General features: G+C 46.1%; 1 protein-coding gene across 2 annotated transcripts; it reads right to left on the reverse strand.

The window, feature by feature from the left end:
* Nucleotides 1-17,164: 17,164 nt before the first annotated feature.
* pip (heparan sulfate 2-O-sulfotransferase pipe) lies at nt 17,165-60,666 on the reverse strand. Of its 2 annotated transcripts, none has more exons than XM_077642122.1 (8): nt 60,607-60,666; nt 54,080-54,214; nt 52,507-52,831; nt 51,891-51,970; nt 48,285-48,423; nt 38,023-38,132; nt 34,286-34,446; nt 17,165-19,270 (listed from the first exon to the last, which is right to left on the reverse strand). In XM_077642122.1, the coding sequence occupies exons 2-8, from the start codon at nt 54,151-54,153 to the stop codon at nt 19,095-19,097; spliced, it is 1,065 nt and encodes a 354-aa protein (XP_077498248.1). In that variant the 5' UTR covers nt 54,154-54,214; nt 60,607-60,666; the 3' UTR covers nt 17,165-19,094. The 2 variants fall into 2 exon arrangements, with proteins under 2 accessions (XP_077498248.1, XP_077498249.1); XM_077642123.1 differs by lacking the exon at nt 60,607-60,666 and adding an exon at nt 57,052-57,301.
* Nucleotides 60,667-60,948: the final 282 nt, after the last annotated feature.

Here is a 60,948-nt window from a genome sequence, read left to right on the forward strand (position 1 = left end):
TACGTGCGAGATAGGAGGGAGGCTGCGAATGCGTGCTACATCGCAATTGAAAATGTACCGCAGTTTTCTTCCTGGAAAAACCCGATTTCATCCTACAGTGCCGCCTGCCACAAACACATTCCTGAAAAAAAAAAAACTTTTTAAGGTCAGTGCCCCACCACTCCACCCTCCTCACTTCTCCGGATTATTTTTTGCAGAGCTGAGAAATATGTTTATTCTTGTTTCTTCACGTCATCCACTGTACCCCTCTTTGCCAAGCCATGTGTGGCACCCCATGCCAGCCTCCAGATCTTCCATTTCACATGGATCCGATCACCGCGCCCTTCCCATTACCAGGGATTTTCTTCTCTTGAGCTGGCCAATTTTTTATTGCATTCCCTGAAATCGCAGTCTAATGTTTCTTATCTCGAGCAAGCCGCTGGTGAATCATGCTTTTTGTCTTGCTCCTGGGCAAGAAATTGAGGTCAGGAAAAACTGCATTGATAGTAGGACCATGCCATCACGTGCGTGCTGTTTTTAGCTTAAAGATAACCTTTTCAAGCTTGCCCTTCCCCACAGTGTCCTTCCTGGAAAATGCTTGAAGGTTCCGTCACTTCTCTTTCGGGAAAGGCGCGGCTATAAAAAGGGGTCCGACCAAGAGAATCTACTCCAGTGCTTTTTACCGACCGCAGTCGCAAGCAAGGAATTATGGCTTCCCGTCTTTCGAAGCTGTTGTTTCTGACGAAGAAGCGCCGCAAGGTGAAGAACAGGGCACGCGTCGACGTGCATCGCCTCGTGCTGCTTAACACGGTGTTCAGGAACATACGCGCCCTGAAGGCAGAATCGATGTCACAAGAGCCTGCGTTTCAGGGACTCGAAGCCAATCAGGTCAGTCCTGAGAAGAAAGCCAGACGAAGTTCCTCTTGACAACAGCTTCTTAACCCGATATCTAGCCCACCATAGGTTCGAAGCAAGACAACGGCCCTTGTCAGGGCCACCTACGCGATGCATTGGCACAGCTTCGTGGTCGGCATCCCGAGCCCAGTTTTCTCTCCTTCGTCGACCTGCGCTTTTAGTGGGCGTTGCTCCTTGAAATACTATCGCATTGTCTTTGCTGTGGTTGCGGCAAACACTTCGGTAGTCATTATTTTTAAATAACGTAGGAGGTTTCTTCTGCGGAGCGGAGCGGCTCTCCGGGGCATGAAGCCCGATCCCGTTTTCGTGCCTGAAGGGATCAAATTGCACTTCTCGCATGTACCTTCGAAGCTTTGGACAAACCATAGTGTCGTCTTCCCACTCCTTTACAACCGTATCATCCGAAACACTGCCTTCCCGAAGCAAACCACCAGACGCAGCAGCCGTCGCGACGAGATGCGCGCCGAGCAGTCAAGAGGCGTGTAATGGCGGCGTGATCACATGATCAATGATGGCAGCCCCATAATACGGCACTGTAAAGCGTCTATACCATCATGTGGTGGCGCTCTGTGAGGTCAACGTACCTTCACGCTCTTACGATATGTGTCTGGAAATCAATGCCATGTGCGCCGCCGTCTAGAGTCGCTCCCATCTGTTCCTGTAGCGATAAGCTGGCGGCCTCCACGGAATATCATGCACCTGCGTGAGTTGCAGGAAGCCACCGTACGATCAAAATTTACCTTCTCCTCATGCTTGAGTTTGTCTAATCGCGAAATCTCCAATCCACGCGGCGCCTAGCGGCGCTGGCAAGAAACAGAGATTGGAGGTCCAATTGTAGACGTATCTCGCCAGCCTAATGGAAACGCGTCAGCATAACACTCATAGAGCCGCTAAAACAGAAAAAAGCTGACGGGAAAGCTATATCTACACTGTTTCGCAGTCCATGTGAATGCATTGACACATCGTTTCAAAAATCAAATTCGTGCTGAAACGATCGGCTCCGCAGGATACTCCGTATTGAGATTCTACTGTGATATGGAAGGAGTCACACCGGCAGTAGTATTTTCGCATGCTCTGATGGCACGATTTCGTGTCTTATAGTATCTAATATCTTCTCCTACAATTACTAAGGTGCGAAACTCCTGCGCAGCTGTTGTGCTCATACTCGCCTTTGCTATCGCGACATCGGCACGCATAAACTGCAACAGTTAGGATCAGAGCTCACTTCAAGCTCGTGCTTTTAAGTTAACGCTATCGCTAAATGCATGTAAGGAAATAGCACTTCCTGGTTGTCGCCTTTTTGCACCGCATCTTTTCTCAATGGGTCAGTGGCACCGGGCCCAGTATTGGACCGCGAGCGTTAGTGCGAGTTGCACGATTGTTCGCGTATTAGGCGCCGTTCGCCGGACAGTAAATTTGTGCCCTCGATTTTGTAATGCGAGGACTGCGAGGAAGCAATGACCAACCGACACAGCAACCGTTACTGAAGTTCCTTTATTCTGAATAAGGTCCGCCAAGAGCGCACGCCCAGGTGCGAAGTCCCACATACAGCTGGGAGACGCTCGCTGGAAGTTATGCGCAGCTCGCTCGCAAGGAGGTGCCTTTGGCATGGAGGAGCGCCTTTTAGATTTGATGTGCGTCCACATGAATCATCCACATGCAGAGGAGTTTTAACATTTATACCCAGTCGAACATTCTGCACTGAGTAATAAGCCACACACACTCAGCAGCAAGTTAGCCGAGAAGGCTTTCAGAAACTGCTTTCAGTCTTTTGGCACATCTTTGTAACAAGGAATATATGTTTCAATGTATCTATGTTAGGAACATTCTGCACATAATAATGTGCCTGCATCCAATACTTCTCTTGATATTACTTCGTTCACTAGTCTCACTTTTTTAGCATACTAATCCTAAGCCTTAGTAGGCAACAGCCGCAAATGCGGCAACTTTCCAGTTGTGCAGAATAATAAAATGGTAGGATCAGGGGAACAAAATATATTGGAGGCCGTGCGGCATAACTCGCAAGCATGTGTTATGGCTTGGCCTACAATTGAGCTTACATCAAATGCAAAACTTGACCATACACATAGAGAAGGTTATTAACGTAGCAGAATTGACATCTCAGCTAGTTGGTTTTTCATTTTCAAAAATTATGTAAAGCGCACTAAGGACAACAGACAAGGGAGACCAAACAACACAAGCGCTTACTCGCAACTGGGCGTTTATTTGAGAAACACACAAAAGGAAGAACAACCACAAACAAAACAAAAGCCATCACGCAAGCGTAACAGGAAAAGTGCTCATGCAGGTGCGTCAAGATAAGAAAACTCTCTAATCAGCTAACCAGAGAGAATCAGCACACGTGTGTTGCCGACCCTATGGTGGTTTTGCATGAAAGAGAGTTTTCTTATCTTGACGCACCTGCATGACCACTTTTCCTGTTATGCCTGCGCGATGGCTATTGTTTTGTTTGTGATTGTGCTTCCTTTTGTGTGTTTCTCGAATAAACGCCCAGTTGCGAGTAAGCGCTTGTGTTGTTTGGTATCCCTTGTCTGTTGTCCTAAGTGCGCTTTATATAATTTTTGAAAAATTTATTAACGTACGTGTTGGCTGTTGTGTACCCACATAGTTTTTCCACTGCCACTGAAGCTGGGCTTCATATATTATGCTTACACTTCTAGCTGACGTACAGATGAATATTCTTTTTAAATTTTCAATTTTTGCACCAGTGTTCTCCTGCCTCAGCTACAGCATCATTAATGTGCTTGCACTGGAAAGGAATTTTGTTATTTTTCTATGAGATAAGCATGCTCATATAGACATTATGCATGGAATATTTTTATTATAAACCACAGAGGAATGACACACAAGTTTTCTCTTCAAACAGTTGTGCCAAACACATCATCACCCTCTCCTGGTTTTCAGCAGGGAGGGAACAGTGCCATTCAGTATCAATGATGCCATTCCCACCAAACACCAGAGTAGTCAAAGAAGGGACACTGGTGTTTACTGCAAGTGCGAAGTGGCTTTTATTGTTGAGAAATGAGACTGCCGTCTTATGGCACTCACCTGTCTCAGCCGTTCCAACCACTACTTCACAGCAATCACACAGATTCTCTTGCAAAACATTACCACCCTTATTAACGCCCATTGTAGAAAATGCATACCAGTCTTCACCAGCAGTATCCACACAACACAGGTGAACATCCGCGCACAGTCAAACCTCGAGTGAATGAATTACATAGCAGAAGCACAAAAAAAATTTCATGTGAATCGTTGCAGACCACGAGCTACAGAGTACACATAGCAACTGGCTTGAAAGCAATAAGCTGAATATGTAAATGAGATAAATGTGGGCGGCAATAAAGTGGTATGGGCTTTCATAAAGCTGCATGAAGCCTTCTTGACAGCACAAGCCACTCTCAAGTTATGAAACCAAAAGAAAGCCCACCAGATACAAAACGTGGTGGACATGTCGTTCCAGGAAATGTTTCATGATGAACAGGCATTCATTCTAGTGGCATTTCACTGCACACTGCACAAATTTAACTCTAAGGGGAAGCGTAACCATAATTTACAATTTTTGTAGATCAGGGCAAATTTGTGCAGCATTTACCATTGTGGACGCACACTATAAAAAGCTGCAGGATGCTTAGTGACGATTTAATACTTTTTGAACTACCTGTGTGAAAGGCAGTGTGAACTATGGATGCCCAACACGTTACTTTCTGCAGGAACTGTGCCATGACTTGTGGCATGTACATGTAATCAATCGTCTTTCAATGTCTGAAAAGCAATAGCCTCATAATGCGCTTGAATACAACTAAAGTAATCGTAACTTCAAAGGGTGAATTGGCCTCTTTTATATGGTTTTAAGGGGAGCTGCATCACCTGCCTGCCGTTCAAGCCATGCTTCATAATTTTTAAAGATATTTTGCGGCTTCATTGAGCACATGGTCTATAAACCATCTCTCTCCCCCTATAGCGCTTACATGAGAAACGGGCAATGCCATCAGGAGAGCACCCTATTGAAGGCAACTGGTGTGAAGCGATACCCATCTTGCACGTCTGCAGTCCTTGGCTCTATTTCTTGCCATTTGTGCATGGAACAGATACGCTGTCATTTTTCGTGAGTCAAGCAACAATGGCTAGTGTGCAGATAGGTGTGCTTCTCAGGATTTGAGTAAGGAATGAATGCGGTCATGCCTCGTTAATGTGGACACTGGCTTCAGAGCAAAAGCGTCTATAAAGCGAGTCGTCCGTAATAACGAATTATAAATAAAAAGAATTATTTTGAAAAAAATCGTTTTATGATTACAGACTCCTAAGCACAGTGGCGGGCAGTGAAGTGGAAATTAGGGAACCTTAGCAGCTCAGGTGCATTATTCTAGTCGCCATTATTTTTAAAGTCGAACGGTTTAGGGTGGAGCACGTTTGAAGCGCCTAGTGGTCAATGAGACGGATCATAGTTCCTGATGATATGATGAAGTATCTCCCACTGCGACTGTTCACATCGCAATAACTCTGTACTCACTCGGCTAACAACTGCTGAATGTGGTTTTCAACGAAGCATAAAGATAATTGTTTTTCCCAAACAGTTATACAATGTGTAAAACTATAAGGTGCGTCGACTTGGCACCTTACCAATGTAAAGCATGAAGCCATGAACACACAGACAGGCGACTACTCAGGCATTTGCACATTCGCCTGCCTTTCGCTGGTGTTCTGCACTCAAATTTTAAGGGGCAGGACATCTGGCAGAGGAACTTGGGATATTGTTCTCATTGCTGTCTATATTAACCGGACAAAAATACGCGAGTCCCAATGAGCTCCGTGCATTTTCACACTGTACTTTTCCCAGACAGCGAGTTTCCATTTAACGAGGCGTAAATGCACTGAAAAATTTGGTCCCCACAAAACTTGTCCAGAATTCGAGTTGCCCATATTCACGGGGGTCCCATTATCGGGGCACGGCTGTAAATGTGTCATATGAATTTTGAATCAGGAGTACTTGCACAGACTACAGATGTATACGCATACTTGCAGTGAAGGGGTCATTGCGATATCCCAGCCATTCTACAGAATGTTCCGTGACACGGACTCTATTCGTCTTTTACTGCTGTTTGTGTGCAATATATTTCACATCATGCTTCAGTATGTCTTCCAGCCTTCAGCATGAGCTCTTTAGCTTGGTGCCTAGGCATCTCCATCGAAGTAGTTGAGCATGGCTGACGGGTCTTTTCAGCTGCACTGTTTGAAAAAAAAACAATCGGAACAGTGAAAATTAATATCTGTAAACGAAGGAGCACTCGAGCTCGCAGAAATTGCATAAAAATGAAATTATGGGTGGGGCAGCCTCCGCAAAGTATCATGACGTCTAACCTGTGGGGGGTTTCATGGTAAATAAAAATTCTAAATGCAAACAATCTGACAGCTGCAGACCGGGTTGGCATAAGAAATCAGTGAGAAAATTCTTTAAATTCATCATCACAATATGTGAAGTTTCAGAAAAGCAAAAACAAGCGCCCATTCCCTCACTGGCCCATAATGAAGACAATCGACTTCTGCTTTTGTAAGTTTCTCTTGGCATGTATTTCGACGCATGTCGTTCGAGTAGCATGTAAACATTTGTTTACTGGTGGACATCTGAGCACAATGCCTGCGTAAGCGACTGCTGCTGAGGCCATCGCTCGGGAACGAGGTAATGGTATCTGATAGCTCTGTTGGGCACACAAACGATAAAGGAAGGTTATGCAGAACGCGGACTTTTTGTATCACCTATCCCGTATCAAGTATCAACCCCGCGTACACGGTCTTGGCTTTACCACTGCTTTCTCAACTTTCTCTGAAGGATTACCATTTCGGATTTAGCACAAGCATACTCACGCCACCGAGACAGGCAACCGACACGATCGATCACGCAAAAATTTTGTCGGACTACTTCGGAGAAAATGCATTGTTAACGTTTTGTCCATTCACAAGACCGAATATTTTCGAAAGCTTATTTATCTTCCTGCGATCGCGTTGCACAATCACATCCCGCATTATTTTGCTGCCTCTTCTCGACTCAGATAGCTGCACATTCTCAACTGAGAATACAACATACCGTCGATTCGGCGTGCCCATTGAATACTGCTACCATGAAGACAGCGGCAACAAACGTGGCAGATAAAATTCGTGACGAGCGGAGTCACCTCCGGCGAGCGCGGTGTTGCCGTCTCGCTAAATAATGGCAAAGACGCCAAGGTCCTTATCTATAATAGTGAATAAACACGGTGCCAACACGTTTCTGTTTTCACAGACACCGGCGACACAGGAACACTACGCTTTCTCCACGGCAGATTCCACAAAGACGTTCGTCCGTTAGACGTTTTTGCGAGTATCGACAGCCAAGGGGTCGCCCTTTATTCGGTCTGATAGTCTCGGGCGCCCCCAGAGAATGTCAAAATTAGGTGTTTAGCCTCACAGACGCGATCAGCCTCGCACAAAACAGCGAGAATTTCGGCACAAGCAAGCAACGCTCATACATTCATAAGCGACGAGCTTTGCGTGGACCTCCACTCATGCCATGTGGATGGACGGACGGACGAACGGACGGATTGGCGGATGGATAGTAGGAGCGTCCTTTTTGAAACGGAGTGATGGCCGTTGCCACTATGCTCAGCTCTTTTTCCCCCTTTATTTTCGTTTAACTGTGTTGGAAGTTATTAAAATTCGCCATTTTCATGAAATACGTCTTCCTACACTTTTAACCTTATGTTTGAGCCACCAATCTTCCAATCGCTTTTTGCTAATTTCCCCCGCAGATTTATTTGCATTACAATTATTCTCTCTCAACCCTAGGGCCTCAGGAAGAGTGGCTATGCCATCATCATCGGGATGGATACCATCACATTTTAATATGAGGTGTCCTATTGTTTCTACTGATTTACCACACACAGCACACGTGTCATCTTCTTTAAATTTCTTTTTTTAGCTGTGCGTTCTAAGACATCCTGATCTAGCTTCAAAGGGTAGGGCAGTGCCTCTTGAATTATCTTGAAACACTTCCTTCCTTTACTGCTGTTTCCAGCATCGCTAGAGTTCCACACTATGCTCTTTTCCATTGAATTTATCCAGTTTTTACCTTCCGCGTTTTTAACCTGTCGTTTAAAGGGGCTCCGAAACACATTTCCAGCGCATTTTTTTACCTGTTGGTTACATAGAATGAGTTATAGTGATGCTATTAGCATCGGTCGTACCGCGTATACTGCGTTTTTTATTATTTTAATTAGCTCGCAAAAACGAATTCTTGGCGATGACGATGTCACCATACAGTGGTGGTTTTTATCAGCGGATATGACATCACGGAGGGCGAGCTTTATGATTGGACAAAGAGAACATATATTGCAAATAGGGTTAATAACTAGAGATACGTTTTATCACGTTTTTGTGTTTTATATTACTTTAACAAAACCAGCTTGTTTGCCCTAGATAAAAGCACTCTAAATCAAGTAAGACGCCACCAGAGGCACTGGCTACTTTTTGCATCGAAGGACTTTGCGCCTCTCTGTAAACATCCTACGACCTAGCACTAAACACTTATGGCTACTCTCTATGTATCTGAGAGCGGCTTTGCGGAATTGATCCGATCGAGCCATTGCACTGTATAAGCGTTCGTTTCGGTCCCAAGGAAGGATGTGTTCGTTTCACATTTAGCAGGCAGTGAGCATAGTCAGCTTGTGGAGGATCACCGGGCGGCGGCGCCAGGTGGCGCCACGTTCCCGTCAACAGCGCGTGGTCCTTCCTCGCCGTGGCCAACCAGCGCGCTAGGATGGACGAGTGATGGTTGGCGATAAGCAGTAGCGGTACGCGCTATGCTAAATGTGTCTGATATTTTGCGCAGGCTGTCACAGCGTCGCAATATCTTGCGCTCGAGTTCGGATCCATAAGTAAGAGAACGTCACTGATCAGTGTTCCCTAGAGACACTAAATAAAGAGTTAGAGTACCGGCACTCTTTTCTCCTATTGTTCTGTGCCGCCGCCACGATCATTGGTCAGTTTGCATCACGTGATATTTGTTTACACTGCGACGGTTCATGGGGGCTGCCATTTTGTGGCTTATGCGTTTTCAGTCGGGCAACTGTGGTAGTCCTAGTGCTGCGAGTGCTGCCGGTGACCGACTCAGTGACCAGGGATTCCGCGCCTCGCAGCATTTCAGCAGCACAAGAGCATACGAGGATGCCATTTTGCTGCGTTGTTGGCTGTTTCGACTCGCAGAATGATGGAAAACGCTTCATGCGCTTTCCGTTTTCCATGCCGTACGGCTACGATCCCCGCCGCAGCGCAGAGTGGCTAACAGCGTTGTTTACAAAATGGCCGGGCCAAAGTTAGCGGCGAGGTCGCCGAAGCGGCAATCTGGCAACAATGATAAACAACAAAATGGCCGCCCCTGCTTACCGCCGTGCTGCAGTGACGGTACTCTAAGTCTTTATTTAGTGACTCTAGTGTTCCCTTCTGCGCCGTCGACGTGACGGTGAAGCATCGCTGGGTCAGCTGAGCGTTCACATGGTTGCTGTAACCATGCAAACGGGGCTGCCAGCCTTGGCATGAACGAGTTACAGAGAACAGGCAACCATGGAGTGCAAACTTCCGCCACGTGCTAAGATGGGCTGTTTTGATTGGTCGCCCTGCGTGTCGTCATTGGGAGAGTGAAATAGGAATGGGAAGCTGTGCGAAAATCGAATTTAGGCCAGCATTTTGTTTGCTTGTTCCTATGCATTGATTCTCGTAATTCTTTTTCAGTCAGCAGCTGTGTGACATAAAGAATCTAATTGAAGCGTAACCGGCATCCGTTCAAGCGGTGTTTCGCAGCCCCTTTAATGCTCTATCTTTTTCCGGCCTCGTATCTGGTATACTTACTGGTTAGCTTCCTAGTTCTTTTCCGCTAGTGTGAGTCAACGCTCTTTCTGTATAGGTATTTAAATACCCTAGCTGCCCACCTGTTATCGTCGAATTTCCTCAAGCGTTCTTCGTATAGTATTTTACTCTGAACTTCCCGCGCTTCGAACGATGTTGCCTGTCTTCGCAGGGCCCCCGAAGTTGAGGTTAGTCGCGAATAATGGTTTCTGTATTCCATTATACACCGCAGTTTAAAAAGTTTTTCAGCTTTGTGAATGACGGAAGCCAACAGTCACCGAAACCAAGCAGCATAAGTGGATGTCTTTTTTTTAATTTTGTAGGCTTTATCAATTTGAGATTATTAAAAGCAGAAGAAAAAACAACCACATTCCTCCGGTGGGATCTGAACACACGAACTCCGTATTGTGCGTCCGGGGCTGTACTGACTGAGCATGCGACGATTACGGTCCAATCTTCTACTTTCGGGGCAATTTATGTGTGGTGTAAGCGAACATTGAGAGTGTCCACCACTGTCACCCTCGTACATAGCGGCGGACGTGATACGTTCGGCATTACCCCGGGTGCCACGTAGGAACAAGGTCTTAGGGTGAGTGCATCTCCCGACAGAGAAAAGAAAAAAAAATGGGGGGGGGAGCTTCTTTTGTTGCGCCTGCGCACCCACGCACCGGCGCATCGCCCCCGCCGAAGCAGTGATGGGGAAGCCGCGATAGTGTTCCTATATATGCTATATATATGATAGTGTTCCTATATATGCAGGGAGCAGAGTTGCGCGACTGTTTTCCCCGCGCCGCTCGTAACACTATTCGCGGAGAGGCGATCACGTGATCATGCTGACGTATTTTGTTCCAAACCGTGTCTGCTCATGCCCAACACATGAGCGGGAGAGGGACAGCCGCTCCCATCTTGAGCAGGGTCTCCTTTGTTATCCGTCTGAGGGTGTATTGTGAAGCCCCCACTGGGGGGAGAATGGGGCCGGAGGTTCCCCTCTTGAGCAGTGTGCTTTGTTATCCGACTGAGGGGGTATTGTGAAGCCCCCGCAGAGATGAGGAGGGGTGCTTCTAAACGGCCGTCTCGTGAGGCTCCTGCCACACGAGAAGCAGCTTTCCCGCAGAGCTTGGAACAAAATGGCGGATCTTCGCGCAACACTGCTCCCTGCGGGAGCATATACAGGAACACTAAGCCGCGACGCTCGCCAGCGCCATCTCTCGCTCGCAGCAAGCAAGCCGTGGGTCACGTGAGGCGAGCTCGCGCTGTGACTGGCACGTTTTTTTTTTTTTTTTTGTGGAGCGGGGCTACGTCGCCGTCCCTCGACGGAAACGTAGAGCAGGGCCCAGCGGCACCGGCCGCCTGATTTGCGGTGGAAGCCGGTCCAAATTCATGCCCCTCCGTCGGCTCCGGCGGCGACGGAGGAAGCGAATAACCGGCTGTTCGCACAGCCGGTCTCCTCTACGGCGCGGCGGCGACGGAGCCGAAAACTGCGGCAGCAAGGGAGCGGCGCGGTGTTCTAATCGAAATAGGCGCCGGAGACCGGCAAACCAGTTGGGGCGGGCGCTCACTCCTCCCGCGTGGAAAAAAAAACGCCGGTGGCGGAGTCCGAAGGAGATGCCGAAGGTCGTCTGCTTGCGCGTTGCTTTGCTTGACTATTATCGCAGAAAAAACAATGCGATCTCGCAAGCGGTTGCAAAAGTTTGAAATCAGTTGAATAACTTCGCGCAATTCCACAGTTTTTACAGCGAAACACCGCGCGCACAGCCCCAAAACATATTTATACCAATATAGCTAGCTACTATGAAAGCGCTGCGCGCACTGCAGTCACATTATTCTGGCCGATGTAAAAGAAATCGAACATATGTTGCGGGTAATGAACTCTGTTATCAATACAGGAATGGTTTGTCAGGGCTTGCTAGATTGTTCTTTATACTAACGTTCGAGAATTAGGCGAGCAAAACTGTTTGGAGAATATTTTACCAGTATCGGCTAATTGAAGCAATGAGGCCCTAATAGCAAGCAACAAGTAAACGGGGTTTCAACGCAGCTTTTATCGCAGGAAGCGGCTAAAAGCCGTCAGCTCGGCGAGTTGGTGGCGGCGTTCGACACAGCGCTCGTGTCGTCGTGTATTTGCGCGCTGTTTTACCATGGATAGTAGTAACTAACTTGCTCAGCTTTCCGTACTTCTTCTTCCAATGTAATTCCTATGTTACGCTTTTTTATTACTCCGTTGTTTTCATCTCGCGTTTCTTGATCCTCTTTAGTGTCCTTGCATTGTTATTATTTGAGTTTGTTTTTCTGCTCTTTATTGTATCTGCCTCGTCACCTCTATCCTCCTTTTTGTCTTCTTCACCTGATTGGTAGTTCTTTTCATCAGCCATCTCCTTCTCTTCGGTTTAAACCTGGTAACAGGCTTTCCATTCCCCACTTCGTTACCGTTCCGAGCTCCCTCTGTTCGGCATAGTCCACGGGCCGTGTTTTTTTTTAGTTTTTGTCTAAGTTAAGGTTCGTTCTTCGGGCTCCACAACAGGTGCCCCATCGTCCGAGGCGGTATAACAGACGAGATCAGGCAACACTTGACTGAAGGAAGGCAAACTGAATCTTTATACAGGAATTCACATATTTACAACAGAATAAACGGCGAGTGATTACTTGGAACTGGCTGAGGGAAAATTTTCCCTCCTTAGTATCGCCGAAGATGCAAGTAATCTAAATCTAGCTCAGAACAATTTTCCAGGCTCCGGAGCCCGGTTCTGAAACCTAGGAGCCTGTCCCACATTTGGCACCGCACAAGCACAACAAACTAGCACATGATTTGTATACAAACTGAATGGCATGTCTTCTAGGTTCCGCAAGGTTCAAACCGCCCTCCCTAAAATACTCAGCTCGATAAGAACATCAAAATTGTTTTTAAAAATAGCATTCCGGGAACGTGCCCTCGAAATGATTGGCCCACTAGGTTTACGTGCCACGACCCATACTTCCACAGGATTACTTACACTCTCTCGCTTACCAAGTAAAAAGAGAAACACACGAAAATACATCTATAAGACACTCTCACGTGTCGCCGGCTTTCTGAGAACCCGTGACCTGGCGGCTCCCAGCATTACGGCAATAATCGATCTCAACCGAGCCGCTACAGCCGCAAGTAACAAACTACTCGTCTTCGTGCCGACTGTTGACAGGCGTCCCCTTAACATCTGGAAAGCGGCGCCAGCCTGTCGTTGCTGCCTCTGAACGTGCGTCAGTATCACCGTCGTACAGCTGCGTTTCGTTAACCTTGCCCACTTCTCGAGAGCCGTTGATATGCCCCGTCCTCGGGCTTCGGCGCCGCCGCGGCTCAGCCCCGGCGTCTGCTCGCCGTGCCCGCACCTGACCGCACGCTACGCTTATTTGTTCTCAGCATCGCGCGAGCGTCCAGACCCGTCTCGCCCGGCGGTGAGGACCCCTCAGACCTAACTGGGGACCTCTGTGGCGTTCCGGGAAAAACGTCCCCCCTCCTTCCCTCCAGCTCTGTCTTGGCCGGTCAACGCGCAGGCGAGCGTTGACCGGTAGCGCGAGAAATCCAAATACACAACAGTGGTGCTACTTGAGCGCAATAGATGCAAATTCGCTTATCGTATATCCCGCGCCCAATGCAAACACTAAACTCATCGGTGACTCGTTTACCTGGAACGCCTCGTATATTGCCAAATGAAATAAAACCGTCATCCGCTCTTTGTTCCTTGGCAGCGGGCGTTTTGGGGGGCAAGACACGTGCATCTAACGACGGAGAAAAGAAAAAAAAGTGGGGCGGGGGGCTCCTCGTGCCCGGTGGTGGTGGTGGAAACTTTATTAGACACAGGGGAGTTTAGGACGCGCAGGTCCTTGGAAACCCGCACGGCCCCACTGCACTCAAACGTTCATGTCCCGCAGGCTCATGACGCTGGCAGCCCGGCCTGTGGCGATGGCTTGCTTGGCCGGGTACTGGGAGCCCGCGCACCCACGCATCACCGCCGCCGAAGCCACGACACTCGCCAGCGCCATCTCTCGCTCGCAGCAAGCAAGCCGTGCGTCACGTGAGGCGAGCTCGCGCAGTGACTGGCACTTGACATGGTTTCCGCAAAAAGCGTACAGGCGCTAAAAGACGAAGACAAGCACACTCAAGACAGGACAGGCGCCAACTTCCAACTAAGTTTATTCATGGAAAAAAAACCCGCTTAATAACCACACCAGCAGGCAAAGATAGAAGCAAAACAAAAAACACGCAGTGACAAAGCATAGGAACACGTGTTCCTATGCTTTGTCACTGCGTGTTTTTTGTTCGTGTTCCTATGCTTTGTCACTGGGTGTTTTTTGTTTTGCTTCTATCTTCGCCTGCTGGTGTGGTTATTAAGCGTTTTTTTTTTCCATGAATAAACTTAGTTGGAAGTTGGCGCCTGCCCTGTCTTGAGTGTGCTTGTCTTCGTCTTTTAGCGCCTGTACGCTTTTTGCGTAAACCATGTCAAGCTACAACCAACTAGCTCAAATGAAAGTCTTGCTGTTAATGGCACGTTTTTTGTGGGGCGGGGCTCCGTCGATTTGGGGAGGGGGGGGGGGGGGGGGGGCGTAGAAACCGGTCCTAAAACATCCCCCTCCGTCGGCTCCGGCGGCGACGGAGGTAGCGAAAAACCGGATGTGAGAATGTGGCCTTAGGCCCATAGGCGCCGATGCCATCGAGTTAGCGAATACGACGGTGCGTTTTACATGCGTTAAGAAAAAAGAAAGAAATTACAGCCTGGTAGCAATCCGTTGATCATTTGCCTTGCCGTCCTTTTTGCTGTTGTCCCGATTGACGTCAAAACAAACTGAAATGAAAAACAAAATGAATGGCTACAATTCTGGCCCCTGCACCAGGCACTGTCGCTCTTTTTCCACACAAAGCTGTTGGCTGCCGGGTAACGCAAGGCCTGAACTCCCATTCTTTTCCACATCTCAAAAGGCGTCGAAGGTATGGAACCGCGTCAACAGTCGAACCAAGAAAGTAACCATTTATAAAAAGAATCATTAAAACAATTCATTCCACGTGAGAAAGAAGTCATCTATTCGGTTCCCTTGAAATGTGAAATGCACAGGCCAAATAGAAAGGCGTCCAAATGACCGTTTCCGTGTACACAAAAATGACGCCAAGCATCGTGTCAAAGGTCATCTTACATCCCACTGCAGAAAATGCCGCACGTGCCATTCAGATTTCCTGCACCGCAACGTTACATGCAGCCACGCAGATCGGCTTGCAAGACAAGTGATTTAGGCTTAGCACAGAATATCACCATAGTTCGCGGTTAGACGGAAGCGCCCTGTCAAGGGAAAATTTGCGTCTGAAGAAACAAGCACTCGCCAAGGTTAATCACGAAGAAAATGGTTTTATGGTTTATGTTTTTGTGTGGTTTTACGTCCAAAAACGGCTATGAGGGACGCCGTATAGTGAAGGGCTCAGGAAATTTCGACCACTTGAGATTCTTTAATGTACACTAATATAGCACAGCGCATGGGCCTCTAAAATTTTGCCCCCATCGACATTCGACAGCCACGGCTGGGATCGAACCCGCGTCTTTCGCATCAGCATAAAGAAATCATAAAACATTGACCATATGTAACGGCCCATCTGTTTCTCATTGTGAACAAGGCACCCGTGGCGGTGCCGAAACGTCAATGTTGCGTTTTCCTTCGTAATTAACCTTCTCGAGTGCTTGTTTCTACAGATGTACGGTCTTTGCCAAAAGAAACGGAGCAGCCGCGCCTGCGGCGCTGCATATCCGGCGCTCCATGGCCGCTGTTCTCCGGTAGCGAGTGTGAACTGGCTGAAGTATGCCTGCGCCCCCTCTCTCTCTCTTTACTTGAATGGATAACAACTAAGCGGGAAGCATCTGAGTCAAGCTATTCCCCTTCCTTCGAAGCGCAGTCATACTGAGTGAGGGCGCAAGCTCAGTTCGGCCAGTCTTCACTCGCAACCGGAGAAGCCGGAGACTCCAGCGCCGCCGCTCGGCTGCGAGTCTGCTCCGGCCATCGACGCAGCTTCTCGGTTACTTTTCAAGCGAGAGCTTTACTGGCCTAATCAAGCCAAGGTCATCGGCGCCGCAATTTGACCTTCGAGTGGAGGTGCGGCGGAGGTGTGGCAGCCACGTGACACACGACGTCACTCCTTGCCCAGACGGGAGCTTTGACTCTGGGCGAACGGCCGTTGCATCAAACGCAACCATCGTTCCGTCGAATGCATCAAAGTGCACCTGCGCTCCTTGCATAATCCACTTTCGTGCACTGCGCATGTGAGGCCGCGTCTGTAAGACTAAACAATCAGGAACAAAAAAAAACGATGCTAAACAATGCAAAACATGTGTTCGTCTTTATGAGCCTAACCTGACTCATAATCAAGCATAAGACATTTCGACTGCTCCATAACCACGCTTAGCTGAGTTAAACTGAAACCATTTTGGCAATGACGGTATACATAGTATCAAGTTAAGACACGTTCGTGAGTGCACTCGGTGCTGGTATCCGACAAAGAAATGATGTTTCTTTTATCTAAGAGGTGGAACTTTCGTGATAAGTTTTTTTGACTACCTCATATCCTTCATCTTATGCTTAATTTTCATATTATTTTCTTTTTTTGCGCCGCTCGCCTATACAGTTATCCGGGCAATAAAATTACAGTTGCAAGTCAGCGCCTGTGTTTACGCCCTTTCTTCCGCCCTTGTCTTGTTCGCGCTGTTTTAAGGCGAAAGTTTTTTTTGGCTGCGAGTGTGTGCAAGACCTGTCCGGTCCGCCTGTCAATCAAACGAAATCAAAAAATAAAAGAAAAATAATAAGTGAAAATAAATAGTGATAAAAATGGAAAAACTAAAAATAAAATAGCAAAATAAAGACAAACAGAAATAAAATGACAATAAAGTTAGAAACATTTAAAATTTTGAAAAAGAAACAAAATAAACATAAAAGATACGATAAACCTGAAAATAAGAGAAACTAAGGAACAAATAAAAACAAGGAAAGCTATAAAAATAAAAGACTTAAAATCGGACAAAATTAAAAACACAGGAAAACTTATAAATAAAAGAATAAAAAACAAAGAACACTATAAAAATAAAGATAACAAAAAACGAAGAATGGAGAACGGAGGGAGAAAAAGAGGACAGGGAAAGGCTTTCGCATTTCCGCTCACAAGCAGACTTAGTGCAAATGAATTTTTTTAAGAATGAAAATTTCAAAATCGTCTTACCCTCGCCACTAAGCAGGTCGTTATGTATTTCAATATCACATTCGTTGTTCAACACGAGTGACGCTGATTATGATTTTTTTCAGTCGGTAAAAATTTACACCGCAGCTATGTATATTTTTCATAACACTGCACAAAGGTGATGTTTCCTGGGATTTTGGCGGTGCTCTCTACAAATATCTCGCAGTTTCAATAAGGTGAAAGAAGAGGACACGCAGTGTGTCCTGAGAATACAGATCCATCCAAATGTTTGGCGTCCCCAGTGAGCGAATAAAGCGTTCTTCTCTTCCTCTGCTTCATTCTTCGACACTTGCTCAGTTAGCAGAGGCCGGCCAGTGGCGCTGAGATCACGCTTCCCGGTGCTGTGTTTGAGACAATGAAGGCCGTATGATTATTCAGTGTACACTTGGGGGGCCCACGATGAGCGCACGTTTCTTCAGCAGCGTCACTTGTGAGGCATTAACAGTGCGGGTGGGGCCGCGGGGAACGAAGAGCCTTCAACTCTACGAGGGGCATCCTGACAAGTGGGAGTCGAGTACTGTCTCTGACGAAGCAGAGATATGAGCCTCTGAGTTCATTCCCGCGCACGCAACGATGTCCATCAGGCCGAGATTCTCGATAGTTGCGGTCAAGGCATACTCGAGGTGACGCCCGCATTCAACATCTTCCCAGCATCCCGCTCAGCTCGGCGACCATAAAAAATGGCAGTGGCTTAGCTCGGCTATGCCAGGATATACGTAGCGAGAGGTACGTTTCCCTGGCTAAGCTTGTTGCGGTCACTGTATGTTTACCAATGAGAGACATTGGGTATGCACATTTTTTATTCATTTTGCAAGACAGAGACGAAGACTGCCCCGATGATCTGTGAAGTAGCATGCAGCGGTCTCAATTTTGGAAGAGTTAATCTTCTCTTGTCTATACCGCCGTTTGGCAGCGGCTGGACTCTCCTTCTCTGCATCCATGTCAAGCGTTATACAGCCGCCCACTGCATCTCAGCCATTTATTTATTTATTTATTTATTTATTTATTTATTTATTTATTTATTTATTTACTTATTTATTTATTTATTTATTTATTTAATGATTATTCCTCAAATGCCCCTTGGTAGGGCAATGCTGCGCATGCGACGCGCGGTTCGGCTAATAGTGCGGCTTGCAGCGACGAAGCGCGCGGCGCACCTGTGGGTGTCTCTCTGGTTACCATGCTATTGGCGCATGCGCACAACTGCTCATCCAAACGACGTAACGCGCTGCTCCGACGATGGAGCGGGCGCGCGGCCGCGGCGACGGCGAAGCGCACGCCGCACTGCTGCTCTTCTCTGGTTGGCATGGTAGCAGCGCATGCGCACAACTGGCATCTTCCGGCCACCCCGAAATGCTGGACGGGTATAGGCCAGTGTAGCTGTCCTACAAAACTGGCTAACCCGGACTCCAAGCATCAACGAGCCAAGTTCTGTAAACTTCACGACTCCGGAAAAATTGGTTTTTGGGGAAAGGAAAAGGCGCAGTACCTGTCTCACATCTCGGCGGAAACCTGAACCACGCCGTAATGGAAGGGACCAAGGAGGGACTAAGAGAATAAAGGAATAAAGAGGTGCCGTAGTGGAGGGCTCCGGAATAATTTCGACCACCTGGGGATCTTTAACGTGCACTGACATCGCACAGCACATGGGCGCCTTTGCGTTTCTCCTCCATCGAACCCGGGCACTCCGGCTCAGTAGACAACTGCCCTGACCAGTGAGCCACCGCGGCGGGCCGAACCTTCTTTCAATGAAGTCACTCAGCGAACTGAGACGGATGAGGCAGCCGCCACATTCCTCCCACTGGCGACAGCAAAACGCTGCCATTGTGACCTCACTCGCACAGTTGCATGTCAGGGCTTCTGTCCTAGACGCAGAGAGATGGCCGCTGCACGAGTTTTTGACTCCTCTAGCGTCATCTCAAATGCAGCTTGATGAGAAAGCGCAGTGCTAGTTCTTCACGTCTAAAAACACGATTATTTCCGTGTCTGCACCACCTGCGATTACTGGCCCGTCATTCACAACAGGCCCGGACGTCCATACGATACAGACACTGAGCCGTCAACCTCCGGGACCGACTAACTGCCCCTCATGGCCGAGAAGGCTCCGCTGGGCGTGCAGACGCTGGCGGACGATGTCGTACAGCTCGAACTCGAGGCTCAGGTTGCGATGAAGAAGATCGCGCACCCACTGGGCCACCCGGCTGGGTCCACTACGGTTGCGGTTCTTGTGTAGCCCTGCGAATAGGAAAGACTCAGTGACAGTGGAAAACAGGCTGTTCTCGCCAATAATATATAAAATCATTTTGCGCGGCTGCGAACCTTATCCATTTAAATGACTCTGCGCGAAAGTAAAAGTACCCCTACATGCCCCTTCTCTGGCCTCAGTGGTTCGGCATTTGTCCCTAAGCGGTGACCGTTCATGAAAATATATATATATATATATATATATATATATATATATATATACATATATATATATATATATATATATATATATATATATATATATATGTATATATATATATATATATATATATATATATATATATATATATATATATATATATATATATATATATATATATATATATATATATATATATATATATATATATATGGTTAATGTGGAAAAGTTTATCGCGTCCTACGGGTTGCTAAAAAAACTACCCAGTGGCACTGCGTTCACGTGTGAGAACGATTTTTTTAACAATATTCTGGAAGCATGTTGCATCGTTTTCAGGAAGTCATTTATGCCGGCTACATTTGAAATCCCAGCTTGACAGAATGGCAGAACGACTGTGCGTCTAGGAATAATAATCGCTTTTTCAGACCAATAAGAGATTGGAGTCGCCAAGTTGCACGGCCCGCATAGGAACTGTTGTGTAGTGCTGTCACTTCTTTTTTTTCCCACGAGGTCTAACATTTTATTCAAGGACGCTGCAGCAGAATGTTCGCTGTGGAAACAGGTTTGAATTTTAAAGAAATAATTATTTGGGCACAAATGCGCGTTTCCTTCTTTAAAAAAAAAAGGCTCCAATTCTGTAAGCGTTAAAGTGTGCGTCTTGCATGAAATTCTATAGGTTTCGAGCTATAATACGCGGTTCTTAGTTGCATGTACAAATGTTCTACTTTTTCTCGATAGTTGAACATAATCCGTTTCGGAAGAGGTTGAACCATACTATTAGAAATTATATATATATATATATATATATATATATATATATATATATATATATATATATATATATATATATATATATATATATATATATATATATATATATATATATATAAGAGAAGTGGGCACTTCTACAGAGACACTTTTATTTATCAACGTTTCGACCGCGGTGCGGTCTTCTTATATATATATATATATATATATATATATATATATATATATATATATATATATATATATATATATATATATTAGCAGATAAGGGAAATGAAATGAGGGGCTCGTTTAACAAACATATTAAGGAAGCTAACAGTCACCGAAACCAAGGTGCATAGGGGAATGTTTTCTATTTTTTTTTTGAATTTCTAATGCCAATCAATTGGTTTTAAAGAAAATTACTTATAAACCAGCAGAAAAAACAACCATGCCGCCGGTGGGATCCGAACCCACGACCTCCGAATATCGCGTCCGGTGCTCTTACCAACTGAGCTACGGCGAGGGCTGTCCAATCTGCTGCTTTCGTGGGTATTTATGTTTTGCGTGTAAGCGAACCTTGAGAGTGTTCACCAGCGCCACCCTCGTCCAAAGCGGTGGACGTAGCACGTCCTGTAATACCGCAAGTGTAACGTAGAACGTCATCTAACGGCGAGGGCGGAAACTGTGCGAGTGCCCTCTTATACTACCTATGGCATCAAGACTGCCAGAACCGAGACCCCCGTTAAGCTATTAGCAGATAAGGGAAATGAAATGAGGGGCTCGTTTAACAAACATATCAAGGAAGCTAACAGTTACCGAAACCAAGGTGCATAGGGGAATGTTTTCTATTTTTTTTTTAATTTCTAATGCCAATCAGTTGGTTTTAAAGAAAATTACTTATAAACCAGCAGAAAAAACAACCATGCCGCCGGTGGGATCCGAACCCACGACCTCCGAATATCGCGTCCGGTGCTCTTACCAACTGAGCTACGGCGAGGGCTGTCCAATCTGCTGCTTTCGTGGGTATTTATGTTTTGCGTGTAAGCGAACCTTGAGAGTGTTCACCAGCGCCACCCTCGTCCAAAGCGGGGGACTTAGCACGTCCTGTAATACCGCAAGTGTAACGTAGAACGTCATCTAACGGCGAGGGCGGAAACTGTGCGAGTGATATATCAGCTCGTATATATATATATACGAGCTGATATATTACAGATTCTAATCAACGTACATTTAAGAACGTGTATCGTTAAACTGATCTTATTTCCGCATATCAGGCCGCCGCGGTGGCTGAGTGGTTATGGCTCTCGGCTGCTGGCCCGAAAGACGCGGGTTCGATCCCGGCCGCGGCGGTCGAATTTCGATGGAGGTGAAATTCTAGAGCCCCGTGTACTGTGCGATGTCAGTGCACGTTAAAGAACCCCAGGTGGTCGAAATTTTCGGAGCCCTTCACTACGGCGTCTCTCATAGCCTGAGTCGCTTCGGGACGTTAAACCCCCATAAACTAAACTAAACGATTTCTGCATATCAGGTAGAACCATCTATTTTTACTTGCTTTACTGTAACTTCGAAAATTTTCAGGATATATGCAGAGGCAATTGCTGATGCTTAGGCTGGGCACTAGTGAATTTAAAACCTCCTCCAGCGGGCATAAAATTGTGCGTTTTGTACACAAGTGCGTTTTGCCCCATTCATCTTATGATTTCCTCCAGAAAATATGCGACAGGAGTAAGTCTCTGTGCGAAAGCAGAATACTTCATTGGTATACCTAAGTTTTTGAGCATCAGTGCTGTCTGTTTCATAGTGCGGTTGGTGCACAATCCATACAGCCTGCCACGAAAATTTCCTTTTTTGCTCTGCATACAGGAAAACAAAACTGCGCAAGTCCCTGGTGCGAACGAGAGGCTGTGGTAGAGTTTTGGGCCCTGCTACGCTCCAGGAAGGGTTTTCTTTCTCGATAATAAAAGTGCTACATATGAACGCGAACGCAATCAGTAGAATCGCAAAATATTCTTTGTGAGGATTGCGAATACCACATCAAGGCGCTATGTGTGACCCAAGCTTTGTGTGCAAAAACTGCAAAACTAAAGGAAGAAATACCGAACAATGACGGGCACACAGTCAGTATAAATATCACCGTCACATATCGTATATCAATCTCTTAAAAATACATTGAAGAAGCTGGTCTGCACAGGCCGCCACATTATATTTGCCTACTTTCAAATCAATCATTTCTATTTTATTTCTCCTCTGCGGTTGTTTCGGTTTTCGCTCCAACAGTAAGCGTTGGCTGTGAAATCAAAGTTCAGTATTGGTCAAGTGAAGCACGGAAAAACTGCGATAGTACCGCTGCTTCTACATTTATTGTAATTCAGGCGCTCCAGGCAGGCTGGCCTTTGCCTTGTAGCGAACAAACCAAATGAGCAGCAAGTATATTGACGATCTCTGAGCTTCACGTGGCCTGTACTGAACTTAATTAGTGCTACTAGAAAAATGATCAGGATATGTACAGGCTCAAAACACCATGCTCAAGCACAGGTTCGTATCATTTCAGCCTACTGCAGACGCCTAGTTCCGCTGCACATAGAGGACGCTACGTATCCGTAAAACAATGCTCGGCGCAGCGCAGCTGACATTTGCTCCTATTATTCCCGTTCACAATACTTCGTGTTTCTCTGAAAACGCCGCCAACTTGCAAAAACAGTGCACATGTGTTTCACGACGAAAAAAAAATTACCTAATTACGTCTCTAACATAAACAGCCACTTATTGGAAATTGTTCTCGAATATAAGTATATAGGCGTGTACATCAACTCAAAACTATGTTGGCATCGACATGTTGATTATCCTGCTGAGAAAGATTGGAAAATGTTGGGTTTTTTGCTCTGTTACACGAGAATGTTTCCGCAAGACTCTAGGGGTTTACTAGTTAAAACGCATATTAGGTCTGCGCTGGAATATGCTCGTACTGTATGGGACCCACCGACAAAGACCGACAGAAAAAAATTAGAGTCCAGAACATAGCGGCCCGCTATGTTTCTGGAATTATAGTAAATACATTAGTGTGTCTGGCATGAAACGGGAGTTAGAATGGGAGCCCCTTGAACTAAGAAGGAGAAAGCTAAGGCTTAAATTTTTTCATTATATATACTACAACAGGATTGCTATTCCTATGGAGAAGTACATTTTTCATCCAGACTACAGATCAGAGCGGGTTGATCATAACCATAAAGTGCGCGAATTCAGATCAAGAATGGAGCTGTTCAAGAGGTCGTTTTTTTCTCACTTTTCGAGAATGGAATACTTTATCTTTATTTCTTGTTAATATTACTGACAATGAAGTGTTTGCATTGTCATTCTGAATTCTCTTGTAATAATTTTTTTCCTTTGTACAACCTCCCCCCCCCCCCCCCCTCTGTAATACAACTGTGGCGTTGTGGGTAAATAAATGAATAAACGACGCCACCGCCGCAGAATCGAGAACGAGCTCTTCAAAATTTGGTGTCTATAAGACGAACTATTTATAAACGTATTTTTCTCTTTGTCTAATAAGGTACAAATGGAAAAAGCAGCTGTTGCGTGAAACGGGCGTCCTTTATGACTACGGTGACCAATGGCAACAGTAAAGGAAAGCAGCCTTTTAATGTTTGAATGCATCAAAAATGCAAAAGGCATTAAAATTCATGAAGTTATAATTTTGTCTAACGATTATCTTTTTGTTAGGGTGCCACGAAAAAAATTAACAATGGACGGCTTTTTTCCACACACGAATTGTTTGTAGCGCTCTCTGAAGACTTAAGTTGTGTTCAAATATGTGTATAAAAAATGACCCGATACCTGTAGTGAATGCGGGGTACTGCGAGAAGAGACGTCTCCGTCAGCTCAGTAGAAAACGACTACGCCTGCAGGGGGCGCTATATCGCTACTTCTTGGATCTGCAGGCCGAGTGCACGGACCCTATTCTGCCTCGCTATCTCCCGTCCGTCTATGGGCACGGGCTGTTAAGACCCATGGTGCAGGGTTGCTTGGGCAATTAGTTCTGTGCAGATCTCTTTCAGTCCCAAGCTTCTGATGCGGAGTGGTCGAATGATTGTCTTACTAAGAGCGTACTTCTTCGCAGTTCTTAGCGTTTTTATACATTTGTCATGACTTTGATCCTATGCAGTCTGAAGACGATCCAACGCGTACTGCTCCAATTTCTCCTGACATTTTAAAATTGTCTTAAAACAGCGCTTAATCTAGTTTTGTGACAAAGGTTTTGCAAAGGATAAGTAGTCATTTATTGATCCGCATATCCCTTAACGAGCCTATGTTCTAAAAAAAGCTGCATAATGATTCGAAGTTACATTTGACGGTGTTTTTTTCTTTAGTAAGCCGAATTAGATCAAACTGAAAAGAAACCTCAAAAATTTTGTCACTGTGAGGCCTAGATGTGAATTTTTCAAACTTTAAATTGGAAGAATTCATCCTTATGTTATAAAATTTTCTTGCCGATTTTAACAAATGTTTACAGCCTTCTGTGATGCCTAAAGATCGGAAGGAGGGAACGGTGGTTCCAGCTCTCAAATCAGATGACATCGATTCCTCTAATAATAAGCGCCCCTGATGCATCTACAGAGTTAGGTTTCATAGCATAAAATTTATTTTCGTGTCAGCGAGTTTCTCGAGGTCCACTGTTTCCCGAACACTACTCAGCATGGCTCTAGAAATATTTTTTTTTCCTGCGCAACTCAACTTCTTTTACTGATGTCTTGCTTTCTGACGGACATCATGGCTGAGGCTTTTGATTGCTTCTCTCACGGTCAACTCTTAAGAAAACTAACATTAGCTATTAGCACAAACTTATTTGCACGCAATAAACACTAACTGAACCCAACACGTAACTACTAATGATTACACGTCTACGCTGTATGTACCGCGATACCATTGGATAATGATCGGTTCTCGGACCCAAGCTTGCTTTTTCTTACGTGGTAATAACAATTCTGACTGTGTCACATATTCTATCATTAGGCTGTTCGTTGACGACAGTCTCATCCACTGCAAAATAAGCCACACCACTGATCCCGGTAAGCCACAAGACCATCTGAACGTTTCCACAAAGCTGTGTCATGCTTGTTTGTGCTCAAAGCCGGCAGCACGGGGCTTTATCACCTCGTTTTTGACGACGCAAAGTGCTATCAAACTTGTCATAAATAATTATAGCCGTGTTCAGCTGCTTCTGCGCTGTTTGAAACAGTCGTAGGAGCGTTCTGCGCCTTATCTCGCAAATTCTACGTCAGCTCTAAATTGAACGCGGCCGAGAGCAGTGGTGATTCTTATCGTCGATGACTGCCGAGCGCTCCTGCTGTTTTTTCCTCCAGCAAGTTCAGTTGATTCGCAGGCGCACAGGTTTGCCGAATAAAGTCCTATTTTTACGCCGGTCTATTGTCTGCAGTCAACGCCTTTGTCTCTGCCTCGACACAGCCGCCGACAGAATTGTGTCAGAATATCATGCCCTTGTACAAAATGCATCATGCTTACAATAAGTTAGCCATTTTTTCTCTTACCAATATACAGAACTGCACCTCAAACTGTTTCTTTATTCGATAGTAAGTCTATCAAAAAACCTCCCATGTACATGACCGTCAATATCGAAGCCATTACTCTCATCCCCGTTTTCTGAAATAAGCCCAAAAACATCTTTTCACCCCATTCACTTATCGCGCATTAATCATAACCACTACGTTCATGTGCCATAAAACCACGTGCAATTCAATCGTTTATACCAGGAACCAGCATTAAATGGAACCGCCTTCCTTCCTCCACAGTCTCAATCTCTGACACTCCTGTTTCATTACTGCCCTCCAAAGTGATTCTAAGCTTAATTTTACCTACTTCACAGTCCAGTACGATGTAGCAGAAACTGCACCTTTCTCTAATTCTGTGCGGCCTTCTGGCCTTCTGAGTATTTCCAACAAAGAGGATAACAGTTAATAACAAAATATTGTCACCTAGTGGTAAAGACAGTCGAAGGAGCGATGAAGACGGACAAAATGGTATTGTAAAAGAAAACTGTTTATTGGGCTGACTAGCGCCCACAATGGACTGAATTACTCGCCGGCGGCAAAGCGCCAAGCGTGATCGGCGGTCATCTAACAGAATGTCAGCCGCTGTCGGTCGTGCTCAATTTAACGCTGATAGCGAACTTTCGATATAAAGCGTGTAAAGTTACTAGCACATTACGGAACAACATAGAATCATCTCTGCCTGGCTGCGATCAATCGAGATAAATCTAGTCGCTCCTTGCTTCGCAAACGAAGCGATAAGGTGGCGTGGCGGCAGATTAGAAGAAGGAACAAACACTGCAAAGATCCGCGGCAATATAAAGAAGTAAACCTCCCTTCTTTTTACATTGTAAACTATTACGCATCGTCTTCTGAACATTTGTCTTTATTTCACACCCAGCATATCGAAGTCTATTTGTGTTATCACCACTTCCATCAAGGCATCAAGGTCACCTTTGCTTTTGGGGGGAAACGCGCTATCCGCCTCTTAACAATAATAACCTTGAAGGTATTTGGCACGTCAACTGGAATTCGCCTGTTCTGAGTGCCCTCGAACTTCCGCTTCAGAATTCAACGCTTAAGAGCCTATTCAAACCAGGACCGTAAAGTTCATTTCAGACAAGTATATCTATTATTCTAGCTCAACTCACCTCCAACCAACTCTTTGTCACCCACAATTTCCTGCAACCTCGCTTATCTATGTAAATTTCTTAAATATTCCTTAAATCTACGGATCTTGAACGCTCTTATCGTTTCACCTACATGATCACCATAATTTACGTACGCACAGTCAGGTTAAAAAAAATAATAACGAGAGCGCTTAGCTACCATTATGCGACACCAGTGCGTTAGAATGTTATTTACTTAAATTATACATTTTGCTAGAGTTGCCCGCAATGGCAATAAAGTACTGTGGTGGGATACGAAATTGTCATTGCTTTTGCACTGACGAACACAATATTCAAAATAAATCTTCTTGCTTGAAGAGCTAAGGTTGCCGCCTGAACTCATTAATCAGCGAAAGCTGATTGACAGTTTGGCCCTCCACTTTACGCGGTAGCCACCCACCGCGTTGCTCACGCTGCGCCCACCTTGAAGTTGCCTCTCTGCCATACGCTGGACGCAGCCTTTTCTTCACGGTGACCCCTCCCCTCTTCTCCCCACAAGCGGAAATGGAGATTATGCTCTCTCCAGTTTACCACCTGCAAACAGTAGCGAGTGGCAAATGGCGTAGGCAAAAACTACATCACTTATCTGCGGTGCGATCTTTGCAGTGAAAGACTCTAAACAGCTACGTGGCAAACTGATTCACCCTGAAATCGATTCTCGTATTGGCGCTGTTTTGAGGGCATTTAGAATTTTAAGAGTTTGCTTGAATTCTTTTCATAGTAGTTGTTTTCCCACTGCAAACCGTTTTATGCGAATCTGCAAATTTCTCCTAGTTACCCTCTTTGAAGCTCTGCGGGATTCATGTGCGCATTTTTCGAGCCACTGCGTTTTTGCCATTTCTGCGTCTGCTTTTGCACCATCTTTGCGTAATGCGTCTGCCAATAATTTTTCCTGAAATTGCATATTTACGCTTCGTAATCCTACTGCGTGAACTTGTCTCTTAATTTCGTGTGGTCGTGTTTTTGATTTTTATTGCTTTTCTGCCAGGTTTTCACAGCTCAGCTGTTAAGGGCCCGTTCGTGAGTTGAACCAAGTCGCCGCCGTCGGTCTAACTGAGCCAAAGAATAAATAAATAAATAAATAAATAAATAAATAAATAAATACATAAATAAATAAATAAATAAATAAATAAATAAATTAAAAATAAACATTGCGGCGACTTGGTTTCGAATTCGCGGCGAGAGCACTAGGCTATCGCAGCAGCCATTCATGCCTCGTTGTTGTTGTTGTTGTTCTCTGTTGGAGCGGTATACACCAAGAGTGCTGGACTGGCCAGGGTGCCTTGCACAGTGAAACAGTTGTGAAACGTGTCGAACATAGTCGTATTCTTCAACCTCCTGTTGGACTAATTTACAGATTCTCGCACGCTGTGCACAGCACGTCGTCTTCTTCATCAACTAATACTGCTATCGAACTACTATCAAACACGATTTCGTGGAAGCAGTTAATGACCAAACACGAGTAGGTCTAATTTACATAGACTTTTTAAAGGCCTTTAATAGAAGACATATTAATGGATAGGCCAATTTTTCGTTGGATCAGCTTTTTTGTAAACTCACCGCCGCCAGTTTGTTCAGTTAGGGCCTACACTTCCGAAACTGTGCCTGTACCTTCAGCATGGTGTAGCCCAGGGTTCCGCTTTAGCCCCTGTCCTCTCTCTTTTGTTCATAAACGACATAACTACTCATAACTATGATTAGTTATTTGCAGACGACTGCGTCCTCTGTGATGAAGCACAAAGCCGACAAGATAAAATTAGTCTCAACAAAGATGTGGCTTTCATAGCCCAATGATGTCAAAAGTGGCTAATTACCATCAACCTTGATAACATCGTTTTAATATTAATAACAAAAAAATCCAAACTTAGCTTTTCGTACGGCTATGACAGTGACATCTATAAAAATATTGCTGAGTATGTGTACTTGGGCATCGTCATATCATTGATCAGATCTAGGATAATTCGGCTGATGCAGACCACATGGCAAGCAAGGCGATGCGAAGGCTAATGTTTCTCAAGCTGGCCCTGCGATACTCTAGAACATTGAGAGAGAGAGAGAGAGAGAGAGAGAAAGGCGGAAAGGCAGGGAGGTTAACTAGACAGCGCCCGGTATGCTACCCTACACGTGGGAAGGGGAACGGAGGGAGAGATAGAAAGGGCGGAAGACAAAGGGAGATGATCACTTTTGCACATGTCCGTAGCCAAGCTTTTCGCTAAGGTAAAGACGATGCGTCTTCCCTTTTAATGTGCGAACGTGGCGTGGTTTCCGTTCACCCAAAATCAAATAGCTACCTCGAGGCTGTGCAGTGGAAAGCCGCGCGTTTTATGTATAAGAGATGTAGGCGCTCCGACTTGCCGACGCATACGCTGTCCGAGATCGGCCTTCATACACTAACCTGTCGTGCGATACTGCACCGACTGGCATTTTTGTGCCTCATCCTGCATGACAAGAGTGAAGTGGATTGTGGCGCCTACATTTCCTATAACACTTATGAGAAACCTGTCATAAGCATTACCTCACACTCCAAGAATATCTTTGCGCTAATAATACATGCAGCTTTCCGTTTCCCCGCGAGCTGTGCGTGACTAGAATGGTTTAGCCCAGACGGTTGTCCCACAGCCAAATGTTGACAAATTTGTTCACTTGCTCGCCAAACTGTGCTCTGAAGCGAGTAAGTGAAGCTATCATTATTGTGTCTATCACTCTTAATTACCATGTATTATGGGAATCTGTTATCATGTGAAATGGTGGATGATGTTATCATCTTCATATTTCGCGTGCTTGTCTTTCTCTTTGTCTTTGCTGTACACCATATGAAAGTGTGACAAGTTGATTATGCGTTATCATTCTTCCCTATCCAATGGTATTAACATAGGTCCATTATTTTTAAACACATTTTAGTTACCCTTTTGTATACTTATGTGAATACCTGTAATGCAAAGTATACATACGCTTCTAAAAATACCAGGTAGGATTTACAGCATCACGAAATAAATAAATATTGCTGCCAGGCGTGACGACCCAGCAAAGCAAAACAATGAGCTTACAGAGTGTGAGACACCGACAGAGCTGCGCCCAAATTTCGCCTCAGGCACAATCATAATGACCATTATAAATCAGTATAATTTTATACAATTATAATACCCTAACCGCATACCGTGGCATCCAACTTCTGTGGCGTCTTCAAAATCATAATTGTCATCCCGTTTGTGTCGGCTGTCGCAAAAAGCCTCTCCTAGGTTCGTCCAATTTACCGTGTGTCTTGCCGGCTGAGGCCCCCTTATCCCCACAAACTTCCTAACGTAAGCCGGCCACCTGACTGCCACCCCTGGCTGAATAGGCCTTCCTTGTCTTGTTTGCGGTACTTAAACAACAAACACAATTCGACGACGCTTAATCCACCCTTAAGAGTACAATGCTATAGATTCCTTCCCCGCAAGTACTCCTTCCTCGTAGACCCACAGATCGGGGAAAATCCTGGTACAACCCGTGGCGTAATGGTGCAGCGGTTAATCGACGCCCAACTGCCCCAGCAGGCGGCTGTTTCAAAACACAGCCACAGTTATCCGAGAGGGTGTCTACCTCTCGGCCAATGAGCTAACGCGCAGTGCCATGGTGGGCAGGCTGCCACTTGCCCCCGTGGCAACTGGGCGGACGCTGGCTTTTCTCGCGAACGGGACATCTAATGCTATCGCCTTAAGATGTTGCTGCACAGCTTCAGCTTGAGGAGTTGCCACAAGATAAGCTTGTTTAAAGAAAACATTGTTGTAACGTAAAAATTTACGCATTCAAAAATAAGCTGCAGGAATAGTATTACCAAAAATAAGATAAATAGAGACTTAGCGCACCTCAATTCAGTTTTTACTCTCGCCCATATGAAATGCTTGTGTATGCTGACTATTTTAATGCTTGTTTTCCGGTGAACCGCGCTTTTATTAATCAGAAATTGTATTTAAGAATGTCTCATTTTCTTCACCACCACCCAATTAAAGCAGCTCCGGCTTTTTCGTACCTGCGCGGATTTTACTGAAACTTTTACGGTGCGTTTTCTGCAGTTTTTTGTCATTTGTGCCTAGTTTTGCAGCCGGGCGACGTACTGATGCAGTGCAGATTAATATTCATATGTTTCATTTCGTGGCCTGAACCAGAGCGATTTCAACGGTCAACTCTGGAAGTGCGACAACCTTTAGGCACGCACGTTGGCATTCGCTCTGCGTTTGCTGAAGGCAAAAGTTCGCGCCAGTTCTTAGTCACTTCAGGCAAATAATGGCACAAGGTGTCGCTTCTCATTCGCCAGTTTAGCCAATCAAAGCGCACACGACAAGTTTTGAGACAGTATCTGTTACGTCGTAAGATTGTACGCAGTGATGACATTTTTTGGGCAAAGCCAGTTTTGGTTTCGGTTTCCTTGCGTCTGCGCTTATGATGTATTCCACTCAGCATTCTGGAAACATTTTTGTACCGGAGAGCGAGGGCTCCAAAGAATGTGATGTGAATATCAACTCAAAATGTTAAAAAACCACCAGAGTTCAACTTTAAGCCCATCGCAGCAATAACAAACCAGACTCCGCGATTACCATTTTAAAGTGAATGATAAATTACCTCGCCACAGAGACCCGCGCGAAAAAACACCTTGCGTCATCGCAGTTTTCTTTGTGTTTGTGTGAAAATGGGGAGCGACGGCGATATTTATATTTCATTTAGTATATTTTCTAGTCTAAAATTTCCTTTCCAGCCACGGTAGACTCCGTAATTCGAACTCCGTAATGTACCAATACCGGCCGATTTGTATTTTCTTCTCATTGTCTATTAAATAGGCAATACATTGATTTAAATGCTGCACCATCAGGTACGGTAGGCCGTTTGTCGACTGCAAAGACACTGAGCATGTAAACGTTTTTCATAATATGAAGGTACTTATTTAAAAATGCAGTGATCCTCCGCTGACATTGGCAGACCCTGGAACAGTTCGGTGCCTTATAGTGACATATCTTTCCGGATGTTACAGCACCGGTGGTATAACGGATTTTGTCCGATGCCTATGGCTCGTGGAGAATTTCTGTTAAAGGTATACTGCACCGCGTTCTCATCACAAAGAGGACGCTCTTACTAAAAGTGCAGCTCTTATAATCTATGAAAGGGTTTGGGTTTAGGGGGGTTTAACGTCCCAAAGCGACTCAGGCAATCAAGGACGCCGTAGTGACGGGCTGCGGAAATTTCGACCACCTTGGGTTCTTTAACGTGCACTGACATCGCACAGAACACTGGCCTCTAGAATTTCACCCCCATCGAAATTTGACCGCCGCGGTCGGGATCGAACCCGCGTCTAGCGCCATAACAGCCGAACCACCGCGGCGGACTATAATCTAGAAAAGGAATTAAAAAAAAAACAGGCGTCGCTATCACCAGCCGCTTTCCAAATTTAATTGCATGCCTCAACAGCGAATTTTGGGCGCGAATTCCAGAAGGTGCGCACACCGTCAATTCGCATCACAGCCGTGCAACCCGTCCTTTTCGAAGCGAGCCACCAGTTTGAACCGACTTGCCGGAAGATTATCAACCCAATATTGTCTCAGATAAATGCCTCTTTTGCTTACAGGAAATGGTAACCTAGGGAGGAAGAACCGGTTAACTGTAGTTTTTACTGAGAAAACTATTGAATGCAGTGCCGTCGGTGTCTATTTGAGGCAAGCTATTTAGGCGACCACGCAAACGAAAGGAAAAGACATGACGAGGCCTGAGACAAGGGAGAAAGAGCAGATGCCGGAACAAGCCTGTTGATGGAAGCACCCGTGTCGAGCTCTCGTTTTCTATCCGTTGTGCGTCCAAAGAATCGGACCTGATATTCCTCGTGGAAAAGTCAGTTTACTACCCCTGCGATACACGTTGCAATATTACGACATAACACCTCTGTAGCTCAGTGGTTAAGGCTCTCGTCTACTGAGCCGGAGCACCCGAGTTCGAACCCAACCGTGTGCTGTGCGATGTCAGTGCACGTTAAAAATCCCCAAATGGTCGAAATTATTCCGGAGCCCTCCACTACGGCACCTCTTTCTTCCTTTCTTCTCTCAGTCCCTCCTTTATCCCTTCCCTTACAGCGCGCTTCAGGTGTCCGCCGAGGTACGAGACATACTGCGCCATTTCCTTTCCCCCAAAACCAATTTTCCGTAAACCAATTTACGCGCATTGTCGTCGACTACTCATCCGGAGTTCCCGGGTTCGAACCCGACCGCGGCGGCTGCGTTTTTATGGAGGAAAAACGCTAAGGCGCCCGTGTGCTGTGCGATGTCAGAGCACGTTAACGATCCCCAGGTGGTCGAAATTATTCCGGAGCCCTCCACTACGGCACCTCTTCTTCCTTTCTTCTTTCACTCCCTCCTTTATCCCTTCCCTTACGGCGCGGTTCAGGTGTCCAACGATATATGAGACAGATACTGCGCCATTTCCTTTCCCCAAAAACCAGTTATTATTATTATTATTATTATTATTATTATTATTATTATTATTATTATTATTATTATTGTTGTTGTTGTTGTTGTTGTTGTTGTTGTTGTTGTTGTTGTTGTTGTTGTTGTTGTTGTTGTTGTTGTTGTTGTTGTTGTTGTTGTTGTTGTTGTTGTTGTTGTTGTTGTTGTTGTTGTTGTTGTTGTTGTTGTTGTTGTTGTTGTTGTTGTTGTTGTTGTCGTCGTCGTCAATGTTTGCGCCATTTTCTACGCTGGAGTCAGAGCGACTTCACTTTTTCCTGTATACTTCCAAAATCAAAGCGAACTCGTCGAGCGTCCTTATCACGTAATCGCCACTGGTACTACATTCTCAAAAGCATCCATTCCGATTGATACTTTGCCGTCAATGACTAGCACCCTAAAAAAACGCCTTCTTGGGCGAGTTGGTCACAATTCATCTTAGGTACTAGGCGCGAACACACACTGACACAAGGAAGGATACGGGACAAAGCGCCCGTTCTTCTGCCTGGTGCTCGGCTTTCTATAGGGTGCATGGCCTGGGCATGGAGCCCGTGCCTTCAAATCCGAACACTGTGTGAGCCTTGACAGGGACAACGAAGCTGAGAAAGGACCCAACTGGAATACATTTTCGCCGACTAGCTAATGCGACTAGCTAATGAACACGCTTGTCTTCTACGATGTATTTCGCCGATCACAGCGGCGTGCATGAACTCCGGAGAAGTTCCTGGCATACAATTCTTTTAAACCCATTAGCTCCATGTACATGTCCCATAGATCGGCTTCTTTATATCGTTTTATGCAACTTAAAGGGCGCATGTAGCTTGGCAAACGTACCTACCGACATAAAAAAACACTTGTTTAATACCTGGCCAAAGATAATTAACTCAGCTAGAACAATTACTTTCACAGAAATTCCGCACCGGACTTCCGGTAGAGCTCCGTCGCCCCTCGGAAGAAGCGCGGAATGTGCCACTCCAGTAGTGCCAGCGTCAGGTTGAGGTCCTCCAGGACACCGACGACAGAGAAGTGGCGCTCGATGTTCTGGCGAGCCCTATCCAGAGCCCAAGAGTTCTGGACCAGCCTTTGAAAGAATGTAAGGGGAAGAAAACAGTGTGAGCTTCAGGGGCGCATTAACGTTGCCTCGCACGCATGCTAGATTAAATGGCAAGCTGGAATTATTTACGTTCATTACAACCTTTTGCATGTCGGCTGCAGAAAATTAGAAGCAAGCTTTTTCATATTCAGCGGCACGAATGGTAAGAAATTGAGACGCCAGCTCCAGTCTCAGGATTATTTTGTCTTAACAATACATGAATACAGTTGGTCTCTCTTAACTATTCCTTTCACACACGCATTATGCTCAAGTATCGATAAAAAATTTGAAAGTTTCTGTGTCTATGTTTCCAACCCCATATTTCACAACAATAACAAGAATGGCTAAAAAATTGAGACTTAACACACGGCGCACACTTTGACGCTCAAAGAATTTCGGCATAATCTCAAAAAACACGCACATTTGTGAACAATTAATTATTTTTTTATTATTCGAAGCAGCTCCAACAACAGTGTTCTTTAGTGAAACATTCCACCATGTGGGAGAAGCAATAGTTACAGCACCAGACAGCACATCCTAGGTACACCGTAGAACACGACATCGATTTTTATTTCTTGTTTTTGAAGAGGGATCCCTTTTTCTGTTCACGGCAGACTTCAATCGTTTCTGGCCTCACTGAACTTGTGAAAACAGCTCTAAATGCTGAGAAAAAACTTCCAAAGTCTCGTGCACAATTGTAGACGCCGTTCATCAGAGGGAAAAAAAATGGCAGTGTCTTAGCTCGGCTGTGCCAGGATATACATGGCTAGAGGTACGTTTTCCTGGCTGAGCTTAATGTGGTCACTCTATGTTTAGCAATGAGAAACATTGGGCTCCCTCTCGGCGTGTATACACCGTCTATTGCTTTCAGCAGTCTGGAATCTCAGTTCGGCAAGCTGTTCTTCTCTCTGTTCGGTGGTCTCCGCTCCTTTCTTCGCCTTCTTGCGCTCATCTTCTCTTTGTTGAGTAGCCAACTGCCAGGAGACAAGCTCAGGATCGGAAGAGTTGATCTTCTCTTGTCTATACCGCAGTTTAGCAGCGGCTGGACTCGTTCTCTGCATCCATGTAAAACATTGTGATACAGCCGCCCATTACATCTCCGCCTTTTATACGCAATGATGCGCATGCGACACGCGGTTCGGATGATAGAGTGGCGAGGCGGCAAGGCGGCGACGAAGCGCGCAGCGCACCTGTGAGGGGTCTCTCTGGTTACCATGGCATCGGCGCATGCGCACAACTGCTCATCCGCGTGACGCCACGCACAGCTCCAACGGTGGACTGCGCGCGCGGCCGCGGCGAAGCGCACGCCATACCTACTGCTCCTTTCCGGTTGCCAAAATAACGGCGCATGCGCACAACAGGCCACTCCGGACTACAGCGAAATGCTTGACTGGTAGCCAAGTGTAGCTCTCGCCATAATAAATAAAATCTTTTCAAGCTGAACACTCCGACTAATTTTGGCAAGTCGGTTATGAGCAGATCTATTCGTCGTCGGAGGGGCAAAAAACAACTGCGAGCGATTGGCATGTGCCATCCACCTCACTTGCAGGGCTTCAGCGCACGTTGCGATATCCGAGCACTGTCGCAGATGAGTCCACGACCTACTTTCGTGCGCCACACCTTTTGCAGAAGTCGGCCTATGGTGCAGAGACTCATGTGACTGTAATTAGTGGACGTTAGGCAACCACCGGCATGTTTCACTTTTCAGATGTCTTCGTTAAGCTCGTCTACATACTTTTGTGTAACTACAGATCCCACAGTCCCACTTTGTTTGAAAACGTAAGCTTAATGGCAGGAGAGTCGAGCAAAAAAAAGAAAGGAACCGCTCCGACTTTCTCCCCGCGACCACCCTTACGGGGTGATAATACGCTTCCTGAACACATTTTTTTATTGATGCTGTAAGTCCCATCAGGGACTGTAACAAAAAGGGCAGTGGATAATACAACCAGGTGTAGTGCACATATTGCTAAGTAAAACAACTTGAACAATAACATATGGTACAAAAGTTTTTCAAAATCGGTTAGAATTCAAGTTGAGGTAAAAATAATGGGCTGCAAACATTGTGACAAGCAAAAAAAGAAAATCGACTGTAGTTAGCGCTGTAATTTCAGTCTAGGCACAAAAAAAAAGATAGAAATAAACAGGGCAGAATAGGAAAGTGTGGAGAATGAGAATAACTACTGGGAAACAGACAGGTGATCTCTAACCAGGGCACTAAACGCATCTAATGATGAGCTGTTATTAATATCTATGTTTAGATTGTTCCATTCTCGTGTTGCTCGAGGAAAAAATGAGTATTTGAATATGTCAGTACTGAATGGAAACTCGTTTAATTTGTGAGTGAGGTTGTGGCGGGTCGATCTAGTTTTTGTGGTCGTTATTTATTTTGTAGCGGACACATTTAGTTGGTTGTGTATTAGCTGATACATGATTTTAAGTCTTGCAAATTTTGCTCTGCTCTCCAGGGTTAGGAGTTCTGCACGTTTTAGTAATTCCGTTGGTGAGTCTGTAAGGGAGTGTTTATTGTACACACATCTTAGTGCCTTTTATTATCTGCACCCCTTGAAATTTTTTCTTGAGCTTGTTAGCAAAGGGAAACCAAACGTTGCTGGCATACTCTAGGAATGGCCTGAAATTTGTTTATATGCTAGTATTTTGTTTCAGAGGGTGATAGTTTAAAGCGTCTATTAATAAAGACTTGGTTTAGTGCATTAGATGTGATGATGTTAACGTACGAATCCCATTTGAAATCAAGGTTAGTGTCACACCAAGGTACTTATGCTCCAGGACAGATGCAAAATGAATATTATTAAGCGTGTGCTGAAAAGCTGATGTGAGTTTTTTCCTAGTTATAGATAAAAGAACAGATTTATTTAAATTGATGCCCATTTAAATTTCGATTTCTTTCGTAGCGGCTAAAGATTTCTTTTCCGATCGATGACGCCCATCGCTGAGCGTTGTAATGACCGTACAATTCATCTCAAGGTTCGTTGAAACTATAGGGCACACAAGATTAAGCTTGCCGTGTCGATCGCAGCGCCATAATGCACAGCCTAGCGAGAGCAGCGAGCGTTTTGTGGGCGCTCCTGTAGTGCTTTTTCACACCACATGTGTGCGCTGACAGGCACCAGCTCGCGCGCTCTGTCGAAGCTGCATGTGGTGTGCGTTAGATAACTGGGCTACATCTATACACGTCATAGGCAAGAAATGTTATCAGCCAAACGCGCACCTCTAATCCTTCAGAGAGTATTGGCAGGTTTATTGCGACCCCGGCGGCTTACGGGAGAAGTTTTTAAGCGCGCAGTGGAGCTGCAGTGTCGCCCGGGCAGGCAGGTTCCCAATACGCATAACCTTTGCGCCCTTACGGGCATCAGTACGTACGCTTTAGAACTTCAACCGGACGTGCACTCCGTGTTCATTATTGCATCACAACCATCCTTTAGCATATTTTCTTAGTGACCTGTAGTGAGTAAAACGTGCGAACGAAGTTCAAAAAGCTGTTCCCTCCAACCTCCGTTTGTTGTCATTCTTTCAAACGAAGATGTTCTGGCCTGAACCACTTACAGGCAGCGCGGATCATGGCCGCAGAAGTAGGGCACCATCAGCGATCGATGCGACTTGCCTTCCTGGAAGGAGCACCCGTCAGCGCCTCGTTCCACGCAGTCCTCGAACTTCTGCAGATCGAGGGACAAAAGCAAGGGGCAAGTGAAATGCGTGCGGGCCGCTGGACAAAATGCAGTCAAGCCTGCACTTGCCCCAGGGCACGCTGTTTTATGCATAGCCAGAAGTCCCAAGGAGGCGAGGCTTCGAATAATTCATTTATTGGATACTGTCGCTTTTTTCTAATAAACTATGCCCTTCTCATAAGTGGCACCCGAACAGTTTAAGAAGAGCTCTACAGAGGGAAAAAAAAATGAAGGTCGATTTGCACTGTTACACCAAATGCGAATTAGGTTCGCTAGGGTTCTGTTTTCACTTTGGTTCCGGTGTTCGGATCCTTTACTCATGGATGGATGTTGTTCGGATAGCGATATTTGGTTAATGCCCATATATGCGGAATGGGTCATTTTCTACTTCGCATTGATTGATCCCAGGGAGTCCTTATACCGCTCCTGGCGCAGTTCTGCAGTGGTTAGGCGATGCGCCACGGCCCTGTGATCGGCGGATCTAGCAAGCCCGTTGGCGGGGCTTGCGAGACCCAGGTTGCACTTCCCGAGCAACCTCTGGCGACCAATCTTTAATATAACTGCCACCTTGCACGCTGGGCAGTTTGCTTTCAATCCGGTGGGCAGTGGTAATTGGGAAACAGGCCAGGTGTGTATATACAACACACACACACACGCACACGCACACACACACGCACACACACACATGCACACACACGCACACACACACACACACACCTGGGCAGCCTGTCCACAACCCGGTGAGCAAGTGGGCAGCCTGCCATAAAACAGGCTTCAGACAAACGCACAACGGCCACTTGCGGCAAATGGCCACTAAAGTGTCAACGCATTAAACCGTGGTCTACAGTTTAGATGAAAAGAAAAACGTAGTGATGTTTCAGTGCCCGAGGCGGTAGAAATTTATTAAGAGCCCTCCGCTGCATCGCGACTCCCAGACGACCCTTCTGAAATGGTACGTGAAATTAAAATTACTCCACTCTCTCTGCTGTTCTCGCTACTCACACTATTACCACTACTGTAAATGAAGACGACCCAAACCCGGACATAGATCTCTTGAATCTGTGGGCTCTTCGTCGCCAGGCGGATCTTTACGCTACTCGTCACCCCCGATGACCCTTCGGCTCTTCCTACTCTTCACCGCGCTACCGCACGGGCGGGGCGCTATGCAAAGCGGCTAGGCAGGCAACGCTGGGCTGCATGGTGTGCCCGCCTGTCCTCTACGCAGGGCAATCGACATCTTTGGAGAGTGTTTCACGCCATAGAGCGCCCTTCTCAGGCTGCAGATTACACAGAGAGCATTCGCCTCGCACTAAATGTGAATGAGGACACATTTGCACAACAAGCGGCTCGTCAATTTTTTCCAAACCATGACAGCACCGCTGCGTCTCCACCTGACTTATCGGTAACAGAGCCCCCCGATGGGATTACTTCTGACCTCACCATGGCAGAGCTGCTGGTCTCCATTGAACGTTTAAAAACTATTATTACTCCCGGGCACGACGGCATACCTAACTCCTAATTCCGTAGCTTGCAAGGGAGGGCTTTGCAAACCCAACTTGATACTTTTAACGAAGTGTGGCTTTCTGGCGTCATGCCGGGAGACTGGAAGCATTCTATTGTGGTTCCAATACCCAAGTCAGGTCAGCCTCCAGTATCTCTCTCGGCCCTTCGTCCAATTTCCCTTACGCCTACCATCTGCAAGCTTTACGAAAACATTTTAGCCGCACGCTTGTCGTGGTGGCTGGAATCCCATGATTGTTACCCAGATTCCCAAATTGGTTTCCGCCCACAAATTGGAGCGGAGGACGGCCTTGCTACTTTGGCTGCTGACGTGCTTGACCACTCTCCGCAGAGTCACCTTGTACGAACCGTAATCGCTACAGACATAACAAATGCATATGATAACATCCTTCACTCTGCCATTCTTGCCTCCCTTCAAACTCTTGGTCTCCCTCACCGGTTCCTCCTCTCCATTCACGCCTTTTTAGCAAATCGAACCTTCAGCGTGCGTTTCCACGGAAAGCCTTTTGGTAATTTCACTTCCAATAGAGGAGCGCCGCAGGGCTCCGTTCTCGCCCCCACATTATTTAATGTGGCTTTAATTCATCTTGTTCGAGCCCTAGAGACCATCCCTTCTATCCGCGTGCTTGCATATGCCGATGATATCACCTTGTGGTGCTGTCATCCAGTTGCGTCTATTCATCAGTCGGTCCTTCAACACGCGCTGGATGTATTGACATCTCGCCTCCCACCTCTGGGTCTAACACTGTCTCCAACTAAATCATGTTTCATTCGAATTGGAAATAAAGCCACCTTGCGGAAAGCTCCCCCTTTAAATTTTACGGTACATAACTCTCTGATTCCTCAGGTAGAAACTGTTCGTATTCTTGGTCTTCTCCTCCATACATCTGGGACTGGCACCCCGTGGCTGACAGCCACCCGTAAATCGGCTCACGCTACTCTAGGTCTGATTCGTCGCATAGCTATGCGCTCTGATGGCGCACGTGCTCATTCGGCCCGCCAGCTTGTGCGCTCTATCCTTCAGCCACGGATAGTATAACAGGCACCATTTCAACGTCTCACCCGCAGACAGTGGGACTCCCTTGAAGCTATCAATCGTGAGGTTATGGGCGTCATAACATATCTGTCTCGTTTAACACCCATACCTGTGCTACAGGAGTTCGCCCAACTTAATACACTCAGTGAAATCATCGACCAACGGGTGGCAAATACAGCTCGTAAACAGTCTCTCAAACTTCATCGTTTAAAGACACTTCCACCGTGGTCCTATTGCCAGCTCACTGACAATCGCCCCACTGTTTCCCCGTCGGTATCAGCAGCGTATCTGCCTGAAGGGTGCATATTATACACGGATGCATCACATTCTGCAGAGAGGGGTGTTACTGCTGTGTATAGTCCATCTCATCCGCATCTCAACGCTCGCGCGACGTATACTGCGGATACGTGCACTCCTCTGGCATTGGAACTTCAAGCCATTTATAATGCCATTGCTTCCCTTCCGCTCGTTCCAACATTCAATGCAGTTCATATTTACACCGACTCCCGCGCCGCCCTTAAACAGCTTAAGGCTGTTCGACGAACGTTCCAGATTCCACAATCTATTCATGTGCTCTGCGCAGAGTATCCATGTCCTGTGCGCATACACTGGATTCGCGGCCATGCCCAGGATCCACATAACATTCAAGCGGATGTTATGACTCATCTTCATACATTAGACGATCCGCCACCTTCCCCTCTTCCCCCAGATCCGTTCCTGTCCCATGTTTTTCCGATTCCGAAGTTCTTCGCCAGCGAACACGCGCTCTCATTCCTCCGTGTTCGCACCCTCTCCCCCGTAGTCTTACTCGGCAAGAGGAGGTATCCGTGCGCCAGATACGGGCAGGGGCGGCTCTGACACCATCTGTCCGTCATCGGTGGCGTGTCAAAGATCTGCCAGTACCTGACAGGTGCCCTCACTGTAGCGCTGCACCGGACATTTGTGATGTGCGGCACTTGTTGTGGACGTGCCCAGCGACGGCTGCTATCAGAAAACGGCTCCTCAGGGAGGTGGGCCTGCGGTGGAACCGCGAAAGTGACTACGTGAAGTGGACTATGAACAACCGTTTCATTAACAACCTCTGCGACTACCTCAGCGCAACGGTTCTTCACTCCTTTTAACTTTCAATCCCGTGCATTCCTTCCCCCCCTTTCCTTTTCAACTTATGCCTCATGGCACATTTCTCGAATAAGAAAAAAGAGCTTGATGAGGCTAGGAGAAAATGGGAGGCATATACAGTACTTAAGGGCGGGCCCATACTGTTCAGTCGCGGATTAGCGGATAGACGAGAACTAGATGTGGGATTCCTCATCAATCAGGACAAAGCTGGCAACATAGAAGAGCTATATAGTATTAACGAGAGGGTGGCAGCTATCGTAATTAAACTCAATTGGAGATACAGCTGAAGGTGAGGCAGGCCTACGCGCCGACATCCAGCCATGATCACGATATCGTTGAAAGCTTCTATGAAGGCGTGGAATCGGCAAAGAACAAAGTAAGATCACAGTACACTGTACTGATCGTCAACTTCAATGCGAAGGTCGGAAAGAAGCATGCCGGAGACCAGGCGGTAGGCGACTTTGGCATAGGCTCCAGGAGTAGCAAACAGGAGTTATCAGTAGCGTTCGTAGATAGAACTAATTTACGTATCATGAACACCTTCTTTTACAAACGAGAGAGCAGGAAGAGGACCTTGAAGAGCCCCAATGGTGAGACTAAAAATAAAATATACTTCACACTATGCGCTCACCCTTACATTGTACAGGATGTGGAGGTGCTCGGTAAGGATCTTTGTAACGACCACATAAAGGTGAGGTCTCGAATTATTTTAGATTTGAAGAAGAAACGGAAGACGATAGTGGAGTGGAAGCCCATTAACGAGTTAGCGACAAGAGGCATAGTAGAGGAATTCAGGATTTCGCTGCAGAACAGATATTCAGCTTTAACTGAGGAAGACGACCTTAATGTTCAAATAGAAAATGATAATCATTACAGAGTGTGGCGAGAAGTAGAGGGTAGGATGGCTCGACAGGATACCGGGAAACTATCTCAGGAGACGAAAGATCTGATTAAGAAACGTCAAAGCATGATGGCGTCTAACCCTACAGACAAAGTAGAACTAGGAGAGCTATCGAAGTAAATAAATAAGCGCAAGGCAGCCGACATTAGGAAGTTTAATATGGAGAGAATAAAGCACGCTTTAAAGAACAGAGGTAGCCTATAAGCGGCGAAGAGGAAACTAGGCATAGGTAAAAACCAGATATATGCGTTAAGAGACAAGGAGGGCAATGACATTAGGAATATAGATAAGATAAAGTAGCCGAACAGTTCTACACAAACCTATACAGTAGCCAATGTAATCAGTACTTCATTGAGAGACACAGTAAAGCTAACAACAATATGTCAGCCCGTCAGTAACGAAAGAGGAAGTAAAGAAAGCCCAAGGAGTAATGTAAAGACGAAAAGCAGCTGATGAGGATCAGGTAACAGCGGATCTGTTGAAGCACGGAGGGGAGATTGTGCTAGAAAAACCAGCCACGCTGTACACGCAATGTCTTATGACATCGGCCGCATCAGAAGCTCGGAAGAAGGCTAATATTATCTTAATTCATACGAAAGGAGACGCCATGGACTTGAAAATTACAGGCCGATCAGCTTACTGTCCGTTGCGTACAGGGTATTTACTAAGGTAATCGCTAATAGAGTCAGGGCAACCTTAAACTTTAATCAACCCAATAATCAGGAAGACTTTAGTAAAGGATACTCCACAATAGATCATATTCACGCTGTCAATTAGGTGATAGAGAAATGCACAGAATATAACCATCCTCTACATAAAACCTTTACTGATTACGAGAAAGCATTTGACTCAGTGGAAACCTCGGCAGTCATGCAGGCATTGCGAAATCAGGGTGTAGAGGAGCCATATGTCAAAATACTGGAAGATGTCTATAGCCAATGAACAGCTACCATAGTCCTGCATAAAGTCTGCAATAAAATTCCTTTAAGGAGGGGCATCAGGTAAGGAGAGACGATCTCGAAAAATGCTATTGACCGCCTATTTACAGGATGTATAAAGACGCCTGAATTGGGAACAGTTGGGGATAAGAGTTATTCGAGAATACCTAAATATTCTGCGGTTCGCTGATGACATTGCCTTGCTGAATCACTCAGAAGATGATATGCAAATCATGATCAATGTGTTAGACAGGCAAAGCGGAACGGCAGGTCTAAAAATTAACATGCGGAAAACCAAAGTAATGTTCAACAGTCTAACAAGGGAACAACAGTTCGCAATTGGTAGTGAGGGGCTGGAAGTGTTAAAGGAATATGTCTACTCAGGGCAGGTAGTGACCGCTGATCTGGATAATGAGACAGAAATAACTAGAAGAATAAGAATGGGATTGAGCGCATATGGCAGGTTTTTTTCAGATCACAAATGGCAGTTTGCCAATTTCTCTCAAGAGGAGAGTTTACAACAGCTGTATCTTACCGGTACTCACCTACGGGGCAGAAACGTGGAGGCTGTGAAAATGGTTCAGCTGAACTTAAAAGTGCATTAAGGAGGAATTTGAACTCGTCTTTTTACCGCGGGAACTCGATCTACACGTTTCGAGCATTGTTAGAAGCTTCGAATTATTATCCTGTGAGGTTGATTTTCCTAATTTAAAGCGGATTAAACGTCCCGGCTTTTACCTGATTTTTTTTTCAACTCAGCGCAGAAGGTAGGAACAGTCAACCAACAGGTGGAGTGCCTTCAGCCAGTCCCGTGGCGTCTTGCCGTTCTGCCATCGGCGAAGTGATACGTAAATCAGAGTCCACGCGTATTTTTATTTTTGTGGGCTTAATATGCCACTATGTTGTCTGCAACTGAAAATATTTATTCGCAGAAACCTAAAAAACAAAATAATTGCGAAAGCGAAGCCGCCATGATCTGACTGAATGGCATTCCACGCATTGGTTGACTCCTGCCACCATCCACGTTGAGTTCAAAAAAAAAAAAAAAGGCGGGAGCCAGGACGTTTAATTCAATTCAAATTATGGAAATCGGCCGCACAGCACCATAATTTGAAGTTCCTAAGAATGTTCGGAACGTGCACATCGAGTTCCCGCGATAAAAAGACGAGTTCAGACTCCTCTTTCGTGCACATTTAAGGACAGAGCAGCGAGCTATGAAAATAAAAATGATAAGTGTACCGTTAAGAGACCAGACGCGGGCGGTCTGGTGAGGGCACAAACGCGTGTTAATTACATCCTAGTCGAAATCAAGAGGAATAAATGGGCTTGGGCAGGGCATGCCATGCGAAAGCAAGATAACCGTTGGTCCTTAAGGGTAACGGAATGGATTACAAGAGAAAGTAAGCGTAGCAGGGGGCGGCAAAAGGTTATGTGGGCGGATTAAATTAAGAAGTTTCAAGGAAAAGGGTGGATGCAGCTGGCAAAGGACGGGGTTAATTGGAGAGACATGGGAGAGACATTTGTCCTGCAGTGGGCGTAGCCAGGCTGATGATGAAAGAACTTGCTACCATGCAATAAGCGAGCAGCTCCCAGGGCTAGAGATTAAGTAGTCCGTATATGAATGCTGTATTATTTGGTTTATAGGATTTAACGTACCAAAGTTTTTCAGATAATGAGGGGCATCGTAATTAAGGGCTCCGGACAATTTAGACTACCTAAGGTTCTTTAACGTGAGTTTAAATCGCACAGTATACTCTAAATACGCATTCGCCTAAATTGTAGTAAAAAGGGAAGAAATTGTCCTGTAGCGCAGCTGTAAGGACAGCTTTTGTAAGATGAGAGGTTAATTCCTTTTTAATAATAATAAGAATAATTGATTTCTGGGGAAAGGGAATGACGCAGTATCTGTCTCATACATCGCTGGACACCTGAACCGCGCCGTAAGGGAAGGGATAAAACTACTTCCTTTTTAACTACTTATTATTTAGTCCTTTCTTTTTAGAGCGTACGAATTTGTGTACGCTATGTACGGAGAGAGTAAACGATCAAAATGCTGCAAAAACTCCCACACTAAAGGTGCGTACAAACTCCAGCATTCTTGGCGTCGTCGAACGAAATCGCTGTGGAAAGAGTTTTCGGTCAGGGGATGACCGCGCTTCATCGCTTTTGCTCACAGCGCCACAAGAACGGGACACGAGACGAAAGACTAACACAAACAAGCGCTGTGAGCAAAAATTATGGGTACTTACCAAATCGCCCAAATTTCCGCCTTGCTGACCGCGTTTCCAAACCATGGCAACATAGATTCGCGTACACTTTTTGTAACGTGTGATCGTGTCTGCTGTTGGTTGTGGTCGATTCGTGTATTCTGAGTTTATATAGTAATTACAAGTTCCTGTGCATGAGATACTTGGCTATCTCCAGCAGCTCACTTATAGGAAAAATCAACTCACTCATTAGTTTTTGAGAGACCGACCGGACATAAATGTGGCGCCGGAGTTATCGCACCGTGCATGCTCATTTGTTAAAGCTGCGGCCGCACGATGCGTATTATTGCCGCAGTTCTGACTCAGGCGGTAGGTACACCAGCTTGCGAATTAGCAAGAAAGCGCAGCTACATCGATGCACACCCGTTTTTGGCGACGTCGAATGACACGGCTAGAGGCTGCCTAAGCCTAAATCCCGACCAAAATACACTCGACGTGGCAGGTCTGGGACGCGCTCACCTGAAGCTGAAGTGCCTGAATTACGGGCAGCACCACTGACGGGACGAAGTACCTCCTCATTATGCTGCCTTGCAACATCTAGTCCTTATAATCAATGTTCCACTTCAATGAAGTGAGATAATTGAAAATTTCTTGCGGCGAGAAATATGACAACTGAAGTTTTCAAAACAGTCATTGCATCAGCCGCTGCAGCGGCTAGCTGCATGTTAAGTGTTCCGTGGCCGTTGTCAGCTACAATCAGACAACCTCCCCTCGCCTGAAAATCACTCCACCGACTTCCCTCCAACACGTTACTTGTGTGCAGGCTGGTCAAATATTTATGGGAATACCCCGACCGCAATCACATAGCTAAAATTGCTACCGTAATATAGCTAAAAAACACAGCCAACAAACCAACTCTCGGAGTGCCCAGCGAACAAACTGTGTTCTGTTTTGTTTGCCTCTCTCGTGTGTTAGGGCACTTTAAGTGCAAGAACTTTCTTGTTTCGATGTGTTACATTGTTTTGTAGATCACTGAGTTCTTACGAATGATTACTAATGAAATTACTCTGTATTATCTTTTGCTGTGTAAACTTTGTTTTGTTTGTCAACATTTGGCTCCGACCCATTCTCTGGCTTGCGACCGGCGAAAGCTGGGCACCAAACGACCAATTCCCCTTTGCCAATTGGTGGCTGGTCTCCGGCTGCGCTTGCCACGCTTAGTCGAGGGCATCTCCTGAAAGATCGAAAACCGCTACCCCCCCCCCCCCCCCCCCACAAGCTCTAAGGGTGTCTGGGAGTGCATGCAAAAAGTCCGCACTGATGCATAGTGACACTCATGTATGAAACAACTGCACTGTGGCTTCTCCGAAACTCCCCGTTTAGTCGACTGTCACGCTACCTGCGATAGTATCAAGTCCAGCTTTCTTGTGGAAAAAAAAATAAATATTAGTATATTGTAAGGTACTGTTACGGAAATCTTGAAGGTAATGGCCTATCCTTCATATGCGTAGCGAAATCTTCCTTTTAAAGTTCTTCCATCGCTCGCATCGAGTCGTTAACACTGCCCTAGAAAACCAATGGAGAACGTTTTGGACGATAGCCAAAACGTTAACAGCAAAAGAATGCAAGCCTGCTGAGGAAAGGTCTGCGAATATATTTACTGTTGTAGTGAAATCTTATGATATATGAACAAATTGCATTCATGAACTACTTCACGTTGAAAAATGCATTTGTTCCGTATTACTCGCAATGCATAAATTGGTCAGGGCTGCTAGAAGCATGGGCATGGAAGAAAAAGAAATCAGAGTGCCAACTTATTTTTCAAAATTCACGCTTGGTGCTAAAATTTTGTCGTAATCTCCTATGGAAATTTCCTTGTTTATCCCACTACACCTTGGCCAATCCCCCCATGTGGGTATGTGCCGTGCCTTAAGGGGACGAAGAAAAAGAAGAACTTGAATTGTTGCTGCCCAGCTGAAACGTTGCACCAAGATTTCCTAACCTCAACATACTTCCCGCAGATCGCCCCCTTATTTTCATTCGGAGTAGTATGGTTAGAATAATTATTCTGCGTCCAATTAGTTATTATAATGTAACAATCACGCGTAAACCAGCGGTTTATGCCATGAGATTAGTTAAGGGTTACTGTAAGCAAAATTATACGCTTCTATTTATCGGCTGCGTCAAAAGCAAGATCATTTTTGTGTCAGTGTGCTTCAGCCAGAAGCTTAAATTGTCGCCTTAAGAGAACACTGTACGACTCACAGCATGCTGAAGAAGCACTCAACAGGCGCGTTGCAGAGCTCGCGTAACATTCACCCTTCCCACACTTGGCGTTGGCAGATATATTCCTCGGGATCGAATGCTCTAGTCGCAGCGCTTTTAGCAGCAGCCAACCGCCTCTGGTGAGCTACCTACCTCGCGGAGCCAGCGCGCCTTCCGCCTCGTCGGATCACTGCGGCGTGCGGCGATTGCCCGGCTGTAGTAGAAGGAGGAAGCGATCCGGTCTACAGGGTCCCGGATTATGTTCACGTACGCCGGGTTCGCCTGGCCAAACCTGAATAAAAACGAGTTAATGAAAGCGAAGGATCCCTTAGGGCGCTGCACTCACATAAGCCTAACTGCAATAACAGCAGAACGCATCCCCGTCCGGGCTCAAGCAGCTGATTAAAAAAATGACAGAGGCTCAGATGATCTGATGGAAAGAACTTGGTTAGCTGAATGCGCATTTAATTTAGGATGTTTTTTTTATTTCAAAATTTTCCATGCGAAGATTTTTCATTCGATTCTTTTTTTCCCTCTTGCAGCACTTCATTTGCCTAAAAAGTGCGCCAGTTTCGCTTTACTTTGCTTGTCTTTCATAACTCGCTCCTCCATTACTGATGGAAACAAGGAAGTTATTATTATTATTATTTTATGTTTTACATTCCCTACATTTACACTTTTAACTTGGCTGGCTTTATCACTAGATAATGACTTTTTAACCTCTGACACTTGTTGCACTGTACACATTTCGCCTTGGCACGCCACGTTGGATCAGCCGATTTGGCGCGTTTCGCTAACGTGATCCGCTGACGCGGCTCGATTTCGGCGCCGTTTTCCCTATCCCCGCATTCGCCACTAGCTTTGCGACATCGCTGCGCCGGCCTCCCTGCTTCCGCCGATGCAGATTTTCCTTCTCATCTCTCACGCTGGGCTCGCTGCAGACTCCGGAGGCATCACTCGGCGGCCATGCAGAGACACACGCCGACAGTTCTGCCTAATGGCGTTCATAGTGCTTACGCAATAACAGGATGCGTGTGCAAGAGCACCATCGACACTGCGGGCTCGCCGGCATTTCTGTGCTAAGAATGCAGCCCGCAGCACCACACGATGTGTTCGTTTCCTTTTAGAGCGAGAAAAAGTGAACAAACATTATTGATGCCTGTTGATTACGAAGTTGTTCGCCCAGGTCCGGGAAACCATTGTTGTAAACTCTCCACGCTTGGCCGGTCATCTGTCGCTGAAAGGGGAAATCTGAGTGAGCCAGCGAAAGCCATTTATATAAAGGTATGTTTTTTATGAAGGAGCTCTGCGCGGCCCTAGCAACAGTTTTTTCGGCAACACCACGGAATGGTGCTGGGGGCGCTGGTGTCGCGAAAGAGAGTAAAGATCGAGCACGAGAGTGGGGAGGGACGCATGGCCGTGCTTCTGCTGACTCTTGACGACTGCATACTGAAGGCGGATGGAACCTACAATGAGGGTGATGATGTGGAGGGTAACGGGCTTGCATTGCGAAGACAGCTCTGAAGGAGAAGGGGTTTTGCAGACAGCGCATGCGCTAGCGCTCTGGATACCAATGAACGGGCACACAGGTCTCTACGTAATTGCGATGTTAAATATTTAAGTGGAACGCGCGAACGAGTACCTATAGGCGCATGTACGAGCGATGTGGATATGACAAGGCAGTGCTATTAGGACACAGATATAAGGCACGGTGCGAGGCTTACAAGACACCAGAGGGAGCTGCGTGCTAGCTTTCGCTAAAGTGACTTTAGCTTACGCTAGCCTTCGTTGTGCGTTGCGTTCAGAGAAAAGGATAAAACGGCTCAACACTTGATACACGTAAAGGGCTTCACCCTGCAGTGGAAAGCAGCGGGGCTGATTTATCCAAGGCATTGGGGTTTAATGACAGTGAAGGGAAAGTAGATTTTAAGCGGGTAGAAGTAGCCAAGCGAAGGTTATCTGATTGGTGGCCAAAATCCAGACAAGAGTAAAATTTCACAAGTCAGGGTTAGGTGGCTTGAGCCACCACCCGATTTAAAGTATTCAGCCCCATCTATCCATCCATCCACCTACCCACCCACTAATCCATCCATCCATCCATCCGTCCACCTACCCACCCACTAATCCATCCATCCATCCATCCATCCATCCATCCATCCATCCATCCATCCATCCATCCATCCGCCCATCCGCCCATCCATCCATCCATCCATCCATCCATCCATCCATCCATCCATCCATCCATCCATCCATCCATCGATCCATCCATCCATCCATCCATCCATCCATCCATCCATCCATCCATCCATCCATCCATCCGCTCTGTTAAGCTATTTACGCTGCACAGCGCAAACATTGCATAATTTTGGTACTCTCATACGGCACAATACTTTGTTATTTTCTTTACGTTACGTTGATCCTGGCGCATATCAGTTCAAAAGTACCACTTTTTTTTAACGGTTCGTCACTTTTAGAACAGTCGCAATCTAGTGCCTGTGCTGACTAGAAAGACCGATAGAGCGCTCGATGTGCAGGCCAGGCACCAGGTGCGGATTTTATCTTGAAATATCGCTCACTTAATTCGCACTTGCTGCGACAAGTTCGACAAATGTGCGCTTCAGCTGTCAGCTTTTAGAGAACCGCTGCCATACGCTCGCTAAGCGCTGTGCTGTTTTGATGGAAAAGGTACCCTCTGTCCCAGCGACTCTCCAGGGAAGACCCTGCCCCAACAGGAGATGTGCTTTGGGAACCACTTTTAAAATAACCGCCGGAGAAAGCAGATTTCACGGCACCAAGGGGCTTGGAAAGAGTCGAACTTAAAAATCCTAAAAACCATGATCACAAAACCTGTCTGTTTTGGGGACCTTGAGCATGCCATGGGCGGTATTCTCCTAAAACGAGAGCATGACCATGTTTCCCAGTAGCGCTGCGAAAAAAAAAAGACGCAGTAACAGTGGATGAGCCCCGTTTTCTTTTGCCTTTTAATTTATTCAGTATTTTTATCTGCTTTCTGTGTCTTCAATAGTTGAGTACCCAGAAATGTCTTCTCTGCTTCCTGTCCCGCGTTTCCATCTCGTGACATGAGGTAGGATTTCCAAGTTTTTGTAGAGAGAGAGAGAGCGAAATAACTTTAATTTGCCCCCGTCAAAAATGACGGCAAAAAAGACTATAGCCTAAACCCCCATTCATTCCCCTAACCGTCGGACATAATCCCTTGGGACTCGGCGGCGGTCAGGGTAAGAGCGATGACTTTGCGTCGTTCTTCTGCTTCGTAGTTGAGCAATAAGTTCTCCCAGCATTGTACATTTCTACTCGGGTCGTTATAAAAAGGGCAGGTCCAAACCATGTGGACTAGATCAACAATGCTATAGCAGTGCGTACATCAAGGATTAAAGAGTTCTGGGTACCATTTACTGTACAGCTGAGGGTTTGGAAACACCCCGGTTTGCAATTTCCTCCACATGATTTCCTCTTTCCTAATGAGCTGTTTATCTGCTGCTGGAGGATCGTAAACTTTTTTGGTGGTACGAAATAGTGCTTAAAAACAGCATCCGAAAGAAAGCACGTCTGACTGATAGGTGCACATATCCCAAAACCAAACGGTGTCGCAGTACGCGTCTATGCGGTGACCCTCGGCGAATAAGGCATCAATCGACAGTTTCCTTCTCGATATTTTCTGTGGGAAAGCCATGGAGCTTTAATAAGTCCTGTTGCCCATGACCGCACTTGGAGTCGCTCAAGGAAAGCGTTACCACTCACTTCTCGAAGTCCAGAAAGTATACGTGGCGGTCGTAGCTGCAAGGAGCCTTGGCTGACGTCACCTCTTCCACGAACTGTGCCTGCGAACGGGTCAAACCGGACCTGAGCCACGAAGTCATACAAGGCGGTAAAACGTTTCAACACGCAATAAAGGGGTTACGACGTGCTGTCTGATCTTATAGAAACCTCACAGTAATGAAAATTTTTCGTGGTTCAATGAGTACGCCTTTAAAAGAATGGGAAGTGCGCTGTGTTCAGCTATTTGCTGCTTTTAAGATGTGGCATTGGTGAGCACCCTCGGCGCTGGGCTACAGTTAAATGAAGTTATATATATTATTTAAAGGAGGCGCGAAGGCAGTCTTCGCTCTAGCTCAGGGTGTAGACCAATGCACGTGACATTCGGAGGTCGTATTTCGTCTTCAGACGGCAGAGTGCATTTGCTCCTCTCTGCCGAACTGCTTCCGACATGAAATGAACAAGCACTAAGGTTCCTTCTTTAAACAACAATAACGCGTAATAGCGTTTCAAATATTCCTCAGTAATTAATTAGCTTCAAGTAGTGTTGGCTCCACTGAAGCCGTTGATACTTGACGTCAGATAATGAGCGTCACCGTGCCTGCTGGTCGTGCGTGAGCAGTCGCTTGTCGTAGATCCTGCAGTGCAGGTGCTGGAAGCCATTGCTGGTCGACAGCCTGCGCAGTAGCGTCAGCAGCGTCGTCGAGCCGCACTTGGGCACCCGGTTGTAGAGGAGCCGCACTTTCTGCCGCCTCGCCACTCCGGCGTCCTCTGCATCAGCGCCACCACTGCTGCACGAGGCCGACAGGTTCACACCCGTCTGCTCAGCAGGAGCATCCGGGGCATTGGTCGGTGCGTGGGGCCTCCGCTGTGGGCTCCAGTGCAAGCAGCACAGGAACAGCAGCGTGCCACCAACGAAGACGACGCTGCAGTAGCAGATGCCACACTTAACCTCAGTGTCGATGATGGTCGGAAGTAGGAGCGATTGCCACAAGGATCTTACAAGAGTCCCAAAAAACCGATCACTACAGGTTGCACGCCTGTCAAATGTCTAAGCTGGATCACTATCGCCTGGCTGGCTCATTTTTTATTATTTTTTATTTATCGAATACCTGCATTGCTTTCGTGGCATTAAAGCAGGAATGGAGAGGGGGGGGGTCTAAACACTAAAACGCTAGTAAATTTAATGAACATGATACACCACAAAACATACATGCAGACATAGCGACATCGAGCAATCAGGGCGTGGTAGAATGCTTCGTTTGCTGAAAGTGAAACGATTTCATGCGATAGCTCATTCCACAGGTGTACTGTGCGATGTCAGTGCACGTTAAAGAACCCCAGGTGGTCGAAATTTCCGGAGCCCTTCACTACGGCGTCTCTCATAGCCGGAGTTGCTTTGGGACGTTAAACTACTATAAACCATAAACCATTCCACAGGCGAATCATTTGCTGACCTTGTAGTTGAAGCCGTGGAGATCTTAAATAGTACGTCTTTAATAAAATGAAAAGCTGCCGAAGACGCTTGGCTTAAAGTGCATTCGGTCTGCTCGCTCCCTTCGAAATTAACGTGCTTCACTCGATTGTCGTCCGTCGCTTCGATACCGATACCTGATTAGTAAAAAAATAAAAAAGACCCATTTAATTACAATCATCCTTTGAAATAAAAGGAGACTCATTATTAGAGCAGTAAATCGGTTCTGTTTTCTACCACCTTTGTTCAGGAATGCACAGGTGCCACACATGTCGGGTAAAAATTATTTTGCCTTTTTTGCCTTCACATAGTCTCAAGAGAAATAAAATCCCTGCCTAATTCATTTCTATGGAGTTTCGTATCTCATGTCCACAGTTCTAGGCACCACGCGCGAAGATTGCAACTTGTGCATCGGACATATACAGTAAATTTCCTTCGATACTCTAGCCATTGTGTCTGTGCAACTATGATACAAAAATTGCTTGTTCCCAACGGGCAGACTTGGTAGAAAAAATATTCGTTCGATGGAGATTCGTTCAATTTGATGCTCAGCGTTTGCAACGTTATATCGAGTTTTACGCTCAGCATATTCAATGCCACACCGGCAGAAGTTTTGCGCATGTTTCAAAGCGGCCTATGTTTTTCTTCCCGTTTTCGCAAACGAAGTTCACAAAATCAAAAATAATAAAGCAGAGATCACCTGAAGATGGGCCTCTTTCTGCATCTTTTCGTCGGAGTCTGGTTTCCTTCGGGATCCATCGCTCTACGTGTCATCACCGCACTGCTCCTCAAGAGGCCTCGCCATATTCACACACCGCCCGCGACAGGCGTCCATCTGCGCAGTTTTATGGAGGAAAAAAAGAAAAGAGAAAAACACTGAAAAACAAGAAAATAAAAGAGCTCACAGAGGTTCATCTCGGACTTATTAGTTCGTTTTTCCAGCCTCGCTAATTTCGCTCTAAAGTTTTAAGGCGAACAGTCGCAGGCGGACGAACTCCCGCTGGCCTCCCCGTCAGGGAGGTGAGGGCGCCTAACGAGTTTCTCCAGAGACCGCACCGCGGTCGACCCGATTTCCGTGCGCGGATGGCTGCCAGCCGCAGACAGTTCGTTGTGCTCGTGGGCGCCTGCATTGTGCTTGCTTTGGTACAGTTTTATTTTCACAGGCAATTGGTGTGGGTGTTCGTGCACAGCTACTGATACAATGTACCGCGAGCCACTAGATCATGACCAAAGCGTAAACGCTACACCTACATTTTCTACACAAAAGGGCATTGTCGGAAGCACCACCCCTGCGGCCTTTTTTGCTGAGCGTCAAAGCTCTGTGCTGTGGTCCGATCTTTCAGAGCAGCTATTCCGTGACTGTTGTTTAGTTGGGTAGGCCGCGTCCTTAGAACCCTTATGCTTTTTGCGGCGTTACAGCGCTGCGAAAAAAATAATTGTAACAAGCACCCTTGGCATAAATTTCTCAAACGTTATTTCCATGGTAAGTGCTGAGTCCTCTTGAGAAACGGCTTCGCAGCAGATAGTGTACAGGAGCAGCAGTCGCCAAGTGAGGCGAGCTGAGACTTTCAGATGTTAGCAGTCGTTCCAGAAGATTCGACGATTTCATGTCCGCCCGTACTACGGACAAAATGAAACATGTTGTACCGCGTAAGCAATACCGTTATTCTGTCCTGGGCAGGTATTTCTCATACCACCAGACAGTTGAGCTGCCCTCACATGCGAACAAAGGAAGGCTCCTCTGCACGTCTTAATGAGATAACGCCGCTTTCAGTAGATATTACAAATGAAAGGAGATCAAGCAGCACAATGCTTACGCAGAACGCAAGCGAAATATGCTCCAAATATCGCATTACGCGGCTGAGGTACACATAAATATGTGCCGTAAATTCGCAGCTCTCGGGTGCCTCGTGACTACGAAGCGTGAAGTTTGGGTGTGCAAAATGTAACATTTACGCGTATGTTTACATGCCACCTTCGCCCTATTAGCTGGTTATGACGAAAGGAAAGGCGCACTAACTTCCTCACTCTCGGCGGACAGGTGCACCATGCAGTGAATGAAGAACAGAGCGAAAGAAGGAAAAGAGAAAGAGGCACCGAAGCGGAGCGTTAAATCCGCTTGATGAGGGCCATCCATCGTTAACTTTCATGAGGCACGTGCTCGTCATATAACATATATAAAATCGAAATAGAAAGGAGGAAAAGTGGTTGGGGGGGGGGGGGGGGGGGGGTTAGTCAGGAGGATGTGCCTTACACTGGGGAAAGAGGTATGAGGTTACGAAAGTGAAGGAGAAAGACAGCTGAGTAAAATGTTCAGCATGGCGAGTATTAACCCTCCACGCCTCTCGCGCGGCCCTCAGGGAAAAAAAAACAGCGCCTGACGGTCCTTCATAGCTGATGCTCGCTCCTACCACTGTCCATAACCTTCGTCTGCTTCAGCGGACGGAGATCAAGACGGACCATTGCATGACATAGCGGATGTCTCTTGGCCCTATACATGCAGGACATGCGCAGGGAACGCGTGCGGCAGAAAAGGCAGTCTGCAGTATTTAGACATTGAAATAATTTCTTTTTTTATATATTTATCCCGGATGTACCGTCTATCGTTTCTACACGTCGTTGTAGAAGCGAAAGTCTTCAGCGGATCGAAGAAAATGCTCGCAGAATACACATCTTGTCTGCGCACACATCAAAGCGAATTGTAACACTATTTTGCAGCTCACTTCGAGCTGAGAGCAAAACAGAGTACCATTAGAAATTAAAAAAAAACGATTGTGAGTGTGGCCTGCCCCTGGTCGTGTGAGCGGCAAGTCAAGACTACACCGCAACACTGACCATATTGCTAAATTCTGTAGTTTACGCCATATTAGTCAATATACGGGCTGGTCAGAAAAAGTACAAAGGTAACTCGGGGATGAAAATAAAGTAACGCCTTATCAAGTAATGCGCAAGGAATTATCTCTCTGATTCCAAATTAACTCGCCACCTTTTCTGCAATGCATGCATTGACAGCGCCCTTTAGTACACTTTGAAAGATGTCATAAATTAAATCGCTAGCATTGACTGAGAAGTCATATAGCCCGTTGCAGTGGTCTAGTGCCACTGGACCAATCTTGGGACAATCTCGTCGTGTCGCTTGATTTTTCGTCTAGCTACACCTAAACAACTTTTTGGGACGCCCTTCAGCTACATGGCATACAGAAAGATAGCCCAAATTTTCTGAAACATGTGCCTTCCGAAATTCCCATTCATGCAGTAACAATGCTCCGCATAATAAATGAGTCGTGACAACTTTCAGGGGTTTAACTGCGGGTCGTTGAGGAATAATCCGCAGTAAATGATACGTACGCGGTGAAATCACTCTTGTACGCCTTTCGACAAAGCAGCAAATGTTTGGCTCTGTCCCAATACAAGCTCTCTCTAAACAATCGTCTGCAGCATTTTGAGTTTAAAATAACTTCGTGTCGCTAACATTTTAACGCGATAGCGTTAAAGGCGCCGTTCTCCAGTTGGAGCAGTGAACACAGCTCACTCGAGACGCCGCTAATACGTTAAAGGCCCCATTCTCCCGTTCGGACAGTGAGCTCACTGTCCCAACTGTCCGGAGATTACGGGAGACACAGAACACATTCTTTACTCATGGAACACTGCCATTACTTGTTTTTCCCATACCCTCCTTCCTGCAGTGCTTGGCTTCACTCGGGTTCGGCAAATTAGCAGGCCTGAGCGGAGCAAGTACCGGGCCTTAGTGCTGGCCTCAGATAAAGATTTTCCCTCCTCCTCCTCTTCCCCCGTTCTTCAGAAAATGTGGTGTCGGCGTTGTAGGGGTTGTGAACGAAAAATCAAGTGCATGGCTCTGGGAGGTGGTCCCCAGAGAGCATCCTAGGAGGCAGGTGGGCTACCTAGGCCGGATGATCTTGCGGCGTCATCACAACCTGCGCATCGGAGAGTGAGAAAACTGCCCACCGTGGCACGTGGCAGTTAAATTAATGATTGGTCGCTCGGGAATAGCGACCTGGGTCGCACAAGACACACATGTGGCAGCACCTGCCATCGCAGGGCAGTATTGCATCGCTTAACCGCGGCACCACTGCACCAGGAGGGGTATGAGGCCTCCGATGGATCTATGAATGTGAAGTAGAGAATGGCCTCCTGTATATGTGGGAATTAAACCATTACGCTATCATGTCATACGCTTAAAGGCGGAGCTTGTGTGTCCCTTTCACATTTTTATCGGTACACAAACCACAGGTGCGAAAACGACGCGGCCTTGTGATAAATCAAGAACTTGACAAAATGGAGAGGAAGCTTATGCCTCATGTAGGTAGCGCAGCAGTACCATCAGCGCACAGGTGGGCGCAGTTTCGCATACTTTGCCACTAGGATTCAAATTAAAGAAAGGCACCCCCCCCCCTTCCCTACTGGTCTGTATAGGGTCGTTCCGCTTACTGCTTGGAGGCTCTCGCTCCGTTACATTTCCAATTGTAAAGCCTTAGGACGCGTTTGCAAAGCATAACCAATAAGCAAACTTCTGTACTGGGTGGCGTCCATAATAAACCAGTGGGCTTGCGCCTCGGCTCAATAGTTTAAAGAAACAGGCGTATAATTGCTGATAAGAGGTACCGGATAGCAGTGGAAAGTGTTTTCGATATCATCACACAATGTCTCCACGTTCAGGGAAGAGCTAATGTTGTTGTTCTGTAAACAACAAGAAATAAAAAAAAAACGTGAAGCCATCTGTAACCGTATAGCTGCCACGTCTCAAGTTTACAAGCTGCTCTGAAAGAGTTCCTCACTCTCAAATTAGGCTTGGTATTGGCTGCTGGCGTTTTTTCGGCCATTACGGCAGGAATCTCCAAGACAACTCAAGAGCTCGAAAAATTGCATCGTTTGTGCGTCCTTCAAATAAGGAGCATTTTTGAAGTAAGAGTTTTGTGAATGCTCCTTGTGAGGATTGGCACAGGGCTCATTAAAATAGATTAGCCCGAGTGATCGACTTCCGGAGCTGCAAATTATAACGCGTGGTCATGCGATGTGAGGAATACACAAAGGGCGAGGCTAGTTGAGCCGCTTCCGGTTTTCAATTCAAGGGAGCGGGGAAGCACCGATGTATAGGGTTATTATTTGGCAAAGTTCCTTCTTTTGAGAGCTTCGCACCGCGACAGGTCACGTGCAAGATCTCACACGTTGCACATATGGTGTTGTCAGCCAAGAAGAGCTCGTCGTGCAGCCCGTTTCTTGTGCAACCTGAGCTTAGCGCAAGCTGATTTCTTTTTATGACAACTGCGCGTGGTAATGCTTGCCACAGGATGGAACGAAAACGGCGTATTGAAGTTGAAAACACGGTGTGCCAGCGAAAACACAAGGACGCATGCACAAGAAAAAGGTGGTAGGCACAGACGGACGCTGCACTACTTTCAACTCTGCTTTATTGAGACAGACGCTGCCGCACAAACCTTCCCACGCATGCGCATCTTGACATCCCCCTATCACTTGAAAATGATGTTATTCCTTATCACCCCCCTAGGTATGCACGTTCCTTCTTTGTAACACACAAGGAAGGGTCACTAGAGAAAGGAAAACAGTAGCGCCGAAAAAACACACACACAGCAGAAGAACGGCGCAGGACAAGCGCTACTGTTTTCCTTTCTCAAGTACAATGAACCATCTAGAAAGATTCCACGAATTATGGGTTGATTAAAGGTATTTCATACTCGAGTAAATGACGTTTGCGCGCTTGAGAATGCCGGGTATTTCAACCATGGTATTCTGCAATTTTTAAAAATAGACTCTGAGATAGAAGAGCGCCTTTTTCGCCACGGCATTGTGAGCGGTGTATTCGCATCAGAATACAGCCAGAGCGCGCTAACTAGTAGGCTGGGTAACTAATGATGATGATAGTGAATTTTCATGGCGCAAGGGCATCTGCGGCCGAAGAGTGCCATGGGACAAGGTATTTTCATTTGCTCAAGGTGCTGGGTAACAATATTGAATAGGTAACTTTCTAACTATTACCGTTAATCTTCTTAACCATAAAGTGGCGAACAGCCCACTGTAATATGCACAGCAGTTTTTAGAACTTCGAAAACGCAGTTATTATCGGCTCTGTGGCCCAACAAATTTTGCCTATTTCGACAAGTTGCATGCATTGCAGAGGTTGCTTTGCTGCAAGCTTTTCTAAATCGCGTGTATTTTGGAGCACTGTAGGTAAATAATGTTGAGACTATTGAAGGGCGAAGGATAACAATTAAAAAGATAACTATTCAGCAACAGTTACCTGCCTACTGTTGGCATCTCACAGCTGAATTCTGACGCAGGATACAGCTGACGATGGTGCGCAAAAAAAAAAACGCTCCTCTAACTGGAAAAGGCTATTTTAAAAAATTGCAGAAAATCTTAACAGGACTCTAAACAGCATGCACACACTTTGACCACTTGTTAGCGACGCGTGCGTGATACTTTTATCTTCTTTCCTTTTCCTCGCCATTGCACTCTTAATCTAGCTGCTGAAAAAAAAAATCTGATAGCAGCACACCATGTGTGTGCGCTGTATCTCGTTCACAAGCTTCAGTGTTCCCATGGTGTTTCACGGGACACTTAACAACAGCCGTAAAAAACAAAATAAACTAGACGGCTTCTAGGCAAGCACCGATTGATCAGTCACCTTGAAAGTATTGCTCTTGAATACTCAGCGCAATTAAAACTCATTGAATACTCAAGCTTCTATACTGATAATAGTGACAACCAAGAAGAAAATCACTGCTTGGTGACCGACAGCTTAATACGAAGTAAAACAAATATCTTTGCGATATTTCCCGGCTAAATATTGGCGGAAATGAATAGAAGTAATGCTGCAGTCGACTTGTCGAAAAGTGTAGGTTCCAGGTGCGTGTATGCAAAGGCAAACAACGATAAACTGAAATTTGGCACTCCCTTAAAGATAGTTTTTCAAGACGACGTGCAAATGCCTTTTTTGCAAATTACACACCCAATACGCATTCATCTTTCACAAAAAAGCGTGTGCTCGTGCAAGCATCGGACTAGCTTGGAATAGCTTCCGAAACGGGATTGTGGCTATGCGCATATCAACTCTGGCGGGAAACATAACACAGTTCCAGTATTCGAGCATTTCGTAGTTCACTGAAGGCGCCGCCAACGTGATCGCGGTCACTCATAATATCACTAAATCTGCCCACACGCACGCGAAAGAAAAACGAAACGAAATACCTCAAACGCAGCACGTGGCCTCCCGTATTCGATGCCGCCGTTGACTTTTTTTTTTTTTTCACTCCCGTTGAGTGCGGCTCCGGCACGGAACTGTATCGAAAAAATAAAGGCGCCCTGGGCTGCGCCGAATGCGTAGGAGGCAGGACGATGGCTTCAATGTGGCGCGCCCACCAGACCTCTCTCTCTCTCTTTATCGCACTCTCTTTCGCCCCCTGAACCCTCTATCAGCAAAGCTCCGCAGTGCTTTTGTTTTCCTTTGGCTTCTCTGCTTTATTTTACCTCGCAACGTCTGGGCCGTTCCCGGGGCACCCGCTGAGACGGCGTTTCGTTCGGACAATTCCG

Source organism: Amblyomma americanum, chromosome 10 (genome assembly GCF_052857255.1).
Source record: "Amblyomma americanum isolate KBUSLIRL-KWMA chromosome 10, ASM5285725v1, whole genome shotgun sequence".
In the NCBI taxonomy this organism is placed as follows: Eukaryota; Metazoa; Arthropoda; class Arachnida; order Ixodida; family Ixodidae; genus Amblyomma; species Amblyomma americanum.

Coding starts and splice junctions, on each gene's coding strand:
- pip (XM_077642122.1), bottom strand. CDS start 54,153: ATGACACGTAGAGCGATGGATCCCGAAGGAAACCAGACTCCGACGAAA. Junction 52,832..54,079: donor AGAAAGAGGCCCATCTTCAG/GTGATCTCTGCT, acceptor CTGCTACTGCAG/CGTCGTCTTCGTTGGTGGCA. Junction 38,133..48,284: donor AGGCGCGCTGGCTCCGCGAG/GTAGGTAGCTCA, acceptor CTCGATCTGCAG/AAGTTCGAGGACTGCGTGGA.